The sequence below is a fragment of the Triplophysa rosa genome, linkage group LG7, assembly GCF_024868665.1.
Source record: "Triplophysa rosa linkage group LG7, Trosa_1v2, whole genome shotgun sequence".
Classification (NCBI taxonomy): domain Eukaryota; kingdom Metazoa; phylum Chordata; class Actinopteri; order Cypriniformes; family Nemacheilidae; genus Triplophysa; species Triplophysa rosa.
The window spans coordinates 11548677-11620765 of record NC_079896.1 but is presented as its reverse complement, the minus strand read 5'-3'; the positions used below and the strand labels follow the sequence as shown (position 1 = coordinate 11620765).

At 39.1% G+C, this 72089-nt stretch overlaps 3 protein-coding genes across 5 annotated transcripts in view; all 3 read right to left on the bottom strand.

Moving 5' to 3' along the window:
* Positions 1 to 22664: 22664 nt before the first annotated feature.
* On the bottom strand, positions 22665 to 24484 carry LOC130556688 (leucine-rich repeat-containing protein 15). The gene is made up of 2 exons (XM_057337925.1): positions 24069 to 24484; positions 22665 to 23750 (listed from the first exon to the last, which is right to left on the bottom strand). Exons 1-2 carry the CDS (start codon positions 24074 to 24076, stop codon positions 22772 to 22774), a joined length of 987 nt encoding a protein of 328 aa, XP_057193908.1. The 5' UTR covers positions 24077 to 24484; the 3' UTR covers positions 22665 to 22771.
* Positions 24485 to 24566: 82 nt separating this feature from the next.
* Positions 24567 to 30708, bottom strand: lrrc15 (leucine rich repeat containing 15). The gene is made up of 2 exons (XM_057337920.1): positions 30525 to 30708; positions 24567 to 28663 (listed from the first exon to the last, which is right to left on the bottom strand). The coding sequence occupies exon 2, from the start codon at positions 28655 to 28657 to the stop codon at positions 27017 to 27019; it is 1641 nt and encodes a 546-aa protein (XP_057193903.1). The 5' UTR covers positions 28658 to 28663; positions 30525 to 30708; the 3' UTR covers positions 24567 to 27016.
* A 30140-nt stretch (positions 30709 to 60848) lies between these two features.
* Positions 60849 to 72089, bottom strand: part of rhcgl1 (Rh family, C glycoprotein, like 1) — a 14991-nt gene continuing 3750 nt past the window's right edge. The window contains exons 10-11 of one of the 3 annotated variants that reach the window (XM_057337924.1): positions 64860 to 64939; positions 60849 to 64407 (exon numbers count right to left, since the gene is read on the bottom strand). In XM_057337924.1, the coding sequence (XP_057193907.1) occupies positions 64386 to 64407; positions 64860 to 64939 (102 nt within the window). In that variant the 3' untranslated portion in view covers positions 60849 to 64385. Of the gene's footprint in view, positions 64408 to 64859; positions 64940 to 71112 lie in introns of those variants that run through there. The other 2 variants (XM_057337921.1, XM_057337923.1) reach the window with 2 other exon arrangements.

Here is a 72089-nt window from a genome sequence, read left to right as displayed (position 1 = left end):
TAACCCTACACAATTCAGTACCATTTAGCCTTGGCACAGAAAAAGGGTTTAGATATGAAATTTAGCTTTAGGAAAGATGCAACGAAACTGATAAAAGGCGCACACTCTAAATGTCAAAATTCTGTCTTTCTTCAAACTGTAAGGAGATCACTAGAGATTATATAATCACTAATATTATTTTTATGATCCAACACCGCAGCATGAGTTAAAGATGCCAAACCTGGTTGTGAATTACTCTAGAGGGTTTTTTTTACAAGATATCTGCCTTCAGTAAAGTGAAAAAGAGCAGCGCTTCAACCGCTTGTAGCCAGGAGGTATGAAACAAGTGCCAGACTTTAAATCATGAAAGCTCTTGGCACAGGCGAGGCTTAAGCTGAGAGCTGTGAGCAAAAAGCAGCCCACTTTTTTTCCCAGGCAATTTATCAGTGCGGGGTGAGTTTAGGGGTGCAGCTACTCGTAGCGGCGGATCCCGGTAGACCTGTGCGGAAAATCTGCATCAGGATGAGTTTGGTTTTGATGTGGTTGAGCTGGAGCAGCTTACATGTGATCTGAAATAACACTGAGGTCCTGCTCGGTTTCGGTGTAACCTTGACGCGCTGTGACCCACGCTTCAGAGAGGGCCAGGCGGGGGAGAAAACGCTCGCGCAAACCATCTTTTTGATCTTTTTATATCAACAACTTGCAGCTCTGTGTTATCTCTGTACAACTTTTATCGGGGTTGCCCGTGTTATGTTCTCCGGGTCTCATGGGCACGCTAGATAAGAGCACTGGAAGAGAAGACCAATAGGTCATGTCTATTACAATAACCTGAATATATGCAGTGCTTTTCTTAATACAAAGTAACATTTTATTTTCAACTTTGACTATATTTGTAATGAAATGTTGTAGGTACATTCAGAGCTGGAAATGGGGGGAATGCGGGAGGATGGAGTTCAGGCAGCAAATTTAAAGGGAAGATGGAGTTCCTGCTCAAAGTATAGAGCATTTTCAACTTTAATTCATGGAATTGCATCTAAAAATTATGATAATTTTGTACATACATAAAGTGGCATTTTCTGCATCTATGGTCTAAAAATATAATATGTCCCAACTAGAATCCCCTCATTGAATCTCGGCCATTTCAGTAATATACTTATCAGAATATTTGAACAATCCAAAAACATTCTTGCATATTGGGAGTCACTGACAGTGAGAGAAACTATGTAAAGGAGCTTATGTGGAGATTTTAGCGGCATCAATAGCAGTGATGTTGCGAATTGCAACCAACGGCTCACTCCACCCATCCCTTTCGTAGCACGGTGGCTGCAACTAAGATGCTGTCGCGTTTTCGCTTCTTTGCCGAAGGAGATAACGTATTGATGAAACGCATTCTGTAGAACACTTTGTCCGTTCAGGGACAACATGGTGAATTCCATCCAAGGGGACCCACGGTGATAGAAATAGCTCATTCTAAAGAAATAAAAACATAATGCTTCATTATGCAAGGTCTTTATACACCTCTGAAGGCATAGTTATGCACTTTATATTATATTATATGATATTTCTGTCAACAGATCCTAATAAACTACACACTTGACCTCTAACAAATAGCAGAATAGTGTTTTCTTCACAAATGTTTGAGTGGGAATCAATGCGAGAATTGCGTGAGCCCGACTGAGCCAAACAGGATAAAATGTAACTCCTTTCAACAGTCACAATCTACTGTTGCAAGGTCAGGAATGCCAAAACAGAAACATGATGCAATGTCATAGCAACATCAAAAAAACGTTCCTCTCATAAAGTACCTGCTCCGAGCCTCAGTCTCAAACTAATCCCCTTCTGCATTCACACCAGCTTTATGAGAACAAGGGGGCGGCAACGAAACAAGAAAACAAGCTAGCATTAACCTCACAATGAAATCAAGAGTTCTTGGGGAGGAAGTTAGGTTTTTACCTAGTCAGGAGGGTGAAAGAAAGTCTGGGCTGTCCTACCTAGCTTTGGGAATGAATAAAGCGAGAGCAAAACGTAGTGGAGTGCAGCCAGCTTTAAAAGTGAATGAGTCTCAGATGGTGAGTGCTGGCTGATGGCCCGGACTGAGAAACAGGGCGCAAGGAAAGGCAAGACTGCAGCATGTAACCTCAGTCGTGTTTATGTTCCACATTCTGACAGTGGGGAGGCCTTAAATTGGAGCCATGCTGCAGGGGATTAGGCCTATGAACTCTGGGATGTGCGTGCCGGCAGAGGGTGACAGGGGAGGTGGGCAGACATGTGTCCACAGGGCTGGGAAATGTGCTACCCACACACACTTACAATATCTTTCCTTCCTTCTCTCTCTTTCTGGCAGAGGCCACAACCGAATCCCTAAATGTGTGGCGGATGTTTTCCACGAGCGAGGCGGCCAGCTTGGCTGCAGCTGTCCAAACCAGAGGACCTTGGGAAGAGGAGGAGAGAGGCTGAGTTTGGAGGGGGCGGGGGACGGTGCACTTGGCAAAGGTCAGACACCCCAAGACAGCTTTGAGTGTGGGAACTGTCCGGGAAGGCATGTACGAAATGTTCTGCGCCACGGTATCGTTTTCAGGCCGCCTGAAGGGAGAAGCTGGTAATATATGTACGTCTGGCTTGTTTGTATGTGTGTGAATGCAGATGAAGGTAGTACATTACTGAGAGGCGAAGAAACAACAGTGTACAAACTCAAATTCAAACACAGCTGCACATTCATTTATTCAAGACCTGTCCACCTGCATCTGTAAGAATGTCTGTAAGAAACGTATAGGTTTATTAGCTTGGCTTTTATCCGCCACAAAAGAAAATGCTTAGTGCTCAGAAGTTGGTCTTTTTATAGCTTCCCGGTTTTGTTTACACAAAGAGCATCTCAGTGATGATAGATATATTCTTTTCAATGGGACTCTGTTTAGAACACACTGCTATTTATTGTTAAAAGTGGAATTCTATATCTGATAGATTTACATCAAAAGTTGGGTGTTGAATGGATTAAGGTATAGGATAACGTATTATACTTTGTTAAATTACTGGATATTCATCTGAAACACTAGAGGCTGAAGTATTCATAAAAGCCTCTCACCTGGTATTCACAGTAGTAATGAATGCTGCAGATTATCAATGAAATCCAGGTCATGCTTGTGATTTTGTAGTCGAACTGGAAGTAAATTTGGACACAGTTGGGTTAAGAAACTGGTGCACGTTATTTACACCAGCAACGTTAAGGCACTTATTTCTCACTCACCTTTTGTGTTATTCTGTGCTCTGCCATTCATCCAACTGCACCTTTGAAGAGAGATAATCCCACTTATTTGCTTTCCCATGCCTGAGTCAAGTCCCCCTCTGAACTAACTCTGGAGAATACAGTATATGTCCACACTTCCCACCACACAGACTCCCTTTATTTACCCAAATAGGATGTGGCTGAACAGGCTTTAAAATGTTAGTGAATGGTGTGTAAATATGATCTTACCGCAACTCTTTTATCGACAAGGCTACAGTCTTAGCGTTGCTTTGAGTGGCCTTTATGTCCCCTGACATGTATTCAGTGAAGACCATTGAAAAGCTTCAATAACCAGCCCCCACGGGGCCCTGTGCTCATAATAGTGGCCAATTCATTACAGTAAATAACAGTTGCTGTCATTATATTGTTTTCCATGAAGCGGCTTATTTGGAGCTCTTAAACTGGTAATTGTTTTAAAACCAGTGGTGGCTCTTTCGCTCCTATTCAGGGGCAGGAAACCGAACACGGGTGGTGGGAATTTGGGAACGCGCCCCAGGGAGGGTCCGGCTGGCGAGACAGGAGATCCAGTCCTGCTAGCAGCTGTGTGGGGTATTAAGCTCTAATGAGTTCAAGAGGAACATGGATAAGCAGAGTTACGGGGAAAGCCCATGTAAGTGCGTTTGAGTTACTGTCTTGACATCTGTATCAACATAATGTACATATATACACACAGACATCCATAAATATACACTCTCTCGATATATATCCATCTATACAGATCTTCTCAGTTTACAGTTTTGCTCAAACAGCAGTTAAGCTCATCTTCGACCTCCTATCAAACAGGGAACATGAGAAGTTGAGATACAGGTAAGGATCTCTAACGTCTGATTGTAGTCATACAGCAGTTGTTGGTCTGTTCCCACAGTCTCTTCACACGAGTCACTCTACTTTCCCAAAGTACTCGCGCACTGGACCAGTGATGATATCCCGAGCGTCAGACTTGGGACTTTTCCAGAATTTTTTTTGTGCATGTTTAAAATTTCATTAGATTTCAACGCTCTTCCATATATGAAGATCACTTCATATATGGCACTTAACCGTTCCAAAAAAATTTGATATGTATATATACAGTATATATAAATTGAGGTACTTGTATAAATAGGTGAGTTTTATTGATGATCATCCTAAATTCTCATTATTTTAGCCTCCATTCACTGATATTTTTTCTGCTATAAAACATTTATTCATGATGACAAAAAAAAATAAGGGGTGAAGTCTGACAGCCATAAAAAATCTCCATTATTAGCCTGCTTATCCTCCACTATATCCTCCCAGTGCTTTCCTCAGGTGGGGGTGCATTCCTGTGCAGGAAAATATCTTTAGATTCAATTGCACATCAGAGCAGCCATCTGCACACACTGCACGCTCTAACCACGGCCTCTGCCCTCTAAGGCATTTGGAACTTTATCCCATCAATTTAGCCAATTATAGAGCAGGTCCCTGTATTTATCATAGTGACTCTGACCTCAGGCAGTGAGAGCATGAAAGTCATCTATTTTATTTATTTATTTATGTTTGCCAAGTCAGCTTAATCAAACATTTATCTAATCATCATTATCATGATCGCCTCATTATTGTCTTTATACACTCTTTAAAAAGGTGCTTCAAAAGGTTCTTCGATGCCATAGAAGAACCTTTTGGTTCCACAAAGAACCTTTAACATCTGAAGAGCCTTTCAGTTTCACAAAAGGTTCTTTGTGGCAAAAAAGGTTAATCAGATTATAAAAAAGAAAGAAAGATATGGTTCTTTGTGGAACCAAAAATGGTTCTTCTATGGCATCGCTGTGAAGAACCTTTGAAGCACCTTTATTTTTAAGAGTGCATTTACAGTGAGCACCTGTGTATTCTCAATCTAAGAAAATCACTTTTTTTAATAAATATTTTTCAAGATAAAATATTTAAATATCCATTCGAATTCACTTGAGTAGCTGATTTTGCAACATAAGTTTCTTTCATTTCATCTCCCTAAGCTCCGTGTAATGACTATAAATAAATGTGCTATATAAAATGAAGTCAGTTATTATTATTATTTAAAGATTGCCAGAACTTGCATACATTCTGCCATTCATTGTACATTCTGCCTTGCCTTGTCACCACAGGCAAGCATGACGTCAAGTTCAACCTGTGCCTCGTGCTCCGCTGACTACCACTACCTATAATAATCTTCAAAGACATGAGGTGGCATGTCTGGCTGTCAGCCCACACACACACACATTCATTGAACACACACGCATAACTATACCTCCTTGCGTGAAGAAGGAACGAGCCTTTAGGCAGGCTTAAGTTTCTGCACAGGGCCGTAAAGATACTGTTTCACTGCAGGTGTTCCATCAAAGCCTGCTGCACGCACTGGCCAGCATAACCTATAAATTAGCAGGGTAACAGGTCCATTTACCGGGTGCACTCTTCGTCTTGATGAAAAGCCCATGTGTCAGCTGTCTAACCTCAGTGCCATCGTTTGGATTGATTAAGACTGTGCTGCATCCAACCTAATCTGTATACCTTTACCCTTTTCATCTGTATACCTCTTGTCTGGTTTACCCTGTGACAGAAATGGAATAACCTGGTCATTCAGTATATTCAGGTAGTCATCTGACCTCATTCTTTGGGCACATAACGTTGCTGAACCTAGACCTGACCAATTGCAGCAACCCCAGATCATAGCACTTCACAGGTGGTGACTTTGTTTTTAAATTGCTTATTGTTTTTGTTGTTATTAATATTACACTATAATTTAAAAATGTGAAAAAAGGGACAAACCCTACCTATGCTAGGTTGTTTCAACCCAAAATGCTGAGTTGTTTTAATCCATTGTTGGGTCAAATATAAACCATTTACCATTTGATGGATAAATTTAACCCAAAGGCTGGGTTGATCCTTTTTGACCCAACGCTGGGTTGATAATAAGCCAGCTTGATTTAGAGTGCAGAACTGGGGCGGCACAATATGTTATACCGGTATCAACAATAACTGTGTTTATATGATGTAAATGCTATGCATACAGTATGACTATATTGTAAATAGTTTTGTAAATAGTATATAGTTTTAGTTAATTTATTGTTCAATGCATTTAACTATTTGCAAAGATTTTATTTTTAAAACCATTTTTATTTTATTTTATTTTAACCACAACCTATAAACACCCCTTTAAAGCCACACAACTTTTTTATTTTTATTTAGTGTATTTCCTTGAAGAATTGAGTAATTTCCCAAATTATAACACACACCACAGAAAAAAATAGTGGGTACGGCCCTACGTGAAAAAATGGATGTGTGTCGTTGTGAATATATCACAAAAACACTGTAATTTCATGTGCTCTTGGGGGCCCCCTATGGCGGCGAGGCCCTAAGCAGCCGCTTAGTTCGCTTATAGGGAGGGCCGGCTCTAGATCCACAAACTATGAAACATCATAAGACCACGCAGGAGAATGTGTGTATATTTAACCAAGATAAATAAACGTCAGAACACTGAGTATTATTATAGGTGTTTTATTTTATTGTAGTGAGTTGACTCTGCAAAGTATGTGGAAAATGTTTGTTATTTGTTACTCAATAAAAAGTAAATTATTCAATATTTTTGTGTGACCAAATTTAGGTAAATTCAACCTTCCCTAAATAAGTAATATATAAAGTTTAATTATTCTCATTGATTATTTATTATTAATAATAATTAAGTAGATGAAATTTGCCTGATGGCTATGGGTAAAAATTACTCAATTTTATTAAGTAATTAGTCGTATAATGTATTAGGTAGACTTTACCCATTTTTTTTAGTGTATTATAGCTCAGAAATTTAGATACCCTTTTCTCAAAAATATAGGATAGAATGTACTCTAACAAAGCGATTGGAAAATGTTACCTCCATTTTATCCAGTAGATTCTATAGGTTGTTTTTTACAGTGTAGATTAATGCTTTCCAGTATGTGCTTTGAGAGGCCTGAGGGTTCTCCTGCATAGAATTAAAATCTCTCTGCAGACACTCAAAAATATGCTCGTAAATCGTCATTATTTTTTACGGGTTTCCCCTTTTCAGTTGCACATCGGAGATGTCTGGCACGAGCAGCAGCTCACTGGATTGGCTTATCAGGATCTGCTGACTCCCCACTGTACCCTGGAATACATGACATGATGTACAGTAAATATGTACCCCTGGTGATATGTCCCTTCAAAGCCCACTGCTTGTGTCCAAATAATAGAAAACATACTATAATGCTAGTCAGGTCAAACTGATAGTTTAAACTGTGTGACTTAGCAAGAATAAGATATTTGATTTGCAGATGAACCATTAGTCTCTTGTATTGGTAATACATATGGCCGGTTTCATAGACACGGCTTAGCTTAAGCCAGGACTATGCCTTAGTTGTGCAAAAATGCATTAGAAAAACAAATTACTGTGTGCATCTTGAGACAAAACAATGGCACTGACATAGTTTAAGATATTTCTGAGCATGTTATATTGAGTTAAGACAGGTCAAACATTAATTTTAGTCTGGGACTAACCTTAAGCCTTGTCTGTGAATCTGGTCCATAGTTGGTCCATAGTTTTTTTTTTTGCTTTAGTCAGCCAAGTGTATTCATTTTGTTTTTAAGACACTGTGTACAGTACATACAGTAAATGGTAATACTGGCCATTTAACAAGCACAGGCGGAAGCCATGGATACCATTACCCGCAAACATATCTCTTCAGATCCTTCGCATATGTCTCTGCTTACACGCCGACTATTTCTAAGACATCACTAAAGAAACTCCAGGTTCTGCTACAAAGCAGCATAATGCGATTTACACTCTTGCAACAAAAGCAAAGGAAAATTGCAGGGGAAGCTCGCAAATGTGTTTCTCTTGTGGAAACCTACAGGAGGGTGGATGGCGCGGAGACAGTGCGAGCGCAACTATGCGCAAGAGCCATGAATGATTATCAATCGCACACATTGACGCTAAGATGCCGTGGTGAAAACAGAACAGTCGCCAGAACGCTTGAACCTTCTAGAAGAATTGGACGGCTAAAAATTAAAGAGGACATGCCGGCTAACTAGAAAATCACCCTGGTGGATACTCTCTGAGAGTTTTTTCACACATATTTTGAAGAGCTAGCCTCGAGCGAGCGCTATGACAGATGATAGCATGACAAAGGCGTTTGACGATAAGATAGAGACAGCCTGGGCGGTATGAAAACGATGGCCGCTAGCACTGTCTCGCCTGAGAATCTGTGACTCCTCTATGACGAATCCCAGTAACAGAGACTTTTGGCAGGCCGATGTGGGCTGCACTGCAATGGATGGGCCCTCCACTCAAATAGGAGCCAAACAGGCCCCTGCAAAAGGAGCAAGATGTAATGCCGCTTTCTCATGCTCATTGCGGGCCTCTGATAGCTGCAATGGCATGGATTTGTATCCCAGTTACACTGAAAGAGCTCACGAATTGGATCGAGCTTTAAAGTGAAGCAGGAAAGCCCTGGAAAATCAGCGCTCAAAGGCACATTTCAACTGGAAAGCATTTCTTTAAAGCCTATACTCCTTGGTGGTTGACAATCCTATTAGAGAACCAACGCCTTGCAATTAACAAAGAAAAGAGATATAAAAATAAATTAGAGAGGGAGAAAACACATGCATTAAATTCAATGGCATTTGCATAAAGCTAACCTTTTAATGCTCTTTAGATAGAAAGATACCATGGGACCGAATTAACTCTTTTTTTTTACATTGATGTTCAAGTGGCATGACCTGCATCTGCCAATTTTCCATTGTCACCGTTCTCCACAGTTCTCCTTTATGCAACTAAAGGCATAAAGAGTTGAGAAGGAAAATGGGTTTTATCTTGCCTTGGAGATTTCTGGATCAGATGAAACAAGGAAAATCAGACCATCAAAGGCAAAGCAGCAGGCCTAATGATTCACCATATCAACAGACTCAAAGGCTACAAAGACAGAAGCCTCTCAATATATAAAAACAGGCAGTTCAGTCGACTACTTTTACTCTTTTAATGATGTGAAAGTGTGGTGTTTTTGAATATATGTGGCCAGGACTGTGCAAAAGCAATGGCACCGGACACAGGATGAAAAGTCAAAAAGGGGTCTTTTATTCCAGACTACACTTTAATCTGTGCAGCGTTCATTTTGGTACAATTTGGGAATCAGAGAGAGGGCGTTGATTACAACAATCGAATAATGTACGGCTAACATAGACAACGGTAGCAGCCTACTAGAAAATAAACAAACACAAGAGTGTCAAAACAAAAAGTAAGCTGCTGCAATTCCATCAGAAATACATGAAAGTAAAATCTCCACAACATATTCAACTCTTCAGAATGGTCGATATATTACGCACATGTTAAACATGAATTCCCCATTTAACTAATAATTGCTTCAGTAACACTGTACACAAACATTTTACACAAGCATATTACACAACCATACAAATGAATTAATAACAACTCACTGTTGTTTCTTCACGCTGGTGCACAACACACTAACACAGCATGTGACAAACTCGCCTCTTTCCTGTATATAGCATAGCAGACAAAGTACAAAACTCCGTATGAACATTTAGAACCCGATTACATTCAGATTACGCCATTTTGTACACATGACCAACAAACAGTTTTCTTACATGAGAAATAAACAAATTAAAAACACTCACTCTCGATGTGTCTCGCGGTTCCTGGAGCACACACGAGGGCCTTATGAAACACTTTCTCCCCTCTTAATTCAGCAAAATAACCGCATATTAATGCTGGTACCGCAAGTTAAACACACAATGCGTTCGAATTTTACACTGATTTTATAACATTGAGTCACTTACGCTCTTCAAAAGCATCCCAACTAGGGTTGTTCCGATAGACGATACTATCGTGTCGACGATCCCCAGACCTATCGGCGATAGCTGATTCCCTAGACGATAGTTGGCTGTTTGCCAATATACTGTATGCACGCGGCTTAGGCTTTTCTTCGCACCAGAGAGAGTTTATAATGTGCGGGCTTTGAGTTTTCAGTGCACGAGAGAGCTTGTGATGCGCGCGGCTCGGGCTTTTCCTCGCGCCAGAGAGTTTATAATGTGCGGGCTTTGAGTTTTCAGTGCACGATAAACTTGTGATGCGCGCGGCTCGGACTTTTCCTCGCAGGAATTGCTATGCGCGTGAGGGTTTAAAACCACCGCACGAGTTGTTCCCGTTTGGCAATCAAGTAATAACAGCGCACGCGGGCATCAATGACGCATTTGGATGCATGATATGGACTTATAGCAATAGTTTACTTTCTCTTGTTTAAAAGGTTGCGGTGGTAGGGTTGTCACGGTACCATAAACATGTCTATACTATGCCAGCTGAAGTATCTCGATAACAAGTAGTATCACGATGCTGTGCCATATAATTCAAATCTATACCAAAAACACAGATTTAGATGAAACATTTTGTATTTACTATAGTAAACTGTATTATACTTTGCACTAGAATATGTTGTTGTATTAACTGTAGTAACTGGATAAATTATAGCAAATACATTTACATTTAGTCATTTATAAATACTATAAATACTGTAGTATACTTAAATATTTACTATGATAAGACTCAAAAACACTAGTATCTATGAGTTTTAGTAGTTTACTGTAGCAAATACTAAAGTACACTAAATCATTTTTCACGTAGGAACTAATTCAAATGTGGGACAAATTTAATTGATACAGCAGACTTTATAAAGGGAAATATTAGGCTTACTTTAAATGCAGACCTAAAACGGGCAGTAGGTGGCGTCAATTTCCCACTGAGTTAGTGAATCATTTAAACAACTCGTTCAAAACGCTAATTTGAATCATTAACTCGTCCGAGAAATTCAAAACACACATTCATTTTGGAGATAAACACCGCAAAAAGGCAGAAGTAAGTGTTCAAATAAATATGAATGCGCATATGCAACATTAACTACGGTACTATGATACTACCGTTTCAAAACTAGAGAGGCATCGCGGGTATTTTGAAGATTTAGCATCGCGATACTACCGTAGCACCGGTACACCGTGCAACCCTATGCGGTGGTAAGTAACAATGTTGCCAACTGCACTGAATTTAAACTCTGATAGAATGCTAATTGCAATCACATGAGCATTTTCTAGACACTAAGCTTCTGTTTTTGTCCACAAATCCAGCTTGTCATAGATAAATGTGTAATTGCCCCGCCCCTCGATACTATCGTGTATCGGCGATCCACAGGCTGGCGATAGAACGATCTGATTATATTGAATATCGCCCAACACTAATCCCTTCTTTACCACGCGAGCACTGTTCGAGCCGCCTGATCAAGCGCGCTGCTCACCGGAGGAACACAAGAGCAAGACTCTCAGCTCATTATCACCTCTTAAAGGGCCAGCGTAACATTTCTACCAGCGACTAAAAAGGATCGGATAACCCATACCCCTCCTAGGGATCAATTAGTTTTAGAGGTTTCTAGCATTAACTTTGTGACCCGGTTACATATAGAAAGGGAAACAATACTGTACACTTAACAATAGAATAGGCCAGATCCCAGCAAATAAGATTTCCTCGTTTGGCCCCTCTATGATATGAAGATGCCTTTGCTTCATGTTTTATATGAGATGGGAATTTTATTAATTTAATTAAATATTTTTTTAAATGTTAAAAATAATGCATGAATGGTTCGATTGAAATAACTCAATTGAACAACTCAATCTTATTTAGCTTTTGTCAGTCAACACTTACAGGCAAACCAATGTTTCTTACAGGGACCATTCACCCTCAATGATGAACACAGAGAAAAATATTTGGAAGAATGCTTGTAACCAAACAGTTCTTGGCCACCATTGACTACCATAGTAGGGAAAATTACATGGTACTATTATGGTACAGATTTCCTACTATACAGATTTGAAACAACTTGAGAGTGAGTAAATAAAGACAGAATTTTCATTTTGGGTGAACTGTTCCTTTATGTACAGTAATTTAACAAAATAATGCCTGGTTTCCAATCTACTATGTATATGATTTTAAAAAGTCTAAAGGCCTTTTCACACTGCGCTTAACCCCAGTTTATCTACATTCAAAACCCTGCTTTTAACCCTGGGTAAACAAACGTTTCACACTTGTAATTTTGAAGCCGGGTTATTATTATTATTATTTATTTTTTACACATTTGGCAGACGCTTTTATCCAAAGCGACTAACATTGCATTATGCTATACATTTGTTTCTGAGTATGTGCAAATCCCTGGGATCAAACCCATGACTTTGGCGTTGCTAGTGCCATGTTCTAACCACTGAGCTAGAGAAAAGCCGGTTATTTTACCCGGGGTTATGAAACCCTGCTCCGAAGCAGGGTTAGCACTGCTTTTGCAGGGTTAACCCTGAATGCGTGCAGTTTGAAACGAAACAGTGGTAAAATGATACGGACAGACGCTTAGCAACGTACACCCAATCAAAAACTGAACAGCGCTTACCTCATTTCACAAGCTGCGCACAGTCACAGAAACTCTGTGAGCTGTGTAAACAATCCTTTGAGTTTTTTATTTATTTGAGACTTAGAGCCTTAAAACAGCCAAAAGGTTTTTTGCAAGGCGTCATTTTTTCTCGCATGCGGAACAACATGGTATTTGGTTATTTAAAGTGACCACTCACTTTTTTTATTCAGTCAGTTTGACGCTGCAGTATTTATCCAATCATGACTGTTGACACCGCAAATATGCAAGAATGTTAACCCAGGGTTTAGTGATGTACAGTGTGAAACATTAGGTTATGAATACCCAGGGTTATCTCTTAACCCCTGGTAAATTATAAGCAGTGTGACACGTGAAACAGATAACCCGGGATTCTGTTTACCTGGGGTTTAGAATAACCAGGGTTAACGATTTCAAATGTGAAAAGCCCTTAAGTGTATGTACTGTACATGATATAATAACAGAAAAGAACTCCCTATAGTGGTAAAGGTAAACAAAGAGAGTATTACAGTGTTCCCAGGCTTACATGAGAAAGTGGGTGAGAAAATGATTCTATAGACAGGAAATTGTAAGATTTTATGTCAGTCTTAAGGCAACAGAGAATTAACAAGACCGCAACATTTGTTTGTTGTTTTTCTCTAATCCTTTTTATTTCAAACCCTAAATAGTCATTCACACACTTGCTTACTTAGAGGCACAGCAGGCATTATAAATAAGGAGCACATGCCCACCCCCTTTTTGGGAAACAATTAGTATATGAGAATGTTTGCCACCATGTGAAAAAATAACAAAAACAGGATGCATATAGCAATGACTTTAAGACCAGAGGCCTCTGAAAAAACATTGTTTACCTGCCACTACCCAGAATTAATTGCCCTAGGATTCTGCACTGCTCCGTAGAGAAACGGATTAGTCATTTTTAACCCTCCAAGCAGAAATGCAATAAAAACACAGTCATAAGTAACTCCTCGATGAAAAGCCAACGAAGCTTAATGAAACCTTCATTATGAGTGCATTACGGGCACTTCATCAGAAGAACTGAAAACTGAAGAAGGGTTCACTATTAAAGTGAGACTCCCCTTGTCAAAGGGGATGTGATTCTCCTCCAATAATTGTAATTCAGCATTAAGGAGCTTACAGCTCTTGTTATCCGCATGATAGAGGAGTGAACATGAAGTGCACCATGGGGAGAGCAATACAAGAGATTATCGTTTGAGAGGGTTCTCCACTCCCCCTCTCGCATAACCTAACATTGGCTTCAGGTCAGCCATCTCTAATTTTACTCTCGTTTTTTGGAGTGGATAAAGGTAAGCTGGCTTTCCCTCGCAGGGTTAGAGTAATGAACATTACGGCCTGGTTCACTAACACGCTAAAGGACGCTGCAACTGCGACCACCAAGAGGGTTTGAAGGCTAGTGCCTGATTGAGAAGGACTTTACAGGCATTCACGTCTGGAGAGGTCTCCTCTTGTTACAACAATTGTTATAAGTTGCCTTGCACTGTTTGTTGGTCATACACTATTCTGCTGCAAATTGTTGAATTTTCCACCGTTTTTTAACTTATAAAAGAGACATTTTATGCATTAAGAGAGCACTCTGGTTTTGCTTTTAATTAACATTTCTGCATATATATATTGTGGCAATTCCAGTCCAGTGTGTGTTGAATTTCAACAGAAACAAACCTCAGGAGTGACAAAGTCCAACAGCAATGTGAAAGACTGAGAGAATGCAAAGAAATTTGCAAAAATCAGGCTTATTCCTTCATATATTCATCATTGAACTGATTCTAAAATAAATGTTAAACGTTAGTATTGTTGTTTAAACATACATATGAACTTGCTTTCTTTGCAGTATTCAAGATCTGCAAAATTACATTACACCCGTTTCAGTTTGCTGCAAATAAAAATGTTTTATTTGCATTTGTAAGAAATGTCACCAGTTACTTAAACGTACCTAGAAAAGGTAAATTTAAAACTGAAAATAATCATATTTTGTTTAACGTGGATGTACAGCACGTGTGTGATTGTTTTCTGTCTGATATGCTGAAGGCTGATTGCATTAGTTTAGTTCACACCACAAAATGAATCATCTGTTGTGAGGGTTGTATACAAGTTTTATACTGCACACGATGTATTCCAGATGTTTTGTAAAACACTTTGCAAGACTCTTTGACAACTGCGGCTTGTGTGCGGCAGACTGTCAGAAAACACACGCCTTCCCATACGCTTCCCTCTAAAATGTTTCTGTGAATCTATTAATGAAAGGCAGTCATATTCCATGTACTGTATATGCCGCCAAAGCAAAAGCGAGTTTCTGTTCACATATCTGCCCACATTATTTCCTGTCAGTTTCTTTCAAGCACAACAAAGCAGATATAATGATAAGCACCTGGAACTCCACAGACTCCCTGTTAGGATCAATTGGCGGGAACTGATAAATTAGGGTGGGATCTAAACCGGTCATGACATTAAATGATTCCTTTCACATTGACGTCATGGACACGAAGCCACTTGTTGTGTGGAGCACGTCTTGTGGCTGAAATTCACCGCAATAAAGGCAGGGAAGCATCTGAGCAAAGCAGAGGGAAAGAAGCAGTGACAGCCACCCTCTCGAACGCCCCCTTAGAATTCATTCCTACATGTCTGCGCCTAATGTCATGCCTACATTGCGTGCGCCCTGTTTACAATCACACAGACCATGTGGTGGCTTCTTCTAAGGCCACAGACAGCTCTTAAACACGAGAACGTCCTGCAAGACTTCCAAATCACCTTTCTTTATAAATGTGGACATAAATCTCATCAAGCCAGTCTGTGAACTCTTGGCGTTCGGTTGTTCACTTTTAAGATTACAATATGCGGCTTGTATCACAACGATTTAACCGCGAAAGGCCACGGTGGAAAAGCTTTTGAAACACTTATCCTGAATGACAAAACAATAATGAAATAAGAAACACTGTATCCTTTTTCAATCAGGAAGCCGCAAGAATGGGCTTTCTTTCCCATAGATTATATCCTTAGAGGGGAGCATATAGGGAACCACAGATGTTGACACTGTTTGTGCTAGGTTAAGATCGACTCTAAAGCCCTTTGTTTCCTTCAAATCTCTTTCGTTATTGTATTTTTCTACACTTTTCTCCAGCACTAGCTTTCGGCCTCGCCCCCTCCGCTCGGGTGCTTGGCCCTGGCCAGCCGGACCGTGCTGAAAAGCCTTTAGATGGTGACTAGAGCTCCAGGGGGTCTTTTGGCCAACCACGGCCTGGGGAAAGGACTGCATTGTGGGGATCAGCAGGCAGCCCCGGCTGCCTCCGTGGCTTTCGTCCAACATGAATAGTGTGAGTGCCAGGGTTAAGGGTCACCCCACTTCTGCAGTCCCCCACTGGGCTTTCACCATACCTGTCCTTATCCCTTTCGGTGCATCTGGTCAAGAAGGGAAGAAAACTAGACAGAAAGATCATTAGGAAAAGAGCCGCTGAACACTAAGTGGAATTTGTCCAGAAAAGCGAATTCCAATTTTTCAATTTGGCCTTTTCAACATGTACAAAACAAAATTATTCACTAAGGGTCAGCGCGTTTGTGCACGATTAGAGATTCTAAACGTCTAACCAGAATATGTGAATGAAAATCCTGTTTTTGCATTAGACGATTTAACAACCAGAAGCTACTGTTTCTAAATCATAAGGTTTTAATAAGTTGACAGTAGTATAAATAATAAAATCGATGTACACACCCATTATGTTGGGAACAGAATTGGGATCACAATCAGCCGAAAAACGTGTTTTGCAGTTCAGATGATTTACTGCTTCAAATAATAAAAGTAATAACTAGTGCTGTCATGATGTCGGATTTTCACTTCAAGGTTATCATGGTAAAATTAATTCACAATAACGATATTATCACAATATAAATATAAATGTAAATAAATAAATCATGCTACTGGTCAAATTATTCTTTAATTTTGTTAATTTTCTGTTTTCTCTATTTTTTTGGCCAATGTATCATACTCAAAATATGAGTGTAGGGAGGTAGGGAGAGAGAGTTTTTAACCATTCTGTCTCTTACAGCAAAATTTCAAATGGGTGCTGAGTTTTTTCAACATTCTTATAGGCCTATGTGTAATATTAGCACAATTCTAATAATTATTGTTGTTGATGTCACAGTTATTGTCAATACCGGTATATATTGACACCCCTAAATAAAAGAACTAGTTCATAAAAATCTAAACAAAATAACAAGAAAGACAACAAATTCAACAGCATTGTCCAGCATAGTGATTCAATTCAGATACGTCTATTTTATTGATGAGTGTAAAGAACTACATTTAAATTTAAAATGTACAAACAGTCCGGGGATTCAGAGACAAAGCTAGGCAAACATGAACAAAAAAGCAACAAATAAAGGGGTTTAGCTATTTAGCAGGCATTAATCCCAGGTTTTTTCCCAGACATGAACATCCAAATGATATGTCATTAGTAACCCCCTGAAATAATCAATAATTAGAGTTTTATACATAAAACCCATCATGGTCACTATTGTGATCAATGGGATTAAACAAAACTTTGTTAGATACTGCAGACAAGTAAAAGAAAACAACAGACATGTATGAAACAATGACAACAGGACAATCCAACACGACACTGCCCCTGGCCCCTGTGTTTTGCTCTAGTGGTCGACGTGTGAAAGGGTCGTCTTTGTGCACATCACGCAAGTATGTTGTTTCATCACGAGACTGGATGCCTGAAGACACAGAATGTCAAACATTCTGTCATGCTTTAAGCCAGATCTCTCCTTCACCTTCTTATCTTGACATCATGCTTTAGCACCAGGCGGTTCCCAGCCTAATGCCCACATATCTCATCAGCCAGCAGAACATAAACATCTCAGTGAAAGCCAGGGAGTGAAGCACAAAGATTACCTTCGAATAATCTTTCACCTCGTATGCGTTTGCATTTCAACAACAGCTTTGCTTTGTGTTATCGTAAAGCATACTTGGCTATGTATTTCCCTATAGGCTAACACAAAATAAGCAGAACATGCATTTACACGTAGTATAGCTACGTCATATTCGAAATTCCATCTATCTAAATCAATATACTTACCCCAAGAAAATCATCAAAAACCTGACCGCACGTTTTATGATCTGACCTTGGGGCTTAAATACAATGGACTTCAAAACAAGCCTCAGTACCCCAGATCAGAGCGTTCTGCCTCCGTCACGGCAGTGAGGGGCTGTCAGTGGTGATGTACTGCCGTGAACCCTGCACCCTGACCCCACATAACAAGTACATTAACCTCTTCAGAGATGCACCACTCCAGCCCTAAAAACGATGACCCTAAAGCCCGTCTCGTGGCCACAGGAGGTCCCTCAGTTCCTCTCGACACTCCGCATGATCACTGCATTGTCTGTCCCCATTCTTTGTGCGCGTTGCCAAATAACGTTCCACTGGCCATCTATGATGCTGCTTACCCCCCTTCCAGTCGAGACGTGGGGAGAGCGTGCTCTGTTGTGCCCAGCGTGAGTGCTCTCTCAGCAGGATGGTGAGGGCAGCTCGACTGGGGTCCGCAGGTACTTTTCATCCCGCCTGCAGGCGAGTCTCAGCGCCCTGCTGCTGGAAATTAGTCGGCGACTGGCCTCTCTTTCTGCTGGTGTCAGACGTGGGCCCCTGATGAGAGATTTGTTGATATGATAACTTGATTAGGCCTCGGGCATGGTGGCGGAGAACGAGAGAGACTGTGCTCTTACTCCTTAACCTCTCCTCAGGAGACTGCAATTAAGACTGGTAATTGATTAATTGGGCATTCTGTTTAGAGAACTAAAGGCGTTTTTCTTCCGAAATAATGATATCAGATTTTTTCTTTTAAAAACTCAATTGACACGTCTACTTTTACTTAATGAACGTTAATTTAGTGTTTTGGGACGAATCAATTCACGTGTCTTCACTCTAAAAAATTGTTGGGTTGTTTTCAACTAACAAAGGGACAAAAAAGGGACAAACCCTGGCGTTGGGTTACACTTAGAAAATGTTTGTATTTGACCCTACAATCCAACAACACATTAAAACAGCCCAGCATTTGAGTGTTTGCTATACTAAATCCACGTGATGCACATTCTTGTAAATTGTGTCATTATGAGTGAAGGAGTTGGTCAAGATCTTGCAGCAAAGGGATCATTTAAATCTGCACTCTGCAGTACATTATTTTATACGTTTTAGAGACAAGCATTCGCCTTTTAAGTTTTAAATTCTTTAAAATGATAGTTATCCCCATGTTCCTTCCTGCCTATTCAGAAGCACTCCGAGGGCTTCGTTCCTTTCCTTCAAATCAAAACCTCTGAAATAATTCAATTAATCAATTTATGCTTTGCATCTGAAATGCCTCTTTGTCGATGCGATTTGCATCATAAAAACTAAACTCTGATGCAGCCGGGCCTTTGAAGCGTTTTTGTTTTCTTTTCATTTCGCCGTGGCTAGATTAAAATATACATGCATTATATGGCCAACACTATGGCTGCAAAATGCCACTATGCATCACCATGGCAATTCTGGATGGCCCCTCTGGAACTGGAACCATCAATTAATGTTTAGTTCTTTCCTAAAAGAACTACCCTTCAAATTATACATTATCATCATGCCAACGGCGGGTTCGATTTATTTAGCCAGGCATATTAGTAAATTGAACTCATTTAAGATGTTCAAAAAGTGTTTAACATGTTACATCATTAGGTAAACCGTTACATTTTACCGTAGCAGTGTTACAAATTGTCATTCACAGGAGTATAGGCTAAATGTATTAGTGTACATTGCTGTTGGCAAAGACTGTTCATCAGGCCATTGAAGTCTGGAACTACTAATCACACAACCATTCATCACACACATTTACATTCATAATTAACACTTCATTCATAATTTACACTTCGTAATTTACACTTTGTGTTTTTGTCTCCAATATGGCCACTGATTTGTATCTAAAATACTGAATGAGAATCAGATCTGTTCTTGAAGCACTGTGAAGTTTTATTATTGGCTTTTTGGGGAAATTTTTCAAACCATCGACCAAAACACTTCTCCTCTAGCAGTAGAGGGTAGAGTAAGCTATATAAGCATAGTTCCTTTGAAAGCCTTAAAGATTTTATTGTAAAGGTGATATGAGATTAATGCTGCGTTCAAGACACCTCGGATTTGGTATGTTTACAACCACAAACCGGAAGTAACATCTGGATTTAGTGACACGAATAGTAGGCCTATTTAGTAACATTAAAACATTAAAGTTAGCAATGATTTGGCAGCTTTAAAACGTTACTATTTGTTCACGTTTAAAAGCACCGTACAATAATATTTCCGGGTTAAAGTGGGAAATATCCTAAATCCGAGGAGTCTTGAACGCAGCATCTACTGACCTTTCCCTCATCCAGAGGATCACACACTTTTTCTATTACTAACTTGCACGTGGCTGTGGAAGCAGCCTGCCATAAACGATCGCACGTGGCTGTCTGTACCTCGCTTTTTTTTCTCTGTGATTTATGTCATTTAAGTTTTATCACAAGCAATAGGATAAAATACTGAATGAAATGTAGGCAGTCGCAACCACCAGTGTGTTGTAGCCTATACACACCTCAGCTTTCATACACAGCGCCATCTAGCGGAGTGTTTCACCTGTAGTCTACTTGGTGTACGGATAAAGTTTTTATAACTCTGAACGCACGAAATAGTGGTCTTCTTAACATGAAGTCAGTGTTTATTTGCTTTAAAAAAAATACAAAAAGTGAAACTGATTGTTGAGATGATCCCACATAAACAAATATACAACAGCATTTACTGAAGTAAATTGTACTAAAATTCCTTTAGTGTTTTCAACAGAAATGTTCTGTTTATACTATATTAGCTATAATATACTATAGTATACCACGATTTGCTTAAGTTTACTATAGCAAATACAATAGTATTCTAAAGTATTTCGTGTAGGATGCCACAAATAATGAAAAATGTGGCAATACTGACATCTGGTGGCTGAAAATAGGAAAGACCCCACTTAAATTTATTTATTATATAATAAATTTATTATGTTATTTATGAACGGATCCAAGGAAGTGTTCTTATTTGTAAATGCCACGGCTCCACACCCATGAAACTGCTTGAAAAGCATTTTGTATGTTAACCATGTATATGATATGTGCAATACTGCGCAATTTGTCAAAATTGTGTAGTATTTTGCAATTTGACCTTTCAAATTTCGAAATCTTCTGACAATCAAGCATCTTGACCTGCAGTTTGTGACTTAATTCTTTGCTGTGTATTAAACCATAATGTGTCAGGTTTACCAGTAACTTTATGAATTACGTATTTTTGTATTTGCAATTTTGTGTGTTTGTGCATTGTACAAAGAAAAAATTGAACATGCATTACTATCAAATCACATTTACTATTTAGCAGATGCTTTTATCCAACAAATTACAAATTTGGGAAAATCAAAAGGAAAAATATCTGTTCCATGCATTAAATCAGTCATAAGTCAACATTTACACCATTTAAAAAAGTGTTAGCGAAAAATGACCCTTTAATGAATAAAAGAAATTGTCTTTATATACTGTAATGAAATGGTAAAGTCCACACACAAGTGTCTTTAGTTTCAGTATCTGACTCTGTTTGATCAGCCAGAGTTATTAAACTTCTTCCATTGCTGTGAAACCATAAACGTCAGAGTGGTATCTCTCTGCAATGGTACCACCAGGCACGGCTTATTTACAGACCAGATGACTAAGGCAAGGAAGGCAAGCTGAGCTTTAAAACTGATATGGGCAATTAAAAGCATGGAATCCGTATAGCCTTGCAGTCCAGTTTACCCTCTTGTGGTAATCCTCATTCATCAGGTCAAAAAGAGTGAAGAACCTTCCAGTAGCCAAGTGCATTTTAATGAGAGAGGGCAGTAGGGATGATGCAAGTAATCTCCTCTAATTCCTCATAGAGCTATAGTCTCAACGACTGGTTTTAGTACAATGGATTTCGTATAGGAAAAATGGGTGAGGTTTACCTGGTTGGGAAGTCGCTCTCTATGCTGGAGAGAGCAGTGTAGTGAATATGTGAACTTGGCCAGCACTGCGGTACAGCAGATTTCTATCACCAGCATTGTAGAGTAATATATCATGAGCGTCTTACACGATGAGAACCTTTGGGTGGGTGTGGCTCTTGAGAAAGAGGGTGGATGGGAGCCGGTGCGGGTGAAACTGCTACGTGTGGTGGGGAAAAGTGTGGTTGTTTTTGTAGCCGTGCTTGCTGTTGTGGTAGGAATCAATATAGTTGTAGTCACAGAAGTTGTGGCTATTGTTGTTTGTGAGGATGTTGTAGTTGGAATCAACGTGGATGTCAGAGAAGTTGTTGTTAGTTGTATTGCAGTTGTGGGGGCTGATATGGTTGGTAGTGAAGTTGTGAGTAGAGTACTTGGTATGGTGGTGACGACTGTAGTTTGTTTGGTCATCTGTGGTTTCGTTGTTGTAATTGCTGTTGATGTTGGTGTAGTTGTTGTCTGTAACGTAGTGGTTGTAGTTGGCGGTGCTGTTGTTGTTGTTAAGACTGTTGTTGTAGTTGGCGGTGCTGCTGCTGTTGTTGTTAACACTGTTGTTGTAGTCAGTGGTGCTGTTGTTGTTAACATTGTTGTTGGTGCCAATGTTGTTAAGACTGTGGTTGTTGTCGGTGGCGCTGTTGTTGAGAAAGTTGTGGTGGGCATGGTAGTGGCAAAGTATGGGGTTGTTGTGCGGCATATCAATTCATCTTCTGTTAGCAATAAGAGAACTTGATTATGCAGCTCTGTAGGCGACTCGCAAAGTTCTGGAGATATTGATTTGATCTTTTCCTTGTTGCTTACCATCCATTCATAAAAAGGCAACAGGTTACAGTCACAGTGCCATGGATTATTGTTCAGGTTAACTCTACTTAGTTTTGGAAGATTGCTAAAAACATCACCAGGAAGGATTCGGAGACTATTATTGTCTAGTTTGAGGCTTGAAAGAGACTTCATTTTTTCGAAGTCCTCCGTTTTCAATGATTGGATCATGTTGTTTTGAAGATTAAGATCAGACAACTTTTCAAGACCTTCGAAAACCCCCCCCCGATAAGTTCAAGAAGTGGTTTGAGGAGAGGTCTAACTTGTTGAGCTTCTTAAGGGGACTGAAAACTCCAGTTGGTATGGAAGAAAGATTATTCTGGCTGAGATTCAAATCAGTCAGTTTGGGCATTTCTCCGAAGAGGACGTTGGGGAGACCGGTGAGCTGATTGTTATGCAGAGTTAGAGTCTCCAGTCCAGAGAAACCAACAAACAGCTCTTCGGGTAGTTCCGTTAAAAGATTACTGTCCAAATACAATTTTGCTAATTTACTTTTGTGTGGAAACAAATTTGGTGGGATAGATGAGATTTTGTTGCCATTCAAAGCTACTTCTGTCATATTCAGCTGGTTCTCATAGATTCTGAAAATCACCAGTTTTTTAAGATGTGCAAAAAGAGACGTTGATACTGAAGTAAGGCTGTTCTTTCCAAGATGAAGGGTTTTGAGATTCTCCAAATTGTTGAATGTTCCCTCATCAATAGAGGTGATCTCATTCATATGTAGACCCAAATATTCAAGATTTTGTAAATCGTCAAATAACCCCTTTTCAAGGCTCTGAATTTTGTTACTTTTCAACATAAGTGTATTGAGGTTGATGAGATCTTTAAAAACGCCAACAGGAAATGACGTCACTTGGGTGCCAGATATCTCAATGGTTCTGATATCAGGTAAACCCTCAAAGGCTCCGACCTCCACAGTCTGGGTTGGGGTACCTATAAATTCGATTTTTCTGACTTGAGGGTTTTTAGAAAAGGCTCCTTTTGGTAGGATTGTAATCGGACTGTGTACAAAATATATTTCATCGGCTCCATCTTTTAGTTTTTCTGGCACTGCTGTGACGGTTTTGTCATACACGTCTTTTGTTTTGCACTCCTCACTTGTTTTGCGGAACATTTGATGGCTCCAGTGCAGATGCACAAGTATGCAAATGAATACAAGTGTAGTTTTAAAAGACATATACCTGTTAAAGAACAAATTTGTTATATATTCATTTATGATGATTATTGTTATTATTTATAACATTTATTTTGTTTTTTAAGTAGGTATCCAATATGGACATCTATCACATGGTGAAACTAATTGCTTTGGTCTTAATGTTTAATAATGTAACATGTAACTCTTATCATTTCTTATTAATTACTTTTTTGGTCTCAGCTATAAAAATAAACAGATTTGCGAGATACATGTTTTTCTCATCCACATTGTCTGAAATAACAGCCTGTTATTTTTAATATGTTCTTGACCTGCATAGAGTCAAATGGAAAACAATTACTCTTACCTGATCATTTCTGTTTACGCTGAACGACCGTTCCGAATACTGTTTCCAACAGAAAATATTAAAGGACGCAGTTTGCTGCTCTTATCTATAAATGACTCTGTGCACGTCTTTACTGTGAGGCTGTAAAGCAGCAGTAAGGGCGTGGAAGTTTTCTGTTTAAAGAGATAAGAAATTGGAAGCAGCAAGTATGTTCTTCAAAGTACAAAATAAATTATGAATTATTGATTTGTTAATCACCGGTGACCTGTGTGTCCCAAATTCTAAAAGTTCTCAAAATGTTTCTCCAGACATAGCTTAGAAATTGCAACCCAGTACTTAAGCCATAGATTTAGAATATTTGTCTTATGGGTACATTTTTTGAAATTGAGATTTATACATCATCTGAAAGCTGAATGAATAAGCTTTCCACTGATGCATAGGTTTATTAGGCTGAGATACAACTACATAAAACTCTGGAATCTGAGGGTGCAAAAAATTCCAAATATTGAGAAAATCGCCTTTGAAGTTGTTCATCATAGGCACTGTAGCAGGCCATTGCTAAGAAAAACAGGATTGTTTTAACCCTCTCTGTTGGCTTACCGCTGTAATGACGTTGTGGAGAGATGAACCCAAAGGCAGATTTTCTAAGCTTTACATAGATACCAAACTTGAGTGGGTAATTTCCAAATCGTGCGCAGCAGCGAGCCAAGATTGTAGATGTTTCTGGTCATTTTTGTCAGCAATTTTGCTGCATCCACTGACAAAAATAAAGTTTCAATATATTTACGGGAGGAAATTTACAAAATATTTTCAAGGAACGTAATCTTTACTTAATATCCTAATGATTTTTGGCATAAAAGAAAAATCGATAATTTTGACCCATACAATGTTTTGTTGGCTATTTCCACAAATATTCCTGTGCTAATTAGGTTTTGTGGTCCAGGGTCACATTTCTTAACAGGTTGTTGTTGCCATTTCAAAACATTCACCAAGGTCATGGCCTCTTAAGACCACTCACCCACATGCCTAACATACGTGCATACCAAAATGTCGACATCCTGATGATTCATGGTTTATTTTACTTCCATTTTAAATAAACAATGCGAAAGATATGCTTCTGCAATTTTTTTGTGGAGAAAAGGATTTATTCAGAATTGCAGAAAAGCATGTAACCATTAATACTGACAAAAACAGACAACAGATATAATACATTTTTCTATAGTACATTCATGTTAGATTAATGAGTTTATGACTATCAAATATACACACACAATGGCAAAATGACACATATTTTGTCATGAGCCCACTTATATCTTTTTTTGCCCACCATAAATCCAGTTAAATCCTAACCAGAGGTGGGTACAGTGGCGGTCCTTCCTACAGGCGACATAGGCGCTTGCCTAGGGCGCCATCTAGTGAGGGGCGCCAGATATGCGGCAAGAAAAAATATATATAATTAAAATTATAATGTCTATTTATTTTTTTCAACAGTTTTTGCCATCCCTCTATCTACAACAATACTTTGACATAAAAAATCAATTAAACTTAAGTAAAAGAAATGACAATTCTGATGTGACCTTTAGCTGTCAATTAGCGGTCACAACATGCTAGCGCACACACTGATGCGCAGTCGGTCGGTCAGCTCGGCTGTGTGTCCACGGGTTACAGCTATGGAAAATGAAACGGCAAAAGTCATCCGGGGCGCAGTTTCGAAAGCGCAGAAAAGAAGAGCAGGAGAAGCGTGCAAAAGAGAAAGGTACGTAATTTTGATTATATATTTATTAAATTCACCGAGCATTCATGTGAGTGAGTGATTTCGGACACATCCTAAGTGAATTTATATAAAAAGAATGTCAAAATTAAATGCTTAGCAACTTAATAATAATACCATTTGAAAAATGGAAATGATTTACTTGTTGATAATACACTTGTTTTTTATATAATTTTAGATTCACTATTAAAATATTTGGGACCACCTGCAGCTGAATCATCAGATCAGGAACAGCCATTTATTTTGTATATTATATTTTGATTAATAGGTTATATGAATCACATTTTACAGTATCTAATTTTGCACACAATGTTTTATTGTTAGTTTAATTTTTTGTTTTGATTCTTTAGTGCGCACTTTTTGTTCTCAGATGTTGCACTACTCTTAAAGTTAAAAGTTAAGTTTATTTTTTGTATATTTATTATTGAACAGGTTTATTCTTTTGCACATATTGTAATATTGTTTGTATTATCATTGTTTAAATAAATGTGCAAATCTTTGGACATGAGTTTTTTTCTCGTGAGGAATGGGCGCCATCAGTCAAGCTCTCCTAGGGCACCAAATGGTCTAGGACCGACCCTGGGTGGGTAGTAACGTGCTACATTTACTTCGTTACATTTACTTGATTAACATTTTGGAAAATATGTACTTTTAAAGTAAAATTAAAAGTGTGTACTTTTACTCTTGAGTATATTTCTAATAGAAAATCTGTACTTTTACTTCGTTACACTGCGTGACGTTCCTTTGTTCCTTCTTTTACATATGCATTATAAAATGCGTCGTTTATTTTGTCTCTTTTTACATGCATTCCCGAGTGATTGATTCTTTTGTGTCGATTCTTTTGAAAGCATTAATTGAACAATGGGCAAAACCGTCTGAATAGGTTCACGAAGCAGTTCAAATGATTTGTTCAGTCCGCAGCACAATCTGAATCGTCTGAAGCGGCGGGTTATTCACTCCTCGTAGCGGAAACTTAAGAACACACAGAACACAAAGAGCGTTGGATGAAGTGGATATGAATCTATATCTATCAAACCAAAACTGCAAATGCGTCATATTGTTTGCCAGCAATGATAAATGCTTGCCTACTTGTACTTTTACTTGAGTAAAGATTTTGGCTACTCTACCCACCTCTGATCCTAACTGTAAATAATGAACCTCAATGTTGATGATACTTTACAAAAGCTTTTCATTAGTGTTAAATGACTGAGTTTTTATTTCTTTCACGGTCCAGATCCTGACTGCCCCGCCTGTTCCTCCTCCATAACACGTAAACAATGACACTGACAATAAGAGCAGTACAGCCAACAGAAATTATGGTAATGAATGTGTCTTTCGACAGACCCCCAGCCTCACCACCCCCTTCGCCACTCTTACTATCTGCTGGTGTACTTGATGAAATGTGAAATGTTGTCACAGTTGGTGGCTGAGTGGCGAGGATGTCATCGTCCCTAAGTTCTCTTATGTTCCTGCCATTCAGGTGTGTGGGAATTGTACACACAAAAGAACTAAGGTTCTTCACTTTTTCTGGGTACTTTTCAAGCGAGTCCCTAAGCGGTATTATGTCATGATCACACCTCCAGGGATTTTGAGAGAGTATAGCATTATCGACCACAGACAACGAGTTTAGAAATTCATTTGGCAAGTTTGCTAGAGAATTGTTTTGAAGCTCTATCTGATACAAATGAGACACACCATCTAGGAGATCAGTGGGAATATGATGTATTTCATTGTTCTCCAGGGATATGCTAGTTAACTTTGGAAGGTCTTTAAAAATCCCCCCCGTAATGCTGGTCAGACGATTTGTGTGAAGGGAGATCTCCTCTAAGTTCACCAAACCATTGAAGGCTCCAGGAGAAATGTGCTGAATCTGGTTCCTAGTAAGTACCAAAAGGTGAACTTCAGTTAAGTTGCTAAAAACATTCTCCTCTAGGTGAGTTAACATGTTGTCGTACAGCCACAGCTCCTGAAGAACCATTGAACCAAAGGTCCCAGGCAACAGACTTTGGAGTTGGTTCTCGTACAGTGAGATATGAGATAAATTGGGAAGACTCAAGAAGATTCCACCGGGAAGTGATGATAACCTGTTGTTGGAGAAGTAGAGTTTCTTCAACTTCTGTTGATTTGTGAAGAGATTTGATGGTAGCCGTGTGATTTTGTTGTCTTGAAGGTGCAACATCTCAAGGTTCACCAGGTCATCAAAGATTCCTGCTGGTATCTCCATCAGATTATTTAGCTGCAGGAACAGAGCTTTAAGTTTACGATGTCCCTGAAAAACACCTCTGCTAAGCTCTCTAATAGAGTTTCTTTGCAACATGAGCTGTTGCAGCTGACCTAAACCATAAAATGCATTCTCTGCTAAAGAGACAAGTTGGTTTCTGCTTAGGTCTAATTTGGTCAAAGCTGTAAGCGGGTTGAGAAGGGTGGGCGGAAGGACTGACAGTTTGTTGTTACTTAGTGTCAGAGTTGATAAGTTCTTTAGATTCTCAAACAGATTTTCTGGTAAAGAGGTTAGATCAGTCCCGCTTAAAACCAAGGTTACAAGACTCTGGGTTTGGTTTAAGGTATATGGCTGCACCTCGGCTATTCTTGTATCCTTGGCTAGAAATGCAATGAGCGTATCAGCAAATGTTTCAAAGTCAGCTGGTTTTAATGTTGTTATGCTGGTGTTGGTAATCAAGAGGCTTATCGCGGTAAATGGAATTGAGGACGGAAATTCTTTTATCATATAGCCTTGACAACGGATTTTCATGTCGACACATTGGCAGTGCTCTGGACATGCAGAGTCAACAGCAGTCATGACAGAGGTGCCAAGAATCACAAACCACACCAGGTCCATTGACTCCTGGAAATAAACCAAAAAATACATTTAGATCAGAATGGAAAAGCAAAACTATATTTGTTTATTTCTAGAATATTTGTTCATTTTTTGCAATTACTCCATTTTATATAATTTGGGTGGTTGGCAATTTGTGACAGAGCCTCTTGGGAAACTTTCCTGTTGTGACATACAGCATTCCTCCGCCCATATAACACAAGCATATGATTCTATACAAGGCCTACAATGATTTAACCACATTTACTTATACATTTCCCAATTTGCCTTGTGTCTTGCACTATGCACTATACAAGTAGGTTATGTTCTGCACTTTTGTTATGGGACACATATTGTGGTTTACACAAACACACACCAAATACAACCCCTCCTTTCTTTTGTTCATTGATTATTTCTTCTTATTTATTAATTCAGTGTAGCATCACTAAATTCCTCCCTCTTGCAATGAGTTGTTGGCAATATCAGATGGCAACTATCTGCTGTTCGAATGTTCACCTGAAATAGACTATACTCATTTCACCATACTACAATTTAGAAAACGGTAATACTAATTTCAATAACTATTTATGATGGATAGTATGTGAATTGGGATGCAGCAATATTTAGCAAATATATAAAATATATATTTTTAAATATATTGATATAGTCGTTTTTGCAATGTTCTGTTTTCTAAATAAAACCGTTGTACAGTATATAATTTAAAGAACATTCTGCGAAAATATAAGCATACTATTTCAGTATTGACTGGGTAACGACACGTCAAAGATCGAAATCAAGGTTGAGGCCAGCTTTCGTTACACTGTAAACAAATTAAATGTTTCACCTAAAAAATAAGTTTGTCCAACTTATTTTTAAATTTGTGCAAAATAATGAAACGTAATGAAAGACAATGAATATAAAACAATACTGATAAAAATTGCATATTGTATCTCAAAATCTGTCATAAACACACTACTTATTTTGATCATTTACGCTTTGATGCTGAGAATTAGCATCAAAGACTTTAGCCTGGATTTCACAGACAGGGTCTCCTAAGTTTCTACTAGTTTGTTGCACATGCTTAAGCTGTATATTGTATGTAGTTATGGTTATTTATTTAGGCCAAACTATAAAAGAATCCACCTTTTCTCTCTGTAGCTTGTCATCGTGATATCTATTGCTATCAATTATATTAAAATCGCAATTCACCAAATTGAAAGTTGCAGAATGTGAAACATCACACTCCACTGCTCTTAACAGTACTGCATGTTCTGCTTTCGTACAATGAAATAAAATGTATTTCACAAGGGCAATATATATATATTGGTTGTAAAGCAGTGAATGCTCTGATCTGTGTTATTGAACATATTATAAACAACATGTTTCGCTGTTGCATATGATTGCTTTGTAAGCCTCATGGTGAAACAGTCGGTTGCACATAATATTTCCTGACAGGATAAGCACCTGATCGAAGCCTTTTCTATTCTCTCCGTAAACAGTGCTGGCTTTAAAAGTGTATACAGAGAAACAAAAATATAGATAATTGCTAGTCCTATTTACATATGATGGAAACAAAAACAAAGGACGTACTGTACATTTTAGATCAAGACAAAATTGGAAAACGCAGGGAAATGTGTTTCTTGACTTCGTAATCTGTCAGTCTTCGTAATCACAGTCTGTGAAAGCTGGAACAATAAACTGTCTCTCAAATATTTCCACATTGTTAGACTTTGTCAGAGTAAAACTGATTTAAAAACCAGGCATGCAATAACCATTTGTTACTATTTTTTAGTTTTGAAAGTCAGAACTCGTTTCCATATCTATAAACACATTTATTAGTAGTACTAAGAATTTTTAAAAACAAAATAATATGCAAGGCATCTTAACTCACAAAAAGTTGTAGTGAAATCTGTCCTTAGCTCCTCACGTTTCACACCACAGTTCCCGGTTTCCTTTTATATGACTGCAATGACTGCAACTTCTCATGGCAGAAATAACGTTTCTGGTTATCCTCCTCACAATCAACCGTTGACTGCAGTGGTCCGTCAGTGGAGTACAAAAGATCTCATGTACTTTCCCACATGTGGGCTGGTGGGGAAACCGCTAGTTTGGGGCCCCACCCTAAAGGGGCAGGAAGTTTATGGGTAATCAGTTAGAAAACAGGAAGGCTGCAGTAGTTTTGCTAGTGGTTCACAAATGTGTGACTCTGCTTGGGACAAATTTTTGTTTGATTATATTTATTTGTTCGATTTATATTTAGAGGTTTTGGGGCAAACTATGTAAAATGTGCATTATCATAGTGTGCATGAGCTTAAAGAAAGTAGATTCCATCACCAAATTGTTTATGTTCGGAAACTTTTAATACATACTAAATAAAAGGCTTTTGGACCGATAAAGATTTTCAATACATCAATATATATGTTCTTTTTATTCCCATAGGCTAAACCATTGTAAATTATTGCAGTCAACAATCAAAGCAAAGCAAAGCTTGTTGTTGTTTTGTACGGTGGACCACTAGTGCACATGACAACGAAATTTTAAAAGCAAATATAAGTTCACAACACAACGCAATCAAGCCACAACACAACGGAATCGAGTCACAACACAACGGAATCAAGTCAAAACACAACGGAATCGAGTCGAAACACAACGGAATAGAGCCACAACACAACGGAATAGAGCCACAACACAACGGAATAGAGCCACAACACAACGGAATCGAGTCACAACACAACGGAAATGCTCCCGACCACTAGGGGGCACTTTCGGCATGATAAATTAGGTCATGCCGGGTAGGAGGTGCGCGTTTTGCTGGGGGTTGTTTTAGTGGTTTTGGTATAGCCTGTTTTGCTTGTGTAAAGCATTTAAAAGGAAAGTGTGCTCTACTGTGGAAAAACTGAATGTCAATGGCAAACAATCTCATGTGAACAAATTTGCACAGCGCTTTTGAATGCTTGATTTTGATTGGCTAGTCAACATTCTAATGTATGTTATGGCCCTTTCACCAGACTTGGCAGTTGGACAGAGTTGCTGCGTTGCTGCTGTCTCTCATAGTGAAAATGTCTCTGGGCGGACGTTCAAGGTCACTTGATCACTCCTGATCACAAGGTCACTACTACAGTACATCAAAAAATGATGTACTGTATATTCATTTTTGCGGTAATGACTAATACTAATTAGGCATCGGGCAGTCATGGCCTAATGGTTTGAGAGTCGGACTCGCGGTTCGATCCTCATGGCCGGCGGGTAACGACTGTGGTGCCCTTGAGCAAGGCACCTTACCCCAGAAAATGCAGAAAATCGAACCCGGTCTGCATTTTTTTATGACGGACGAAAATATCAGAGGCAGTGTGTAAATGTGATTGACATTTCGGACACAAATTTCGGACTCAATGTGCAATGAGCTTAAGTCTGTATTTAGAGACAATGCCACTGTCATGGCTCTGCTTCATTTAGTCATGTTTTTCTTGGTCTTGTAGCAGAGCCATGACAAGGTCTTTGGTTTGGTGTGGAGAGAAACATATTATTGTTCTTTTGACAATAATATGCGTTCTCTCCAGTGTCTCGTCATTGGCCCCGCTCCTCTCGTTTCCTTGTGATCTTTCCCTGAGTGTTTCATTACCCACACCTGCCCCGTGTCGTTATCCCTCGTTTGTGTTCCCTATATATACCCTCTTGTTTCTTTGTCCTGTGCTCGTGTATTACGTTGTGTTTGTGGATGTACCGTGTCGTGTGCCTTTGACCTTGTGTGCTACGTTACACTGTGGATTACCTGTTGTGGATACCCTTGTCTTGTCTCGCATCGCTTTTCATTTAGACGTTGTGTCGCTAGTTTGTTTGGTTATTTTTTGCTCCCCTGTGAGAAGTGTTTTGTTTTAATTTGTTTTGTTATCGTATCCGTTTTTCCCCATCGTGGGTTTTTGTTTCGTTTTCGTGTTTAAATAAATATCCTTTTTGTTAACCCCTTCACTGCCTGCCTGCGCTTGGGTTCTTCTCTCCACACCTCCATTCTTGACAGCCACAGTCTCCTATCTCAGTTTCAGTGAGCACGCTCTGGACTTAAGTCTGCATTCGTTTTTTTACTGTTACGAATAATTGATTACTCTATTAAATATTGTTTTCTTTACCAATTTATTTAACCTTTATTATGCATGCATAACCTCTAAAACAATTAACGCATAACCAAGTGTAAAAAAACGTGACCATTGCGGTTTTATGACTAACGAAACGGGAATATAATGCAAGCTTGCTCATCTATATCAGTAAATAGATCAATAGATTTTTTGGTTTAGCAGAAAGTCTAGTCGTCATCAGTAATTTAATGTGTTAATGTGTATAGTGGTCTGAAGCAGTCGTGTGCTCTTTTCTGACTGTCAAAGACTAGAATCCGCTCCAGTTGAAAGAAAAAGTCTTAGAATGTTTGTCCTCGGCTTTAATAATCAGCGTGAAAATCCTTAATGCTCTCCCAGATCTCTCTCACGCTGCTGTCTGCACTGAACCAAGCACGGAAGTGCCGAATGTGCCCATAAAAATATAGAACAATAATAAGAACTTTGGTGCCCCCTAGTGGTCGGGAGCATTTCCGTTGTGTTGTGGCTTTATTCCGTTGTGTTGTAGCTTGATTGCGTTGTGTTGTGAATTTAGATTTGCTTTTTAAATTTCGTTGTCATGTGCACTCATGGGCCACCGTAGTTTTGTACTTTATGACCCTGAATTTACAGAAAGTCAAAGTGATAAACATTCTTTATAACGTTTTTTTTATTTGCTGTACAGCACTTAACCTATAGAATAAGACAGGTATGGGGCTCATTACAACCTTTTCAGAGAGAGCACATTATTACCAGATGTGTAATCCCGTGAGAATATACGTGATGCACCCTATAAAAATAAATGAGATGAACAGATGAACAGATGAACAGATGGAACTAATTACAGAACTCACAAAATTAAAGATGAGGTAACATACTATTTCATGCATTCTGATTTTACACTGCTAAACTTGCTGGCTTCTCAAGCTTAACATGGTCAACTTGTCAAAAAACGGGTTGAACGTATTATGTAGTATTTTTGTGCTCGATTCACTCCGCCAGCGTTCATACAGGTTTCGTAACGTTTTTTTTTTTTTTCGAAAATGGATTCCAGTTTTGTAACAAGGGTTCTTATTCCCTTATTGGACAATTCTCCCAGAAAAGCATGCCCATGAGTCATCCAGTGAGCGAAAGATCACGCCCACGCGTCAAACAGCCAGTATGAGAAAGAGCACGCCCATCAATGCCGCTTCACTCGGCTGATGGAAGTTTAGCTGTGTTTGTTTGCTCACTGCATTTTGGTGATGAATGTTATATAAACGGTGGATATAACGCTGGATTTGGAGATCGTTTGAAACTGATAGATGGCGCGGTACCAGCCCTAAAAGATGCCGGACATGAACCGCATGTGGTAAGTCAAACTAAGTCATATGTCTGTGTTTTGTTGGCATTCGGCGTGTACGTGCATAATCTAAACAACACACATTTATAGTAAATCAATGCAATGATGTATTGTGTGCTCGTGCTGTAGTTCCGCCCCCCTGCAGGCTTCCAGGCGCTCGTTGTTTTCCGGAAATTATCGCTGTATCTGTCTTTTATAAATTTGATCAAACTAAATACTTTTCAAAGATACGAAGCATGCAATACTACTGTATAGGTCTATACTATATAATACTATACTGTATACTCAAGATTAATAGGAGATTGGCAGAAACTGCTTGTGTTACCTCATCTTTAAGTAAAAAGTCTTTAAGTTTTCTGTTGGGCTAAACATTTCAGTTTCTAGACTCTGGAGCCGCCTATTTAAATAAAAAAGCTATCTGACATGTAAAGCGGTCTGTAATACATTTCAAGAATAGGAAGGAATGACTCCGGAACCGGCGAACGTTAAATAAACTTTTAATAAAATAAACCAACAACAAAACGAAAGTAAAGGGCCGACAGCTACCTCACGGTCAACTGCCGGCCACACAAACATAAATAAAACTTAACATAATGTCCACGGGCCTCAATTATAACCGTTGCGTACGCACAAAACATGCCCTGAAAGAGACGTACGCCACTTCCCACGCAAAAAATGGGATTTATAAAAACAAACTTGCATGCAAACTCTGACCCATGCGTACGGACATTTTGGAGACAGAGCAGTTTGGCGATACCGATGCTGAGTTAGTGAACTCAACTTAGATTGCAGAAAGTAAGTGTGATAAAAACGATTATAAGCATTAATGCCTCACACACATTTAATTTTACCTTAAAGATCCACATTATCACAAAGATTAAATCTGCAGAGTTATTTGCGCTTGTATTGAGCGATACTTGTTTCATGCACCTTCTTGTAAAATCCAACTCAAATCTTAAATAAAAATTCAGTCTAAATATTTTTATCACGTTGTCTCACCATCACACTATGAGCGCATGAGGAGGAGATGATCCGACTGCATGGATTACAGCAAATACGATAACTGCAGAACACAGTGTAAATAAATACTAAATATATTTTCCTTAAATACTGTGCATAATCATCAAATGTCAATGTCTGGAATCACAATCATTTTTTCTTTATGTCCTCGTTATCAGTCCTAACAAAACCGGAATGAAGTAACATTCGTCTTTTACAATTATGTCTTCAAATTTTATCTCAGATGAAGGACACCGCTAATTAATGATGTGATTTTAATTAGGTGTTTATGATCAGTCTAAATGCTGTAAACATTTAAATGCTGCAGATAACTTCTTTGGCTTTAATATAATTATAACAATTATTAATTAGTGAATTTCATGTGTGGCCATATGTGATTTCGTTACGGAGATAAAGGATGGGATCGGGGTTTTTTTCAGTTTTACATCATTTTTTGTTATTTTTCTATGGCATCTGATAGCGGTATAGACCCGGAAACGGTATACGTCCATTATAGTGCGTATCAGGCTTAACAAGCGGATTGGATGCCAGGCTTATTAATATATGAATCAGCATTCATGAGGTGCTTTGCATTGACTATTTATGGGTAAAAATGGGCGTGTACAGGGCAGGATATGAGGCTGATTCACAGACGCACACTTGCAGGTGATCTATGATTTATAAAGTGAATATTGTTTACAAGTGTGCGTATGCACGGTTTTATAAGTCTGACTATTTTTTGGCATACGTTATTTAGGGCTTTCGGGCGCACGTACACTTTTAGTAAGGATCCTAAGCATACTTTTATAAATGAGACCCCAGGCCTGGTCCTCTCTCGTCGTACACTCCTGTCGCTCATTCTTTTATGCTTCCGCTTCTCTGTGAGAGATGCGAGACCGGTGCAACGCGCAGCTGACACTCATTATCACTCGCGCCACCGGCCTCGCACCGTTCCCTCGCGGCTCTCGTCCCGCCTTCCTCGTTACATGGTCAAATCACTGTTCGTTTTGTTTTTTACATGCCCGGGTATTATCAGAGTTAAAGTATACCATAACTTTTCAAAACTTTCAAAAATCTGTTGAGACTCGAAGTACAGAACATTTAAAAACCATTGTATATTATTCACAGAATTTCTGTAAAGTCAGCCAATAGCTTTAAAGATCAAGGGACCCACCCAAACGTAATTCCTGTTATTTTGCTGTAGTGGCTTTTCCACAATCTGTGCTTACTTAAAATGAATCACAGTCTGTACATGTAATCTTTTCACATTTTATGTGAAAACAATGAGTAATCAATGCTGGTAATCCTCGTCTCTCCACTTCCCCATAAAGGAAGTGGTGTGAAGTCCAAAAAATGAATCCTTGTTATCAGCAGTGTTTTGGATAAAATCCAGAGGCACATAATTGGGGAGCTATGGGCTAGCAAGAGGACGACTTGTGACAGTGCCTTGGGCAAATAAAGAACAAAAGATGTGGAAATACACAGCTATTGTTTGACAAGACTATTACTCTAGACTGTTATTGCCAGTATGGACCTATCCATTCTTTCCCCCTAAAAAGACACCTGATGATTGCCTTTGATTAACGTTACTGCTAATGTTAATTGTAACACCTTTAAACAGTAAAAATTCAGAAAAAATGAACATAACTTTAGAGTGGTCCCTTAATTTTTTCCAGAGTTCTAGAATAACAAGATGCTGCAGTGGTAATCTTTACAATGAATGGGGACAAGTACAATGCTCAATATGGGTGCTCTAGTGAAGGAAGTTTGTCAATCTTACATCACCAACGGTTACTGTCACCAGCCTCCCATAAAAATGAAAGAGAAAACTGATGCTTCTCCATACTCAAATTGATGCTTCCTCGTTTTCTCCATCCTTCAGCCAGTGACTTGGAAACCCGTCAAGCTCAGGCATCTTATAGGACATCCCAAATCATTTCATTTGCACTGTGAGGTGGAGTGAAGTGAGGAGGCTTCCTGAGGAGTTAACAAGTGGTATCCTCTGAGGAAGTGTTTTGTCAATGAAACCTATTCAAGCAACTTTATTTTTATTGATTAACATTTTTCGTGTTTAATGGTAGGCCTACTGACAACTATATGTGAACTTTATGCCACATCACATAATGCTTGGATTCTTGGTCTTTTACTTCATCCATCCTATACGGTGGAGCTAAGACGCCAGGAACACAGCAACATTGCATGACGCAACATTGCATGTTTACCTTGACATTGACTGTAAATTGACTGGAACTGGAAATTTCCCAATCCAGCTATTTCCCACTCTAATATTGCATACGCCTGAGTCAGTAGAACCTGGTCAAATTCTCACATTCTTCACGAGAGGGAATTCCCTCTGATTTCCATGAAATCACTGCCTCCGCCGGATATGCTCTCTGAGCAAAACACAGCATGAGAGCACTATCTGTGCAAAAGGCAGTGAACTTCAAAAGTACAGTGAAGCGCGCTAAACCCATATCCGAGCATATTTAAAGAGCATGTTTATTTTTTAGCTATAGGCTATTTAGCTGACCTTGTAGGGGGAGAGTGGGGTAAGATGAGCCAGTGAGTAAGTTGATCCACCCACTGCATCTCAGTGACTGTATGAACACTTTTGTTGTCTTTTGTCCACACATTTTGGAATCACCCGTTAATGTAAAAATGTGAAGCACATGGGAGAACTGGACAGCATAAATTGACTTTAAAAACTGTTTTTGGCTTGTCAAAGTAACATTTTTGCATATCAGCTGTAATGGCTGGTACATCAAAGCAGATGTATCCAGGTCTAAAAATATTTATGATGCATGTTGGTGATTTACCAACATATAAAACCAAAAAATGGCTAAATAGTAGCCTGAATTTTAATCTAGCTAGTTTTTTTTCTGAAGTGGCAGCTATGGGGCAAAGTGAGCCAAATGCTGTGGGTTAAATTGAGCCACTGTCGACACTTAAGTTAACTTCAATTTCTAATATTTAAATCTCTATAATCTATAAGTCATTAATGGCGTAACATGTTTGGCATTTAAAAGCACCGCATGATGCCAATAATCTACAAAAACAGACATAGTGAGACCAGAAATTAATTTATTTTTAATCAACAAACTCTCTGTTTAGTCTGTTTTTGGAAGGTTACAACTGTGGTGTTTCACAAGACAAGTTATTTCAGAAATGCAAACCGAAAGATATTGCAAATTAAAGATAATGAAATGTGAAGTTTTATTTGGTTATTTTTTGTTTAAGTCGGCTTAACAAAAATAACCATTAGTATTTGTAAGGGAAAATAATGATTGAATTACTTTTTTAGAAGGTAAATCTTTAAAAACATGGTGTTTATTCAAATTCAGTTACATCTCCATATGGTTCAACTGACTCGGATCAACTTACCCCTATCATGGGGCAAAATGAGCCACAGGAGCATTTTTTATAAGAAGACATATTTTTAAAACCATCTGTCATAGATGTGTACTTATAATTTAATAGGAAACATCCTGAAATTAGATGAATACTTTTATTGCGCATATACCTCCTTTTCTTTCATCTTGAGGACCACATCCGTAAAAAGTGGCTCATCTTGCCCCACTCTCCCCCTACTGCACAATTATGAACCCTTTAGGTGCACAAATTGTAGATATAAAAATATGTCCAAAGTACTCAAACATATTTATACAGGAACTGCACTAATAATTTTTGCACATTGTGATTAAGCAGGGCCTGCAGCTTAATAAACTATTATCCATTAATATTGGTGATTTACATTTACATTTATGCATTTTGCTGACGCTTTTATCCAAAGCGACTTACATTGCATTGTATTATACATTTGATTCTGACTATGTGCAATCCCCTGGGATCGAACACATGACCTTGGCATTGATAGTGCCATGCTCTTACCACTGAGTCACAGGAAAGCTGTGATTTAGGGTGTCAAAACTTTTTCAAAGCCCAGATACAAACTTACACTGTCAGATGAAAAATATATTTAACTCATTTGAATTATAGAAGACAAAATAATGAGCCAACAATTCAATCAGGCTTAGCAAGACTGCTGACCAAGAGACATGTTAACATTGATTTGTTATAAAAGGACATAGTTAATTTGTGAATTTTCTGCGTCCTTACAAATGTAAACTTGTAAACTTATCAAGGCAATTAGATTTGCAATTTAGTGTCAGACTCTAGTTATTTAAAATATAAAATAATAGTATTACTGTGATTAAAAAGAAGGTTTCTTGTGACAAGTTGCCTCACACATCCACCTCTGACTCCCCACACCTGCTCATTTTGAATATCGCTCTTCTACCACTAGAGGGCGACATTAGATTGAGTTCCCCCTGGTGTCACTTTGGTGTGAGCTTCTGGCTGTCTGGATTTTGACTGTGGTTCTAGTGATATGATCACTGTCATCATTAGTATGATAGAGAGACAATAATGTCATGCTGCCTGTAAATGATATATGAGCTCTGAGGCAAACAGATGGGGGAGGACTTTTGAGGCTGGAAGGTGGATGTCTTGGACAGGGAGAGCAAGGTGACAAGCGTTGAGATATTCGAACATAACTTCCAAAATGGCATTTCATATCTTTGGACTGTCGCTGTGCTTTGGCTTACGAAATAAATAAATATATGAATGAATATTCTTGTCAGTGGCTCTGCCTCCACTGGTGATTCTGTGGTAACACACTTTACACTTTAATTTTACACATATTTCCCAGATAATGCATAAAATATTTTTTTCCGCTGAATGAGCGTGGTGGCTAGCCACAACTGATGGCACAAACTATTTTGGTGTTCAGTAGGGGCCCAGGAGTCTTATCTTTAACATTGCCCTTGCAGAGCAACATTTTGTTCCATCCAGTAGACCTGTAATAACATCATCTTAATCCCACCCAAATTATTATTTTGACTATGTATTAGATAAGTTTACCTCTGACCCTCTTTCATTCCTCTACATTGAGTTTTAATCAAACATTGTCCTTTTCTTGCAGTGAAAAATAAAAAGCTTTAGTAAATCTACCTGGATAGATTTGACATTTATCAACATAAACTGACCCTTGTGTCTTTTCTATTTGTTGTGTCTTGCTATTCAAAAAATAACCTCTTCATGTAAACTATATTTTTTATCCTGTATTATCCGTATCAGCAGTCTTTCTGCAGTAATACAATTGAACCACAATCAGTACAGAATATCTATAAATGTTTTGATTGTTGTCTGTGCTCAAAACTGATGTGCTGACGCATTATCATCTTTATCATCTTTGTTTTTGTTCAACAAGGGAATGCACAGATTGCACAGACTTTTACAACCGCCTTTCGAATCCCTATTTAATATTGAGCTATTACACTGACTACAGGAATGAGTCGTTTGTTTTCTTTCGAATTCTCACTGTTATATCTTTATTACCATTTTAAATGTAGCATCAATATCCCAAATCCCCAGCCCTATAATGTTGTCTCTCGTCACACACATTGGAACAGATGGGTTGAATTGTGTACCCACCTGCTATTTGGCAAGAACATAAGCAACCCATACGCTTAACGTTATCGACAGTCTGCAAGGCCACTTCAAAATTAAACTCCCAAATGCTGTTTGTTTTGCTCACAGTTTTACATTCACATTACGGCCAAAAATTAAGCACCCCGTTTCATTTACTCCAAATGAGAGTGATGGATTCAAATATAGTCAGTCTAGTCGGTGGCATGTTTGTTTACTTTAATCTCAAAATTCACATCTGCCTAAATGTTTACGTCTCATTTTTAATGACTCAAATGAATGATGAAACACAAAACAACTCCCGGCTGGGCCAAGATGTGTTAAAATATCTTGATTGAAACTTTTTGCAACTATAGGGCTAAACTCAAGAGCCAGCAATTCACAGTGGGTCATGTTAAGTTCAGGCTACAATGCCTAATGCACAACAGCTCATCTGAAACCTAGCCAGAAAACATTTGCAATGCCAGTCATCACATATTTGAGCCAAAAATGTAAGATGTTGCATATCTACATGTAAAAATAATCTGGCGGTGAGTCTTGTATTCCGTCCTACTATGTATAAATTCTACCGATTCTGAGTAGTTAACCATATATGGATGTATCATATTAATCACTTTGTGAAGAGAATACCGTCTAATACTAAGCTTCTGCTGAACAGAAACAAACAAACTTAATTTGTAATATAATCTGTCATCCCTCATTTGTACATGGAGATGATATTACAATTTAGATGGAACTGATGACATTATGAATAATATGTCATAATGAATATCCATTATGAATATGAAGTGTCTGAATAAAAGGGCTAAGTGAAAAAAAGAAGTGTGGGATGGTCTACTCTAGAAGGATTACATGTGCTGTGACCTCTCCTCATCATGTAGTATCCAACATTACATTGATGAGAGAACTAAACAAAGAGAGAAAAATATATTGTTGTTTTAGAATATCCAGTGGGACGTGTTGCCAGGGCAACGGGCTCCTTTGAGTTGTACTGAATGAGATAAGAGGATGCAACGTGGGGGCAGGACAAAGTCGTTGGCCTCTGTTGATGTTTGGCTGATTGTGTTGAGGTGGCCAACTGAATTCTAAACGTGCAGCCAAATACATCAGGAATAAACATTTGGACAAGAATCACATTCTTGCTCACATGCTTTAATGTTCACGTCAATGGAAATTCTGTATATCAAACTGTCTATATAAATTATGCGTACTATTATATCAATTTGTTAATTGCCATTACTTGTGTCCTATTAAATTGATAATTTTTTCGCAAAGACTGATGGGAAGCACATTCAATTCGGTGTAATTGAAAATGCTGTCATGTGCTTTTTTTGTGCCCGGCTGTTTGTTTCCAGAATGCTTAGCCTAGTTATAGATCTGTGCAGGTGCTTAATTTTTCACTGCTCTTTTGGGAGAACAAACAAACACAGAAGCTGGTGCCCCACATTACTCATGCTAATTGCTTTACATAAATCACTGTTGGGGAAACTGACAGTAATCAACAAAAGACAAAATATGTGTTATGGCGACCGAGCTTTCCTGCCCCCTCCCCGTTTCCTGCAGTTTCATGCCATATATTTGTGCCATCTTTTCAGCTAAAGTCTTCAAAAAGCATTTTCCACTGCTAAGTCGTGAATTTCCATGATTTCTTTCACTAGGAAATAAGAACTAAAGGGCAGAGGCTGCCAAGACCATTTCCATGAACGGAATTACGGAGAGGGTGAGAATGAATCCAAACCTCTGCCCTTTAGCCACCTTCAAACAAACCCACACACATACTATATAATATATATATATACAGTTAGGGTCATAAATATTTGGACAGAGGCACATTTTTTGTTATTTTAGCTGAGTATCAATATGTTTTCGAGTTACAGTTTTATAATAGATATTGTCTTAAAGTGCACACTCTCAGCTTTATTTAGAGTGTATTCACATCCAGATTAGTTGAAGGATTTAGGAATTACAGCTCTTTAATATGAAGCGCCCCCCTTTTTCAAGGGACCAAAAGTAATTGGACAGTTGAATCAAAAGCTGTTTTATTCACATGTATGGGCTTTCCTTAAATAATTTTGTCATAAATTAAGCATGTTAAAGGTCTGGAGTTGATTCATGTGGTGCATTTGGAAGCTGTTGCTGTGAACCCACATCATGTGGTTCAGGGAGATCTCCATGCAAGTGAAACAGACCATAGTTAGATTTCAAAAACACTACACATCCGTCAAAAAGATGCCAGGAACATTAAGAGCAGCCAAATCAACAATTTGGTACATTCTAAGAAAAAAACACACCGCTGAGCTCAGTAACAAAACAATCCTAGGTGTCCATATGAGATAAAAGTGGTGGATGATGACATTATCCTCTCCATGATGAAGAAAAACACCTTCACAACGTCCGGACAAGTGAAGAACACTCCCCAGGAGGTAAATATGTCAATGTTTGTCAATCAAAACAATAAAGAGAATACAAGGAAAAAATAGAGAGGGTTCACAACAAGGTGCAAAAGCCTCAAGAATAGGATGGGTAGATTAGACTTCTGAAATAGCCAAACAAGCTCTAGAAAGCATTTTTTTTGGAGAGATCAAATTAATTTCAGCCTGCATAAGACTGAAAAGAATAAAAGATATGGAGAAGGCTTGGAATATCTCATGATATGAGCATACAACATCTTCAGTAAAATAGTGTTCAGGCAGTGTGATTCCATTTCCATGCATGACGTCCTCAGGCACTGGGTCACTGGTGTTTTTTTGGTGATGTAACAGAAGACAGAAGCATCCGGATTAATTCTTCACTTGTCTGGAAGTTGTGAAGATGTTTTTCTTTATCATGGAGAGGATAATGTCATCATCCACCACTTTGATCTCATATGGACTCCCAGTATTGTTTTGTTACTGAGCTCAGCGGTGTGTTTTTTTCCCCCCAGAATGTCCCAAATTGTTGATTTGGCCGCTCTTAATGTTCCTGGCATCTTTCTGACGGATGTGTAGTGTTTTTAAAATCTAACTATGGTCTGTTTCACTTGCATGGAGATCTCCCTGAACCCCATGATGTGGGTTCACAGCAACAGCTTCCAAATGCAAACACCACATGTAGAATCAACTCTAGACCTTTAACATGCTTCATTTATGAAGAAATTATTAAAGGAAAGCCCATACCTGTGAATAAAACAGCTTTTGATTCAACTGTCCAATTACTTTTGGTCCCTTGAAAAAGGGGGGCACTTCATATTAAAGAGCTGTAATTCCTAAATCCTTCAGATAATCTGGATGTGAATACACTCTAAATAAAGATGAGAGTGTGCACTTTAAGACAATATCTATTATAAAACTGTAACTCGAATACACTTTCATACACAGTTAAAATAACAAAAAATGTGCTTCTGTCCAAATATTTATGGACCTAACTATTAGATATATATATATATATAAATATATAATATATATTATATATATATATAATTATATATATATATATTATATATAATATATATATTATAGTATATATATATATATATAATGAATATATAATATATATAATATATATGTTATATATAATATAATATAATATATGAGAGAGAGAGAGAGAGAGAGAGATGAAAATCGCACAGCTTTAAAATCACACATCATCTGTGTAATTCATCTCCCTTTGGTCCGGTCCCTGCCTTATAAATACAGTTACGACTCTCACAGAATTTCTCTGGACAGCATAAAAAAGGTGCAATTTAACCGCTGACCATCTGAGTTATTAGGTGACTGACAACCAAAGTAAAGAACCATATTATAGACACACAAATCATGAATGTGTTCCACATTTTAATTTTGGAATGAGGGAGCACTGCCTTTGCCTTCTCAGATGAAATGCCCTTGATATAACAACTAAAACTACATTTAGTTAACAATTAGTATTGCACAGGAACATACAAATTTCAACATAATGAAAATAACAAAAGTCGGATTATATAGGGTCTTTAATGCAAAACATGTACTAAACACACAAAGTCTTAAAAACAAAATAATTACTGTACCATTTCTGACACCACAGAGCATCAATAATGTTGACATTATATATTAATTTAACCAATTGCTTATTTTATGCTTATTTAATTAGTTTGAGCATCATCGACGCTGTGCATTACCATAATTGATTGTGCTTATAGTATTATATTTAAAGATGTCAACATGGTGTGTGGGAATTAAATAATTTTCAAAAGGTCAGCAGTGAAGAGTCACATTATTTGACGAAATAATGCTCTCTGCCCCAAGTCTGAGAGGAACATATGGTGTAAACAGTCGTTAGAAATGTATGTATTTAAAACAGAGTTGTTTAAAACCCAGTGACAATGAAGTTAAAATCCACCATAATAGCTTTCCCTTTTTAGCAGGATATAGACAGGAGGACAATAACGTGTTTATTCTGATGCTACTCTGGATCCTGAAAAAAATCATTTCATGGCAGCCTTCTGAAATAGGAGGTGAGATGTTCCTTCTGATTTTTTTGGAAGTTTAAGTTCTATGCATTTTTAAAAAGCTACATATATGAGAAGTTACATAATTGGCTCAAAAGGGGGAAACGAGACACTGATTTATCTCTTTTTTAACTCTCATTTTTTATCTCATATTTTTTAAAGCACTGCCTTTCTTGCTGCAGAGAATGCCACTCTTTAGCATTAAAATATTCACATACCGTACACCTCTGATAAGTGACATCTGGCATGTTTCACCTCTTTTGAAGTTATGAGGGAGAAGAGAATTAGCAAACGTGGCAGGAGGCCCTTGGAATCAAGATGCCTGCATGCAGAACAGAGCCATGCTAAGACTTATTTGCCTGCAGTACATAGTCTGGCTAGTGTCTAATAATATAACTGTTTATATTTTATTTTATTTATAATATTAATATATTAGTTTACATTATCAGTTTATTGTATAATAATTGTATTAAATAAATGATTTGTTGAATATTGTTGTATGTTCATTTATTAAAAAACAATTTGTTGAATGAGTCCTGTAGTTTTGTCGCATTTAAAAAAAAACATATGGGATATCTAGCGGTTGGTATTGCAGTCTAATTTCAAAATATTGGAGAGGCAAGTTTAGCCAAGAAACGGTTCTTCTCGGTTTCTTTTGCTTGTTATCAGAAATAATCTACAGGCACGAACATGCACATGTGCAGAAACGTTTGTTTATGTTGTTGCTTTGAAACCATCTGTATGGATTATATTATAATTTCCATCCATTGTCTAAACCCTTTCTATTCTTTTCTATTTTTATTCTATTTTTATTCCATTCCATTCCATTCTATTCTGGTTGGCAATAAAGAAGGCTAAAGCCTTATTTTAAAATGTTTGTGTGCATGAAAGTTTGCCTTTCAATTAAAACCAAAGATTTGCAATGTATTTGTAGTCACAGTAGATTTAAAAAAGCTGCTATGTCTTATACAATATCAAGATTATGGCATCATGTCTAATTTCCTACAGAAAACGTATACGTCTGGGTTTGCCATTAATGAATGTTTTGTTTTCTCTCATTGAATCGTAATTCAACACAAACATTGAGGGACCTTGTGCACATTAACCCTGCTTGAAATTCTCAGAAGCAACACACAGGTGCACACACACAAGACTGCACAAACATATTGGCAGATGTTACTCCGCGGGTGATTCATTAATTTATATCTTTATAATGTTATTTTTAACAATGTGTAAATGATATGTAGCTTTATTAGGGGAGTATTTCGGTGTCGTCGTGATAAACCTCTCAACAATCTGTCCATCACAGACCTCAGGACTCGGAGACACCACTGTTTCTATTAGAGAAGGGCGGAACGGAGGTGGGCCATGGGAATGAATGATGGCATTTACGCACCTGATGTGATTTGTGAGTCGACTGCATAGAACCCGCATAGCTCACACGAATATAAAATTAACAGGTGTTGTAAAAGACCAATGCTGCTGGGATTTACTTGAAGCAAACAACTCAGCTGGGGATTGGATTTTTGAGCAAAAATCTGTCCGAGTTGAACATTGCCAAGCATTAATTTATAGGGACAATAATTGGTGCACATGTCCTCCTTTTGTTCTGTGGTGCTATCCAAATGTTACAAGTCTAAACAGCTTAAGTTAAAATGTAGGTGTTGCCAATTAAACAAATTGTCAAAAGAGATCTAATAGCTCACTGGGTTACAAGTGGGTTCAGTTTAAGGGCAACCAATCTGGTTTTAGATGAATAAACAATAGGGCAGCAGATTGAAACAAAGATGAGAAATGCAAATTATTCATAAGTGTGAAAATGTTCACTGACAAAAAAATCTCTAGGAATTATTGCCATGGAAACAAATGGACATTATGGACGTTTAGCTCGGCCACATATATCCGTTTTGGTATCATTCCTGATTCATTCCACCAAATATAAACATTCAAGCAAACAACATGAACATTCTTTGCAACATTTCAATAATTCACTTATTAAGTTGTAGTGATGAGAAGCAACTATGTAATGTTGCAGTTGTCTGTGATCTCTGTATGCTAAGCAATAGCGGAAAGAACAGATGGCAGGCACAGTGCTTAAATATCCTATCATTTATGCATTATTTTATGTTTACAGGCTTGATTGAAGTAGTTTTGATGTGATGCTAGAATACTAGGAATTGACGTTAGATCAGTTCAGAGTTAAAGCAAAATAAAACATCCCCCAGATCTCAGAGTAGCTCATGTAATTTGTATAGAGCTCTATCAAATGTTCAGTGAGCTGGCTACAGATATATATATATATATATATATATATATATATATATATATATATATAGTCCGACATAAAACGTTCAAATATCGCTTCCTTTATGTGTGTTTACTAATGCATTATGACTTTATAATTAGCCAACTGAGTTTAACATTTATGTATAGGGAGATGGTTTCATTCAAAGCATATGTTTTATCACGTTCATAATTTTGCACTGGTAACACAATGCTGAGATGTTACTAACTCAAGGATGAGTTAGAAATGATAATTTCTGAATATAATGTACATAAATCCCATGTCATATAAAACACTCTGTAAGGGAAAAGAAACAGCCTTGGACAAATGAGTGTTCACATGTAAAAGTTAAAGACGTCTTTAATAGGCATAGGAATTGAGAATCAGCAGGGAAACAGGGCTGACAGTCAAAGCAGTGGCGGAGCCAGAGGGGGGTCCAAGGTGGCACTGAACACCCCTGACATCCAATTGGCCACCCTGGGTGCCACCCCAAAATTTGATTCGCTACTTATGTTGATTGACATCTGATTTCAGCTTTCGTTGAACAACGCTTTTATTTTGACGTTCGGGGCCCATGCTTGCACGTGACGTCACCGCACACGAAATTCAAGCGAGTCTAGTTGAGAATGAAAACGGAAAAAAGTTGTGCGATGGATTGTACAGCGCGAAATCTGAGATTTATTTTTAAAGACTGACGAAAGAGAGAAAAGAAGCAAATGGACCGCTGCAATTTGCTAAACAAATGGAATATTCAAAAGTACCCGCTTTCTTGCTAGCCATTTCAAGTCCGACCCAGCCAGGTACGTTTTTTTATTGTTGAACCATACCATTATAGTGTTATCTACCGTTACACTTTTAAATGTTGCGTAAATGTAAAGTTTTCCCAGCGTTTTCTAACCTTAGATAAATATAAACAGTGTTGGGAGAGATCCTCTTATTTCTTTTAACATTCTAAGCAGGTGTACTTCATACAAACGTTAGAAGGAAGAAATAAGTTTCCCTCTTTAGCCTTGGCTTTAGGATTCCTAAACAACTTTTCATTGTATAAGTTTATGTTAGGTTCCATTAACGGATAGTAAATCGGTTCCCAACATAACATACATTGTTTACATGAGGGTCGGAAATTAACAGAGGCTTTGGAAAAAATGACAACAAGGTGAACAAATCTGCTCTCCAAGTTCAAGACAAAAGAGGAAAAATAGTCCATGCATAATAAAAAAACTAGCTATGACAGTCGCAATCTAAATAAGATTTAGGTGAAAATGAACGAATGTGGATGACCGCTTCTTTGCTATGCTACAGCTTTGAGCATTACAGCCAATCAAGTTCAGGGTGTGAATATTCTGACCAATCAGAGGCGTTTAAATGATTCACCGGTGAGGAAGAGCTGTGCTGAAGTGCGTCACGCTCAAAAAGTTTATCATTAACCGCGTACAGATACGATGTAAGAAAGAGATTCATTAGTCAGACTCTTTACTATATTACCTGAAGCCATTGAGTGTTTTAGTGATGTTGGATGTTCTTTGTTTGTTTTCAACATATTTTCCGTTTGAATAACTGCTTTTTATGTTCCTTAGAGAATCAAAAAAAGCAATAAAACAGCAATACAATAATTCATAAACGCTTCTCGGCTTGTTTTGTAGCGTGTAAAGCGTGTGACAAGTGTTCATGTATCCTAATATCTGAAAGTAATAATCAAGATTACAACATCAAGGGCAATAATCAGAATCAATGATTTTTTTAAATCTTGCAGTCCTATGGAATGAGTTTATATTTTATCAGATATATGCTGCTCTGATCCACATCAGTTTAAAGACACCTCTGGTGCTGCTTTGTTATCAGGATTAAGCTATGTTTTCAACATTTTCATTATTTATATTTTATTGTTTATTTCATCTACATACATTTAGAAGTAAATTATCACTTGTACCTCTTATCAGCAATCCTAGGATTTTTTTTTATAATTTGATGCCAGGTCAGGGTTAAACACACATTTTCTGTCATGGTCTGTGGATCCCCTGAAGTAGCCTTGGCCACCCCCTGGCCACCACATATATAAAACTAGCTCCGCCACTGAGTCAAAGTAAACATTACATATAGCTCCACTTATTAGCATATGGCGAATGGGGCTCCCTAAAGTAATTGAGTTAAGTTTTTCCTGAATAACCAACACCAACGTCGCTGCATACTGAATGGGCAATGCAGGATGCTCATTTGTAAGAAAAACACAAAGTTGATTCTTTTTCTCGTCTTTAGGGAATGCGGGGGAGACTTGAACGAGGGTGTTGAATAGAATGATTATTTTCTTAATTAACTTTTTGTTATGAAAGGAGTTGGATTGGGAGCTCCAAATCTAAATCATCTCATTTACATCCGCCTCCTCGCTCATTAACATACAAAAAAGATTCAGGTTTCGATGAGAAAGTTTGGATTCCACCCTTGCTGCAGTGCCATCATCATCTGATCGACCTGATAGGCGGGATTCCCCTGGGTCTTTGCAACACAGGCAGCCGACACAGCTGGCTTCAGTTAAAAAACAACTCCCTTTCAAAGTAAAACAGGATTATTTTTGTTTCCTTGTGTAGTGTTTGTTTAGCATGTCCGTTGCGCCGATAAACTTTAATAGTCAAACAATTTGATGTTCATAGCCTAATGACATCTTTCATGTCATTCCCTAGACATCATGTGCTATTCATTGAAAAGCTGATATTCAAAGCAAAATGAGAAATATAAATATATAAATGACAAGTAGGGAAAAGCTTCCAGTAGAGTTGATGTAAACAGTGTGTGCGTGTTCTATTATTTCACTATGACATCGTGCTCACGTGGCACCTTTCTTTTGCTGTGATGCCATAGAAGACCTGTTCTACTTTCAGTCAAAAGTTCTCAAAAGAACCATGTGTTTATCTCTTTTTTATAGTCTGTAGAACCCCTTTCCACCTCAAAGAACCTTGAATGGATTTGTATGGAACCATTTAGCCTTATTTCAGGAACCTTTATTGGAAAGATTGTATGACGTAAATCCAGGTCTGGTGACCGCCTTTAATTACATCAACTTGGCATTTGCCAAAAGTACTTATATAGCAAAAAAAAGTGTGCGTGTGTGTAAAAAAACATATTAAGAACACAAATGATTAACATGTTTAATGAAAATAATTCAAGAAGTTAAAGCTGTAATCTTACGTGAATAAACAAAATGGTTGTTGACTAGAACAGCATTAAAGTCTGGAACAGAGTGATATTTTATCTTTTTCATGTAGACCACTTTGGAAAACGTAAACAACGCTGGTTCAGAAGAACTCCCTGTTTCAGTTTTTTACCACTGAACAAACGTTTGAACAAAATATAAGAAACAGAAGATTCATATCTTAATCAAAATGTTAAACAAATATGTTTAGGATTTAATTATTTGTGAGATTAAAAAAAATTAAACCGGAAGTACTGCTGGACCAGTGTTTACATCTTGCCAAGTGGTCTAGTCCGTTGTTAATTATTCCTTATAGTTATGGCAACACTTTTTCTAATCAATTTAATGCATATACAGACACAAACCCTTTCTTTCAAAATAAACAAGTACAAATAAACAATATATAATTCACATAGTTTACATTTATGCTAAACTTACGTCACACAATGCTTGGATTCAGCAATATAACAGAAATAAATCATGTTCCTACAAAAAGCATTTTCCTCATTAAGGGGAAGAGTGTAATTTAGTGCATGCTGAATTCTCACCACAGCGTGGAGCTCTCTCTCTATCATGCTCATTGTTCTCCTTTGCCAGAAGAAAGAGGCTCAGATGGATGCTCCTCATTTATAAACACAGCTGGGTTGCAGTCGTCCCCTGGACCACTGCTTTGAGACCAGTGTTTCACTCACAGTTACTGAAAGACCTCTAAAACATTACAAGGCTAACTTCGAAATGCAGGTGCATGGGATTTTGTTTTACCAGCATGGGAATAACAATATTGAACTAGCTCCTTTTATTGACACTTCTAGCACATGTACAGTACAAAATATACTGTCTTTCTTGTGGCTAATGCATTAACTGCCGTGCTCTCTGTTGTGGCTCTTTGGTTGATGGGTTTGCATATTTTGGTGACACGGTATTCACTTTGTGTTCTGACAGATACCTGTACAATAAAATAAACAAAGCATCCTCAACCATCCGCAGTGACTTTTGTTCACGTAATCCACTTTTCTATCAACAGTTACAAAACCAGAGACCACAGTCATGTCTCATTGTGACTTGCATAAGCAGGTAGAACAAAAGACGGATCATCCTTAAATAGCTTTGCATGGAACAAATATCGAACAGCTGTGTAAGGGGGTTATCTCAGGAAAGATATCTTCATATTAAAAGTTACTGTGGCAAAAGTCCAGTTACAAAACCTGCTTGTCTAGTGATTGACAATAATAAGGAAAAAGTATGATGCCAACCGATTAAGGTACAGTATGTGGCTATACAGAAATAGATTTAAGTAAAAACTGACACTTTTCTTGAGGGAAAATGTGTAAAAACTTCACTGTTTGTCCAATATTGATTGCATATATTCGAGTCAACATCATTTTTAGAAATCCTGTTTAATGTTAATTAATCATGTGGTTATGAGAACCATGTCATCTATTACAAAGAGATATTGTTATACTTAAACTCTAGTCAGTATGTTCTGTTCAGTTTGGCTTTCTGTTTTTTATTTTTATTTATTTTAGTTGATTACATTTATGGTGTACTTTTAATTGCTAGTACTTTGGTTCATTACTTAAAAATTAGAGTCTCCTATCAACTTAGTGGATTCTGCAATTTTCTTACATGTTGAATCTGGTACAGCAAATAATCTCAGAAATGTATGTGTATTTATTTCCACTTTACTAAAATGTTACAAAATTTTACAAAAAATGTCTAAACAGTTATGGACTGCTTATCTTAATGGGGACGGATGTCATAATACATTAGTATAATGCAAAATTATATCGTATCTATACATCTGTGGTGCACTTAATATGGCTCTCCACATACACATACATGTTTTTATTTAACTCGTTGAACCGACGACAGACCATCAGTGCTGGAGAGGCTATGATCACACTGTTATTTCTGTGACCTTTCCACTGTGGCTGAAACCACTGGCATCTCCACTAATAGGTTACCACAATGCAAAGGACATAAAACTAAACACACAGAATAAGTTCTCACTGTATGTGGAAAAATACAAATGCAAGGAAAGCACTTTCATACTGCTTCTTCCACTGTAAAATAATTGATGTGAAGAGTGAATGCAATGTGCAATATGCAATATCATATGTTCAGTTGCACAGTATGTGACCAGTAATTTATTTAACTGATATTAAACTGATGTTTTGGCATTTATATAACATAGAATAAAATGTCCTTTAATATTTATTATTAAGCTGTTAACAAAGTTAAAACATGTAGTGACATGAAAAACCCCAGACCTCTAAAGAAATACAATAAATACAATGCAAATGATGAAAAAAAAGAGATTTAAACAGGATGTATAATAAACTCAAAATGAGTTTTAGATGTTCTTGGCATATCAGGTGCCAGTAAGCAAACATTGAAGCAAATATGTCAATTATTAACATGTCTGCACAAAGCATTGATTCACATTATGAAAACAGATACTAGGACAAAAACAAAAAACAATTTAGGACTACATTTAGTAGGTTTTTTGATTAAAAATAAATCATAAATCAGGCTTTTCTGACAGAGTGATGTGTTAAATGACGAGCTAAATAACGGTTGTCCATGTGCAGCAAAAAATATATGGTAGCACATTTATTTAAATGTCTGGCCATCAATGACTTCATGACTATTTATTTAAGCAAAGCACTTTGAGTAGCATGAGGGACTATTTTAAGGCTGAGTCTGTCTATTTCACTAAGAAGTAATTCTTTGATTTAATTTTAAAACTATTGACATCAACTGTTAACATAAATAATAACCTAAGCTATAGTAATAAAAAGAAGCTCTATTAAAACGGCCCTAACACACGCGGTTTCTGCCAATCTCATATTAATCTTGAGTACCTATAGAGTAGTATTGCATACTTCGTATCTTCGAAGAGTATTTAGTTTGACTAAGAAAATTTGTTACAAAACAGTTTTATATGTTCGAAAAAAACTTTTCGAAACCTGTACGATCGCTGGGGGAGTGTATCGAGGACAGAAATACTACGTAATATGCCCAACTCATTTTTTGACAAGTTGAACATGTTAAGCATGAGAAGACAGCACGTTTAACATTGTAAAGAAGTCAGAATGCATGACACACCGTTGCACCACCCCTTGAATGTCAGACAGGTAAAGGTATCAGATAATTATACTTTTAAGACATAACAGACATTAAACACTGATAAGTTAGATGTCTTCACATTTTGAGGAGCTCTCAGATCAACTTGGAATGTTAAAATTTTTAAGTGAAAATAAAAACAAGAAGATGTCTGCTTGGATTTGTCTTCGTAAAAAGCAATGGTTAAACAGGCTTGTCAGGTGTGATTGGTGGTTTTGAATAATGACATTACTTAACCTGCAGCACATGACTGAAAATTTCCATTGAAATCAGCTTGTTAGAGCCTTCATGGTTCGTCAAAGCTGAAGTTTGTTTGTTTGGTGTTCAGGTCTCTTTTCTATTGATTGTTTCGTTCATATCTGTGTACATAAGAGATTGAGGATTCAGGAAAGTTTTTTATTAATCTATTAACACAGCAATTCTGACTATTGTAATGTAACGACTATCAATTGACTTTGATTAGTGACAAACTAGAGGAACATTTTAATGCTGGGAGGTTGCTCATTTAGAGCTGATGTAACTTTATGACATTCTCAGATCCCTCAGGAGAAATACAATTAGATACAATTAAGTAACAGTAGCCAAACACAGATCATTTGTAAAAGTTGAAATACATGACTTCTGATTGCTTTTGGTGACTGGGTAATTTACAGCATCATTTAAAACATACTTGGCAAGATTTTATTTTTTGTTGCTCAGATCATGACTTGGGTATTACCATGGGAGCCCTTTGTTACACTCAGGACACTTTAAGTGAAAGGAAAAATGCATNGAAAACAACTCTTGAACTGTGTGTTCACATTTTGTTAATTTAAAGGGATAGTTCACCCAAAAGAATGTATATTCTTTCATCATTTACTCACCCTCATGTCATACCAAACCTGTATAACTTTCTTTCACCTGTAGAACACAAAATAAGAAACTTTAGAAAATATTGGTTAACAAAACAACATTGGCTTCCATTGACTTTCAAGTGTATGGAAACAGAACATAGAGACATTTCCCCAAAAAAATCTTCTTTTGAGTTTCACATAAAAAAAGAGTCATAAACAGATTTTGAATGACATGAGGGGGTACAAATGATGACAGTATTTTTATTTTTGAGTGAACTACCACTTTAACTTGTCTTTAGACACTTCTCTTTCACTTGATGTTAATTCATAATGCAGCCTTGAGCTCTGAGCTCAGCGCTGGATTGATCGTCTGTCGTAAAACCCCACTCTCTGAGTAAAGAGCATAATTGTTCTTTGTTTACAGTAATGAATTCAGACATCTCATTGATCTTGACAAAATAATGTTTGAGTACCTTCTCTGCACACCGCCTGCCAAGAACTGCCAAGAGTCTAAAACACTTTGCATTTTCAGTTTCATAGTGTGCAAAGAATCAAAAACGTCCATTGATGCTACTGTGTTGTGACCTCCGTACGGATTGCAGAAACACATAGAAATCATAACCCTGGGCTTATGAATGGTGCAGAAGGGAGAATTTGCGCACATGGAATTTGACATCACGGCTTGCGGACCTTTTGGACTCCTGACGTGTTAGCGTTCGTATTGCAAAAGGAGAGAGATAGGTGGTGGGCAGGTGTCCAGCTGAGAGGTCGGGCAGCGCTCGGAGGAAAGTCTCAACGACTCCTGGATAATTGCTTCTGTGACCTCCATCAGTAATGGCAATTTTATAACACACCGGAGATATTTTCTTTCCTGCCAGAGCATAACCGGTTTAGTGAAAGGTTCTATACTGACAAACACAGAGACAGATACAGAATTTAAAGATGAAACCCGCAGGCATCGGTGCGGTTTGATGTTGTGTGACGGGGCCGTTAAAATGCACAGAGAAGTGATAGCCCAGGTTTAAACCTGGTATGACAAATGCTCACAAATGAATAAAATCTGAAAGCTGTTATAAATATCACACATGTTTGTTTTGACAGAGCATGGATTTGGAAATAATCTCGCTGTCATAACACACGCAACGCAGGAAAAGCATCCCTCCCTAAAAACGACGACGAACAGTCAACACCTACTAAAACCTTGTTGTCATGTGTACCACATTGAAATCGGCCTACGACAAAGCAGAAGAGCAGACTTGAAAATAAGACTTTTTCATGATGGTCACAGTCAGATTATATTTGCATACATACAAACAAACATACAGTTGTGGCCAAAAGTGATATCCAACTTGTTAAAATTTATGTATTAGTTTATTTATTTAAATATATTATTTGGGTTGTCACAATATAAATAACTGTGACACTGAAACCCACAAATATTGATATCATGTTAATTCTACACATATCGCAATATTGTAAGCGCACCCAATCAAAATTTTATCTTAAGAGTTACAAAACGGTTAGAAACGGTCTCTCTGCCTGCCTACATTTGTATTTGTATTGTGACTCATTGACCAAATGAAAGACAAAGAAAATGACATGACAGAAATTAAAGAGGAATTTGTCATTTACATCTCTTTAAAAACAAGCCAATAGATATTGCGATAATACCAGTCATCGTGATAATGAATTCTTTTGGCGTAGAGAAAGTCTGATCTCCTGACAGGCCTATATATTATTAAATAAAAATAAAAATGAATTCATGTTGCACAGCTGTAAACTGAAACTCATCTTTGAGAAGAATTTCAGGAGTCTTTGCAAAAGAAAAGAAAATCAGATTATTGAGTCAAGACCCAAGAGAATGGCTTCTTTAATCAAAACCAAGAAAGGATGAACAAATATTATTACAATAAGACATTTGTAGTCAATATATGTCTTATTTCCTATGAGTTTAAAAACATATTTCCCTTAGAGAAAAACCACACGAATTTCAAGTTTTTCACATGTTAATACCATATCACCACATGTTGTACATGTGATCCCAAACATGGGAATTAACAGGGGACGCACAGAAAAGTTTTCCACATGTTGTACGTGTGATGATGTGGTTTTTTGCACTATGCCTTTTTGACAAATAACTTTGCCCAATAAATACCTAGAGATTTTACGTTTAAAACATTATATTTGATGGTTTAATCTGAGAGAGCATGAAAAGCAAATGTTGTACAAACGTGCCCCCAGATGTCACTTTTGGCCCCTAATATATATACATAAATATAAACAAACATATATAATACAGATAAAAAAAGCTAGATTCAATATTAATTCTGTAATTCAAGTTTATTTTTTTAAGATCAATGTATTCTGATGCATAAATGCATTGCTACTACATCCTACTGGTTATATGTTTGGAATGCAAGCCATTCTCACATATTCTGTTCTGGTGACTAGATCTTTACTGACCGTTACAGCACATGGAAGAGACCCTTTATCATCACTGCAGACAGAATAAACCAACTCTTGTCGACTTGCTACATGTGCGGCCCGTGATGTTTGAGGAACAGGGTTCTGCCATTCAAACCCCGCTCGCCGATTTCTCAGACTTATCAGATGAGACGCTCGCTAAAGATATCAGGCCTCCTGTCACTCAACCGCAGCCCACCACGTTACTCACTCCAACAGATTGACGGTTAAAAAACCCAGACGTAAAAAAGATGAAGAGATTCAACAACTGAATGAAAAGAAACAAAAATAGACTTTGAATAAGATCACCAGGGAGTTCTGCCCAGTGTTGACATTTGCGAGAGCACTGGAGAGAACTGGCATCTGCCAGGCAAGACTCGCTCTCGCCACCGAATTTAGACCAGAGATGCAATTGGCTGTGGCGACAGGTTTTTCATGCAGGTCTTGGGGGATCAACATGTAATGAGGTCGATTGATTTTTTCTTTCCTATGGGTGTTATGTTTTGTCAAAACAGTTACCTTTTCTTCTCTGGGCGTTCCAGTAATCGTTCAAGGACTGACAGCTTATAAATGCTTTGTGTTTTTCAATATATATGTAAAGGGACGGTCACAACTGTAGAATGCCTAAAGCGACATTTTTATGGCCTTTAAATAGTTGTATACCTAAAGAGAGACAGAATAAGTGATTGAAATGATAAAATATCAAAAAGTAGTGTGAAACTTTATTTAGTTCAATCATGGCACTAAAAAACTAGAAATGGCAAGCTGAATCTTTTTCACAAAAAACTTTGAAAAAAAACTTTGACTTTAAATTTTCATCCTGTTCATTATCCTATAGATATATATATATATATATATATATATATATATATATATATAGTCCGACATAAAACGTTCAAATATCGCTTCCTTTATGTGTGTTTACTAATGCATTATGACTTTATAATTAGCCAACTGAGTTTAACATTTATGTATAGGGAGATGGTTTCATTCAAAGCATATGTTTTATCACGTTCATAATTTTGCACTGGTAACACAATGCTGAGATGTTACTAACTCAAGGATGAGTTAGAAATGATAATTTCTGAATATAATGTACATAAATCCCATGTCATATAAAACACTCTGTAAGGGAAAAGAAACAGCCTTGGACAAATGAGTGTTCACATGTAAAAGTTAAAGACGTCTTTAATAGGCATAGGAATTGAGAATCAGCAGGGAAACAGGGCTGACAGTCAAAGCAGTGGCGGAGCCAGAGGGGGGTCCAAGGTGGCACTGAACACCCCTGACATCCAATTGGCCACCCTGGGTGCCACCCCAAAATTTGATTCGCTACTTATGTTGATTGACATCTGATTTCAGCTTTCGTTGAACAACGCTTTTATTTTGACGTTCGGGGCCCATGCTTGCACGTGACGTCACCGCACACGAAATTCAAGCGAGTCTAGTTGAGAATGAAAACGGAAAAAAGTTGTGCGATGGATTGTACAGCGCGAAATCTGAGATTTATTTTTAAAGACTGACGAAAGAGAGAAAAGAAGCAAATGGACCGCTGCAATTTGCTAAACAAATGGAATATTCAAAAGTACCCGCTTTCTTGCTAGCCATTTCAAGTCCGACCCAGCCAGGTACGTTTTTTTATTGTTGAACCATACCATTATAGTGTTATCTACCGTTACACTTTTAAATGTTGCGTAAATGTAAAGTTTTCCCAGCGTTTTCTAACCTTAGATAAATATAAACAGTGTTGGGAGAGATCCTCTTATTTCTTTTAACATTCTAAGCAGGTGTACTTCATACAAACGTTAGAAGGAAGAAATAAGTTTCCCTCTTTAGCCTTGGCTTTAGGATTCCTAAACAACTTTTCATTGTATAAGTTTATGTTAGGTTCCATTAACGGATAGTAAATCGGTTCCCAACATAACATACATTGTTTACATGAGGGTCGGAAATTAACAGAGGCTTTGGAAAAAATGACAACAAGGTGAACAAATCTGCTCTCCAAGTTCAAGACAAAAGAGGAAAAATAGTCCATGCATAATAAAAAAACTAGCTATGACAGTCGCAATCTAAATAAGATTTAGGTGAAAATGAACGAATGTGGATGACCGCTTCTTTGCTGTGCTACAGCTTTGAGCATTACAGCCAATCAAGTTCAGGGTGTGAATATTCTGACCAATCAGAGGCGTTTAAATGATTCACCGGTGAGGAAGAGCTGTGCTGAAGTGCGTCACGCTCAAAAAGTTTATCATTAACCGCGTACAGATACGATGTAAGAAAGAGATTCATTAGTCAGACTCTTTACTATATTACCTGAAGCCATTGAGTGTTTTAGTGATGTTGGATGTTCTTTGTTTGTTTTCAACATATTTTCCGTTTGAATAACTGCTTTTTATGTTCCTTAGAGAATCAAAAAAAGCAATAAAACAGCAATACAATAATTCATAAACGCTTCTCGGCTTGTTTTGTAGCGTGTAAAGCGTGTGACAAGTGTTCATGTATCCTAATATCTGAAAGTAATAATCAAGATTACAACATCAAGGGCAATAATCAGAATCAATGATTTTTTTAAATCTTGCAGTCCTATGGAATGAGTTTATATTTTATCAGATATATGCTGCTCTGATCCACATCAGTTTAAAGACACCTCTGGTGCTGCTTTGTTATCAGGATTAAGCTATGTTTTCAACATTTTCATTATTTATATTTTATTGTTTATTTCATCTACATACATTTAGAAGTAAATTATCACTTGTACCTCTTATCAGCAATCCTAGGATTTTTTTTTATAATTTGATGCCAGGTCAGGGTTAAACACACATTTTCTGTCATGGTCTGTGGATCCCCTGAAGTAGCCTTGGCCACCCCCTGGCCACCACATATATAAAACTAGCTCCGCCACTGAGTCAAAGTAAACATTACATATAGCTCCACTTATTAGCATATGGCGAATGGGGCTCCCTAAAGTAATTGAGTTAAGTTTTTCCTGAATAACCAACACCAACGTCGCTGCATACTGAATGGGCAATGCAGGATGCTCATTTGTAAGAAAAACACAAAGTTGATTCTTTTTCTCGTCTTTAGGGAATGCGGGGGAGACTTGAACGAGGGTGTTGAATAGAATGATTATTTTCTTAATTAACTTTTTGTTATGAAAGGAGTTGGATTGGGAGCTCCAAATCTAAATCATCTCATTTACATCCGCCTCCTCGCTCATTAACATACAAAAAAGATTCAGGTTTCGATGAGAAAGTTTGGATTCCACCCTTGCTGCAGTGCCATCATCATCTGATCGACCTGATAGGCGGGATTCCCCTGGGTCTTTGCAACACAGGCAGCCGACACAGCTGGCTTCAGTTAAAAAACAACTCCCTTTCAAAGTAAAACAGGATTATTTTTGTTTCCTTGTGTAGTGTTTGTTTAGCATGTCCGTTGCGCCGATAAACTTTAATAGTCAAACAATTTGATGTTCATAGCCTAATGACATCTTTCATGTCATTCCCTAGACATCATGTGCTATTCATTGAAAAGCTGATATTCAAAGCAAAATGAGAAATATAAATATATAAATGACAAGTAGGGAAAAGCTTCCAGTAGAGTTGATGTAAACAGTGTGTGCGTGTTCTATTATTTCACTATGACATCGTGCTCACGTGGCACCTTTCTTTTGCTGTGATGCCATAGAAGACCTGTTCTACTTTCAGTCAAAAGTTCTCAAAAGAACCATGTGTTTATCTCTTTTTTATAGTCTGTAGAACCCCTTTCCACCTCAAAGAACCTTGAATGGATTTGTATGGAACCATTTAGCCTTATTTCAGGAACCTTTATTGGAAAGATTGTATGACGTAAATCCAGGTCTGGTGACCGCCTTTAATTACATCAACTTGGCATTTGCCAAAAGTACTTATATAGCAAAAAAAAGTGTGCGTGTGTGTAAAAAAACATATTAAGAACACAAATGATTAACATGTTTAATGAAAATAATTCAAGAAGTTAAAGCTGTAATCTTACGTGAATAAACAAAATGGTTGTTGACTAGAACAGCATTAAAGTCTGGAACAGAGTGATATTTTATCTTTTTCATGTAGACCACTTTGGAAAACGTAAACAACGCTGGTTCAGAAGAACTCCCTGTTTCAGTTTTTTACCACTGAACAAACGTTTGAACAAAATATAAGAAACAGAAGATTCATATCTTAATCAAAATGTTAAACAAATATGTTTAGGATTTAATTATTTGTGAGATTAAAAAAAATTAAACCGGAAGTACTGCTGGACCAGTGTTTACATCTTGCCAAGTGGTCTAGTCCGTTGTTAATTATTCCTTATAGTTATGGCAACACTTTTTCTAATCAATTTAATGCATATACAGACACAAACCCTTTCTTTCAAAATAAACAAGTACAAATAAACAATATATAATTCACATAGTTTACATTTATGCTAAACTTACGTCACACAATGCTTGGATTCAGCAATATAACAGAAATAAATCATGTTCCTACAAAAAGCATTTTCCTCATTAAGGGGAAGAGTGTAATTTAGTGCATGCTGAATTCTCACCACAGCGTGGAGCTCTCTCTCTATCATGCTCATTGTTCTCCTTTGCCAGAAGAAAGAGGCTCAGATGGATGCTCCTCATTTATAAACACAGCTGGGTTGCAGTCGTCCCCTGGACCACTGCTTTGAGACCAGTGTTTCACTCACAGTTACTGAAAGACCTCTAAAACATTACAAGGCTAACTTCGAAATGCAGGTGCATGGGATTTTGTTTTACCAGCATGGGAATAACAATATTGAACTAGCTCCTTTTATTGACACTTCTAGCACATGTACAGTACAAAATATACTGTCTTTCTTGTGGCTAATGCATTAACTGCCGTGCTCTCTGTTGTGGCTCTTTGGTTGATGGGTTTGCATATTTTGGTGACACGGTATTCACTTTGTGTTCTGACAGATACCTGTACAATAAAATAAACAAAGCATCCTCAACCATCCGCAGTGACTTTTGTTCACGTAATCCACTTTTCTATCAACAGTTACAAAACCAGAGACCACAGTCATGTCTCATTGTGACTTGCATAAGCAGGTAGAACAAAAGACGGATCATCCTTAAATAGCTTTGCATGGAACAAATATCGAACAGCTGTGTAAGGGGGTTATCTCAGGAAAGATATCTTCATATTAAAAGTTACTGTGGCAAAAGTCCAGTTACAAAACCTGCTTGTCTAGTGATTGACAATAATAAGGAAAAAGTATGATGCCAACCGATTAAGGTACAGTATGTGGCTATACAGAAATAGATTTAAGTAAAAACTGACACTTTTCTTGAGGGAAAATGTGTAAAAACTTCACTGTTTGTCCAATATTGATTGCATATATTCGAGTCAACATCATTTTTAGAAATCCTGTTTAATGTTAATTAATCATGTGGTTATGAGAACCATGTCATCTATTACAAAGAGATATTGTTATACTTAAACTCTAGTCAGTATGTTCTGTTCAGTTTGGCTTTCTGTTTTTTATTTTTATTTATTTTAGTTGATTACATTTATGGTGTACTTTTAATTGCTAGTACTTTGGTTCATTACTTAAAAATTAGAGTCTCCTATCAACTTAGTGGATTCTGCAATTTTCTTACATGTTGAATCTGGTACAGCAAATAATCTCAGAAATGTATGTGTATTTATTTCCACTTTACTAAAATGTTACAAAATTTTACAAAAAATGTCTAAACAGTTATGGACTGCTTATCTTAATGGGGACGGATGTCATAATACATTAGTATAATGCAAAATTATATCGTATCTATACATCTGTGGTGCACTTAATATGGCTCTCCACATACACATACATGTTTTTATTTAACTCGTTGAACCGACGACAGACCATCAGTGCTGGAGAGGCTATGATCACACTGTTATTTCTGTGACCTTTCCACTGTGGCTGAAACCACTGGCATCTCCACTAATAGGTTACCACAATGCAAAGGACATAAAACTAAACACACAGAATAAGTTCTCACTGTATGTGGAAAAATACAAATGCAAGGAAAGCACTTTCATACTGCTTCTTCCACTGTAAAATAATTGATGTGAAGAGTGAATGCAATGTGCAATATGCAATATCATATGTTCAGTTGCACAGTATGTGACCAGTAATTTATTTAACTGATATTAAACTGATGTTTTGGCATTTATATAACATAGAATAAAATGTCCTTTAATATTTATTATTAAGCTGTTAACAAAGTTAAAACATGTAGTGACATGAAAAACCCCAGACCTCTAAAGAAATACAATAAATACAATGCAAATGATGAAAAAAAAGAGATTTAAACAGGATGTATAATAAACTCAAAATGAGTTTTAGATGTTCTTGGCATATCAGGTGCCAGTAAGCAAACATTGAAGCAAATATGTCAATTATTAACATGTCTGCACAAAGCATTGATTCACATTATGAAAACAGATACTAGGACAAAAACAAAAAACAATTTAGGACTACATTTAGTAGGTTTTTTGATTAAAAATAAATCATAAATCAGGCTTTTCTGACAGAGTGATGTGTTAAATGACGAGCTAAATAACGGTTGTCCATGTGCAGCAAAAAATATATGGTAGCACATTTATTTAAATGTCTGGCCATCAATGACTTCATGACTATTTATTTAAGCAAAGCACTTTGAGTAGCATGAGGGACTATTTTAAGGCTGAGTCTGTCTATTTCACTAAGAAGTAATTCTTTGATTTAATTTTAAAACTATTGACATCAACTGTTAACATAAATAATAACCTAAGCTATAGTAATAAAAAGAAGCTCTATTAAAACGGCCCTAACACACGCGGTTTCTGCCAATCTCATATTAATCTTGAGTACCTATAGAGTAGTATTGCATACTTCGTATCTTCGAAGAGTATTTAGTTTGACTAAGAAAATTTGTTACAAAACAGTTTTATATGTTCGAAAAAAACTTTTCGAAACCTGTACGATCGCTGGGGGAGTGTATCGAGGACAGAAATACTACGTAATATGCCCAACTCATTTTTTGACAAGTTGAACATGTTAAGCATGAGAAGACAGCACGTTTAACATTGTAAAGAAGTCAGAATGCATGACACACCGTTGCACCACCCCTTGAATGTCAGACAGGTAAAGGTATCAGATAATTATACTTTTAAGACATAACAGACATTAAACACTGATAAGTTAGATGTCTTCACATTTTGAGGAGCTCTCAGATCAACTTGGAATGTTAAAATTTTTAAGTGAAAATAAAAACAAGAAGATGTCTGCTTGGATTTGTCTTCGTAAAAAGCAATGGTTAAACAGGCTTGTCAGGTGTGATTGGTGGTTTTGAATAATGACATTACTTAACCTGCAGCACATGACTGAAAATTTCCATTGAAATCAGCTTGTTAGAGCCTTCATGGTTCGTCAAAGCTGAAGTTTGTTTGTTTGGTGTTCAGGTCTCTTTTCTATTGATTGTTTCGTTCATATCTGTGTACATAAGAGATTGAGGATTCAGGAAAGTTTTTTATTAATCTATTAACACAGCAATTCTGACTATTGTAATGTAACGACTATCAATTGACTTTGATTAGTGACAAACTAGAGGAACATTTTAATGCTGGGAGGTTGCTCATTTAGAGCTGATGTAACTTTATGACATTCTCAGATCCCTCAGGAGAAATACAATTAGATACAATTAAGTAACAGTAGCCAAACACAGATCATTTGTAAAAGTTGAAATACATGACTTCTGATTGCTTTTGGTGACTGGGTAATTTACAGCATCATTTAAAACATACTTGGCAAGATTTTATTTTTTGTTGCTCAGATCATGACTTGGGTATTACCATGGGAGCCCTTTGTTACACTCAGGACACTTTAAGTGAAAGGAAAAATGCATGAATGCGCCCATTAATATAAAACGTGACATGTGTACTTACAATTCTGGTGGCATACTTCTCACATGGTTTATGTTTGAGTGTACGGAGACAGAGATGTTGTCACCTTCATCATCTGGAAGCTTTATAAAAAACAATTGTATATGTTTCTTCATTTATTAATTCTAGATAATTAAATTTAATAAATATATCAATTACTTAAATAATTTAGAATATCGTCACTGTCTTTCCGAAACCTTGGATGTCCAAATTCATTTTTTTCAGGAAATGGAAAAACAAAGTTGACAAGTACTTTTTAATCTACTTTTTATTCGATATTTGCAAAGCCCAGTGACAAACATAAAAGATGGCAACTAATAATGATTTAAGGCAAAAATAAAAATCCAAAAATAAGGAGATTCATATTGAGCCATTGAAGGGACATTGGCAAAAATAAAAAATCAGAAAACTTTCGCATGCGCACGGGAAAGTTTCGCTTGCTCACGAGAAATGTTTTAAGTCATTTACGTTTAAAACGTTTTTATGTCAAACGTTTAAAAATATCCCCTCCCAACTGCATATAGACATGTATTTCCAATTCTACAACTCTTGCACAGTATCGTCTCGGTTACGGATGTAACCTCGGTTCCCTGATGGAGGGAACGAGACGTTGTGTCGAACCGACAGATGGGGTTCGTCCCTGAGAACCAATCGCTTCCGACTTCTTAGAAAAGGCCAATGAAAATTGGCGAATGAAATTTGCATGCCGGACTCCGCCCCCGGATATCCGGGTATAAAAGGGAGACGGCGTGCCTCATTCATTCACCTTAGTTCTGAGGAGCCTGAGACCTCTCATGACTGCTGCAGTGAACAGCACGTGTTGTGGCAAGAAGGACACAACGTCTCGTTCCCTCCATCAGGGAACCGAGGTTACATCCGTAACCGAGACGTTCCCTTTCTGTCGGTCTCTCGACGTTGTGTCGAACCGACAGAGGGGGTTCCTATGGAAAACGCCATAACACTGTGCCCTGTCACAATCTCTAGCGAAGCGACGGTGACTGGCCTGGGATGCGCTACAGAGACCACGTCCTACCGCAGGGAGGAGTCTAGTGGAGATACCAACATGGTCTCACCGATAGGGGAGAGCTCATGGGAAGAAAGTGCGGATTGAAGGAGTTAACCGCGAGGTGGAGGTCCACCTAAGGAGGTCATGGGTTACCAAGGTGGGAACCAGCATGAGGATACATCAGACGGAACCGCCCTACTGGGGGGTTGCAACGTCTGGTAGCACTATGTCCGGTTAGAGCTATGTTGCGAATAACTCCGGAGATACCCGGCCTAAGGGGCAGGGCTGCTCTGCCCAGCCCGCCCGCAGGAGGTGCTTGCTAGTGATGGATGGAGTGCCTGTTCTTCACCCAGTGGGGGAAGAAGGGAGGCTAGTAATACGCTGACCCCCTTAGGAGAAAGGGGAGAAGGTACTGTCATAGGCGTACACCCTACCGGCCGCCGGACTTGCCTGATGCCTTCAAGACTCGAGCCGATACCGTTTTTACGCGGAGGCTGTAGGACCTCGTGAAGGTGATGGGTGTAGCCCAACCCGCAGCTCTGCAGATGTCTGCCAGAGAGGTGCCTCGAGCCAGTGCCCACGAGGAGGCTGTACTCCGTGTGGAGAGAGCTCTCACCCAGTGGGCGTAGGCGATCTTAGGACAGGTACGCCAAAGTGACGGCGTCCATGATCCAGTGCACCAATCTCTGTTTGAGACAGCCCTGCCTGCTGATCTCCAAAACAGACAAAGAGCTGCTCAGAACTTCTGCGGCTCTGCGTGCGGTCCAAGCAGAGGCGCAATGCGCGTACTGGACACAACACGGATGGGGTTGGGTCTTCCTCCCCGGTGGGGAGCGCCTGTAAGTTCACCACCTGGTGTCTCGGGGGAGTGGTGGGAACTTTGGGCACGTAGCCGGGCCGGGGTCTCAAGATAGCGTGAGAATGACCGGTCCCGAGTTCTAGGCAATCTGTGGACACGGAGAATGCTTGTAGGTCCGCTACCCTCTTGAGCATCCTCCCGAGAGCCGTCTTCATCGAAAGTGAGAAAGAGCGGCATCTCCGAGGGGGCTCCAGGACCGCATCAAGGTCGTAAGAGGGTACGGAGCGTGGGTGAGGTGGTAGCCTTCCCGCGCCCCTTAGGAACCAAATCAGGTTGTGCTGTCCTAGAGACTACCAGCAACTGGGTCGTGATGAGCGGCAACAGCGGCTACATACACGTTCAGTGTGGAAGGGGAGAGATTATTCTCGAGTCTCTGGGAGGACCGCACCCACTTGATCAAGCAACTCCGCGGGTCTTCTCATCGAGAAGAGCACCAGGATGAGAAGAGGCACCTCTATAGGCGTATAGTCGCCTAGTGGCCAGGGCCCTAGCCTGAGTAGTGGTCTTAACCGCCGCAGGGGTTAGGCCACTCAGGATCTCCTAGTTCCGTCCAGGGGCCAGACATGGAGGTTCCAGAGGTCTAGCCCGTGATGCCATAACGTGCCCTTGCCCTGGGAAAGCAGGTCCTTCGTCAGGGGAATCGGCCAGGAGGGAGCTGTCGTCAAGAGCATTAGCTCCGAGAACCAAGTCCGGTTGGGCCAGTATGGCGCAACTAGTACACTTGATGCTCCTCTCCCTGACCTTGCACAGGGTCTGTGCAATGAGGCTCACTGGGGGAAAGACGTACTTCCGCTTGTCCCACGGCCAGCTGTGCGCTAGAGCATCCGTGCCGAGGCAGGGAGTACCTTAGCGGGAAATGGGTGGTGTCCAGGGAGGCGAAGGGGTCTACCTGAGCCCGCCCGGACTGTACCCAATGAGCTGGCTGTGCAAGGGGGGGGGAGTCGCCACTCTCCGCGAGGCGTCAACTGACGAGAGAGCACATCGGCTGTCTGGTTCAGGTCGCCTGGGATATGTGTGGCTCGCAGGGATCTGCTCACCTGCGGACTCCACAGGAGGAGGCGTCGGGCGAGTCGTGTTAGCTGCCGTAAGCAAACGCCACCATGGCGGTTAAAAACGCTACGGCAGTTGTGCTGTCCGACCGGACCAGCACGTGCTTGTTCTGCACGAGAAGTAGTAACCCCTTCAGTGCGAGTAGCACATCCAACAACTCTAGGCAATTTGATATGCCTGCGCAGGCAGGGGCCCGTTGCACACGGCACCCCAACCCTGCAGGGAGGCGTCTGCGACCCTGACGCGTCTCGACCTGCCCGAGAGGGACCCCCGTCTGTAGAAAGGTCATTGAAGACCAAGGGGTTAGGGTGCGTCGGCAGAAAAGCGTAATCACCATCCACCTGCTGCCGGTGTGCCACGCTCTCCAGGGAACTCGACTCTGTAGCCAGTGTTGGAGTGGTCTCATGTGCATCAACCCGAGGGGTATCACCACCGTCGAGGATGCCATGTGCCCAGGAGCCTCTTCCTGCTGACTGCTTGAACCCAAGCAGTTCAACACTGACTGAGCGCAGTTGCGCTGTAATGGAGACAGAGTTGAGTTCCATACCAAAAAAGAGGATGCTCCGCACAGAGGAGAGCTTGCTCTTTTTCGGTTGACCTGTGGTCCCAATCAATCTAGGTGCCGAAGCACTAGGTCCCTGTGTGTACATAACAGATCTCACGAGTGTCAAATGAGCCAGTCATCGAGATAGTTTAGTACCCGCACACCTCTCTCCCTGAGGGGAGTGAGGGCGGCTTCTACGATCTTCGTGAAGACTCGTGGGGACAGGGACAGACCGAAGGGGAGGACTCTGTACTAATATGCCTGATCCTCGAAAGCAAACTGTAGGAACGGGCGATGACGAGGGAGAATTGAGACATGAGAGTAAGTGTCCTTCAGGTCGATTGCCATGAATCCATCTTGATATCTGATAGATGCCAGGATGCGCTTCTGCGTGAGCATCCTGAACGGCAGCTTGAGTAGGTGCCTGTTCAGGGTACGCAGATCTAGCGACCCCCGCTCTCTTGGGGACGATGAAGTACGGGCTGTAAAACCCGTTGAACATCTAGGCTAGAGGGACGAGCACGATCGCTTCCTCACCAGAGGGGTGGCGACCTCGGCCCGAAGCACGGGGCATCCCTGCCTCTGCTGAGGTTAAGAGGATGCCCCGAAACTTGGGCGGGCGTCCAGGGAGTTGGATCGCGTAGCCGAGACGGACCGTATCCCATAGTCACCGTGACGGTTTGGGAAGCTCTTGTCAGGCTCCCAGGGACTGATAGGGAGGCTAGGGGTACGTTCTGCTTCATCGACCTCCCGGGGGTGGTTCGATGGCTGGCAGTGCGGATCCATCGCCGTGTGGGGGACCCCCAGAGAGGAGATCGGCTCTGCAGTTTTACCTGCCTGGCGATGATGTCTGATGATTATGCTCGACATTGGGTCTTGCCGCAACGTCGAGTTGCCGAACACCGTCGTGTAGAGGGTGAGAGCGACTGTGATAATACCCAGACGATGATGTGGCACAACGCACCGTCGATTGAGAGTGCTTAGGCTGCTGATTATCCTCGACATTGGGTCTCGCCATGACGCAACGTCGAGTTGCCGAACACCGTCGTGTAGAGGGTGAGAGCGGCTGTGATAAACGCCCAGAGAGGGAGAAAACTTTTAGAATGGGCTGTTGGGACGGGGCAGGAACCGTCCCGGATCGACCACCAGCAATGGAATGGCTGGGGTCGGGCCCGAAGGTATTCTCGATCTCCCTGGGGTCTTCCCATGAGGGCCGCTTTGGCTTTCGCCGTGGCTGCTGACGGGGTGGTGGTCTCCTCTTCGATGTCTCGAAGAGGACCAGGGCTGCTGGGAAGCAGACGGTGCACGGGATCTCGGCGGCCAGAGGGCGGTCGAGTCGTGGCTGGGGAGGACATACTTGATATCCTCTGTCTGCTCCCTAACTGTTGAACTCGACAGTATCACCAAACAGCCCCCCCTTGCGAGATGGGTGCATCGAGAAAGCGGACTTTCTCAGTATTACTCACCTGTGCAAGGTTCAGCCAGAGGTGTCTCTCCTGGACCACAAGTGTGGACATCGCCCGACCCAGGGCCAGCGCAATCACCTTGGTCACCTGAGAGCGAGGTCGGTGAAGCCGCGGAGTTCCTGCATAAGCGCTGGGTCGGTCTTACCCTCGTGGAGCTCTCTCCGTGCATTGGCCTGCAGGAAGGCCATAGCGTGGAGAGAGGGGACAGCTTGGCCCGCAGCAGAGTAAGCTCTCGACACCTCAGATGCCGAAAAGCCTACGTGCTTTGGACGGGAGTCTAGGTCGAGCCCCTGGGGGACATCGACGTATCCTCTAGCTGCCCCACCATCGAGGGAAGAAAGGGTGATGGAACTAGTTGACGTGTACGCGCCGAAGGGGGCATTCCAGGACATACTAGGTTCCTCATGCACTTCCGGGGGAACACGACACTGGGGGCGAGTGCGGCTTGGAGCCGCTCTCAAGCCCGATGTACCGTGTATCCAGCCGCGAGCGTTGGGAGAGGCAGTGCGGTGCACCGCAACCCAATGCCGGCGGCCCGGGAAAGCATGGCTGACATTTTGACATCCGCTTCTTCCTGATCTCGACCCCCCGAGGGAGGGAGCTTCAAGGAATTTCGGAGTCTGATGCCAGTAAGTCACCCTCCGATGCTGCAACAGACATCTCATCATCATGTACCGTGTCCGATACGTGATTGAGGAATAAGACGGCGGACCGTCTCATGGGGAACGGTCAGACGAGCAAGACGAGGTGCGAACGGTCCGCGAGCCAGTGGCTGACGGATTAGCGCTCACAGTAATCCTCATATCACCCTCGCTGCTCGCCGTAGCAGGCGGCAGGGCCGTAGTCCTGCCGTCATGGAACGGGAAGCAGACGAGGTGGTGGCTGAGTCCCGTGGGAACACAGCCACCCATGACGCAACGTCTGAATCGTCAACCGCCCGCAGTGCGGGCAGGACGTATCCACAACATCTTCCCCAGCGTACTGGAAGCAGACATCGTGTCCGTCCCCCTCCTCGATGAGTGTGTTGCACCCACGAGAACAGCGGGACATGCCACTGGAGAAATTTGCTCTTTTAGAGAAAAAACTTGAACACTTCTGGAACCGCCGAGACGCCCAGGGGAAGTCGCTGCAGGAAGGGACAGTCCGCTGCACCACGTCGTAGAGCCGGCAGTCTTGTAGCGAAGTCTGTTGATCATGAGCGAAGGCTCCGAAGAACAAAAGGTGAATGAATGAGGCACGCCGTCTCCCTTTTATACCCGGATATCCGGGGGCGGAGTCCGGCATGCAAATTTCATTCGCCAATTTTCATTGGCCTTTTCTAATAAGTCGGAAGCGATTGGTTCTCAGGGACGAACCCCATCTGTCGGTTCGCCACAACGTCGAGAGACCGACAGAAAGGGAACTACATTTCATTTAAACTGGTGCCAACTCGTGAGCACGTAAAAAGTAATAACAAATAGTTTCTCGTGAAACTACAGAGAAACTATTTGACGAGGAGATTTTCTGATTTTTATTTTATTAGCTGTGTCTCGTTTCGTAAGGCTGCGTCCTTGTGTCCTCTATAGGTATCATCCTCTAAAGCAGTGGTCACCAACCCTGCTCCTGGAGATCGACCGTCCTGCAGACTGCAGCTCCAACCCTGCTTCAGCACACCTGTCTGTAATTATCAAGCAAACCTGAACACCTTGTTTAGATAGTTCAGGTGTGTTTGATTGGGGTTGGAGCTGAAATCTTCAGGACGGTCGATCTCCAGGAGCAGGGTTGGTGACCACTGCTCTAAAGGATGCGGTATACAGAGTATTCTCAACTTAGAATTAAACGAGACATCCTTCGTAGGACATACTGGCAGAAAAGGAAACAGGAAGTACCACGTTGTTGCCAACACGTTGCACTCACACACCTGTCAAATTAATTTAAATGATTTCTACATGATTTAAGAGGTAAACAGTTGGTTACTTTCTACCCTAAACAATGCCAAAAGAGTTAAACAAATATACAATTTTGCCTTACTGTTTCAAAACATTTAAAAATCACTAAACACTTGTAAACCTATTTACTACATATGCCTGGTAAGATAAAAAAAAAAGTGACACAAATTGTAAACTGTTCACATTTAAACACCACATATTTTATTGAATGTGCAGCTGTTGCCGTTTATTCAAATAACAGACGTTGGCCGACGCAAAGAATTGTGGGTTATCTCCAGCAACGAAGGATACAGCTCATGTATCCTCCGAATTCCTGTCAAAGAAGGTCGCATTTGAAGGGTGCCTCCGGAGAGTCCTACCTGATTTTATGAAACGAGACA

Excerpts from the sequence above, each read along its gene's own strand:
- lrrc15 (XM_057337920.1), bottom strand. The coding sequence starts at position 28,657 with ATGGACCTGGTGTGGTTTGTGATTCTTGGCACCTCTGTCATGACTGCT.